Source organism: Triticum dicoccoides, chromosome 2B, assembly GCF_002162155.2.
Source record: "Triticum dicoccoides isolate Atlit2015 ecotype Zavitan chromosome 2B, WEW_v2.0, whole genome shotgun sequence".
NCBI lineage: Eukaryota > Viridiplantae > Streptophyta > Magnoliopsida > Poales > Poaceae > Triticum > Triticum dicoccoides.
In genome coordinates, this window is record NC_041383.1 from 287580322 (window position 1) to 287652410 (window position 72089).

General features: G+C 46.6%; 1 long non-coding RNA gene across 3 annotated transcripts; it reads right to left on the bottom strand.

Annotated features, from left to right (window-relative positions):
- Positions 1 to 27620: 27620 nt before the first annotated feature.
- On the bottom strand, positions 27621 to 30600 carry LOC119363547. 3 transcript variants are annotated; one of them, XR_005174025.1, is made up of 5 exons: positions 30178 to 30600; positions 29699 to 29832; positions 28911 to 29027; positions 28617 to 28790; positions 27621 to 27901 (listed from the first exon to the last, which is right to left on the bottom strand). It is a non-coding gene; the product is annotated as an uncharacterized LOC119363547 (long non-coding RNA). The 3 variants fall into 3 exon arrangements; XR_005174026.1 differs by lacking the exon at positions 27621 to 27901 and having other exon boundaries at positions 27911 to 28790; positions 29699 to 29846; XR_005174024.1 differs by lacking the exon at positions 27621 to 27901 and having other exon boundaries at positions 27911 to 28790; positions 30178 to 30597.
- Between the last annotated feature and the right edge of the window lie 41489 nt (positions 30601 to 72089).

Consider the following 72089-nt stretch of genomic DNA (forward strand, 5'->3'; position numbering starts at 1 on the left):
AGGACCCTCTGGACTCTTATCGATTCTTCTACGCTTACTTCATCTGCGGCCTTTGTCCCTATGGGAGTCCTGGACTCGGGGATCCTCGGGCGCCCGGTGTATTGATCTGGGCTGGACTGATGGGCCGTCAAGATACAAGACAGAAGATTATCTCTTGTGTCCGGTGGGGACTCTAACATGCGTGGATGGCAAGTATAGGTGTCCGGATATATTGTTCCTTTCTGTAAACCTGACTTTGTACAACCCTAGGCCCCTCCGGTGTCTATATAAACAGGAGGGTTAGATCGTAGGCAGGATCACAACATTGCTAGGCTAGCTCTCTAGGGTTAGCCGAATCGATCTCGAGGTAGATCAACTCTTGTAACCCCTATACCCTCAAATATAATCAAGTAGGAGTAGGATTTAACCTCCATTAAGAGGGCCCGAACCTGGGTAAACAATGTTTCCCTTCTCCATAGTTACCTTTGATCCTCAGACGCACAGCTTGCACCCCCTACCCGAGATCTGCCGGTTTTGTCACCGACATTGGTGCTTTCATTGAGAGCTCCACTGTGTCGTCGATAGAAGGAACGATGGGTCACCTCTTCGTCGACAATGATGCTCCATCTAGGGAGACCTTTCTTCCAGGAAATGTTCGGTGGCTTTGTGCTTCGTGCCAACTCGAGTAGGTCGATAGTTATGCCCCTGGCCACCAGATCAGGTTTGGAAACCTGAACTATGTTGCCGACATCCAAGGAGACCTAGTCTTAGGGTTTGCGGCATCGGCCTCCACACTGTGTCCCCGCCAAGAAGACTCTTCGGATCCCCTATTAGATCCCATCCAGGGATCAACACCAAAACCTACCTCGGCTCTAGATCTGGGGCAGGTCTCATCATCCAAAGACGGGAGCTTCAGCCCTGCCGGATTTCATCCCCTTGCGGAACTCATGACCGAAGACCCAGATGCAATCTTTGTCCTGGCTCTGGGAAATCATCCCGAACCGTCGAGGCCCGCACTCAGCAGGCCCGATCAGGCGTCCCACACCGAACTCAGCTCGGCGGATCGACAATTTTTGGTCCCACTTTCACTCTTAGACGAAGCATTGGGACTGATGCAGTCTCTCGCCATCACGAAGGCCTTACCCCTGAACTGCACCCAGCTTGGATTGAATTTTACGCCCGACCCACCACCCACTTAATAGCCACAGTCGAGGACTTAACCAACATGTTAGACTATGCGTTCGAAGACATCGACGGCATGGACGACGATGCCGACGCCAAACCAAGCCAAGTCCCACCCGTCACGGTGCGTTGGACGGCTACCTGAACCTATGATGTGTACATGGTGGATACTCTGAAGAACGACGAGGATAACCCTAGCCCCGATGAGGACAGACCCATTGACAAACAACCAAAGCGCCGGCATCAGTGGCGCCGCTCATGATCGCGTCAGGCAAAGAATAGTAATACCGGCATCGGAGACAATGAGACTCCGTATGATTCTGAAGATCCTGAATACCCCGTCGAGCCCACGTCCGAACAAGATGAAAGGGGAGAGGGTGAATATAGCCCCGAACATGCTGACTATGAAGATGCGGAGGACAACAATTACATGCCAGAATCCAAAGAGGAGGTTAGCCTTGCTGACGAAGACTTGATTGTCCCAGAGGAACCCCTCGACCAAGAACGCTTTAAGCGACAACTCATTGCTACAGCCTGGAGACTGAAGAAGAAGCGGCAGCAACTCAAACAAGAGCACGATTTGTTGAAGAAGAAGCGGCAAAACATGGACTAAGGTCCTGGCGGCTGAGGAATACCGCCAAGAGCGACCTATCAAAAGTTACCCTAGGCGCAAGCTGCTACCTCAATTCGATGATTAAGTCCTTGAACCAGTACCGTCGAAATACAATCAGGCAGATCAACTAGACTGACCAGCACGTGGACAGGACAAAACGACATATCAAGCCGAATACCAACCCGCACCCCCTCGCCGAAGAGGCAAGTAGATGGCAACCGCGGGATACACGTACAACTTGCAACGTGATCTAGCCAATATAGCTAGTCAGACCAGATCAATATAGCTAGCCATGCCCCAGCATGATATAATGGCTATGAAGGCTGGCGTGATTACTGCTACTATGCTCGGGATCAATACCAGACTCAGATGTCAGCTAACCTCCGCCGTGACATTGCGCGATACAGATGGGCCACACACCCCCTATGCTTCACCGATGAGGTTATGGAACATCAATTTTCAGAAGGGTTTAAACCCGTAAATATCAAATAGTACGATGGAATGATGGATCCGGCCATCTGGATCGAAGATTTTCTTCTCCGCATTCATATGGCTCGAGGAGACAATCTCCATGTCATCAAATATCTTCCTCCAATGCTGAAAGGCCCAGCAGAGCACTGGCTAAACAGGCTCCCAGAAAACTCCATTGGAACCTAGGAAGACTTGGAAGATGCTTTTAGGGCTAACTTTCAGGGCACTTATGTCCAGCCACCGGATGCTGACGACTTGAGTCACGTAATCCAGCAGCCTGGCAAATCAGCTCGTAAGCTTTGGAATCAGTTCTTAACTAAAAAGAATCAGATCATTGATTGTCCGAATGTCGAAGGCTTAGCGGCCTTTAAGCATAGCCTACGTGATGAATGGCTCGCCCGACACCTCGGGCGGGAAAAGCCGAAGACCATGGCAGCCTTAACGGCACTCACGACCCGCTTCTGTGCGAGCGAAGATAGCTAGTTGGCTCATAGAAGCAACAGCTCAGGCGACCCCGACACCTCTATGGTGCGGGACTGCAATGGTAAACCTCGCCGCAAAAATAACAAACGTCAGAAAAACATCAACGACGACGCAGACGAAACGACAGTCAATGCTGGATTTGGCGATCCTAAGTCCGGTTAGTAGAAGAAACCTTTCAACGGCAATGAAGACAGGCCATCCAGCTTAGCCAAAATCCTTGAGAGGCCCTGCTAGATTCATGCCACACCCAATAAGCCTGCAAATCATACAAACAGGGTCTGTTGGTTTTTCAAACAGACCGGTAAGTTAAAAACCGAACACAAGGGAAAAGGGCCTCCAATCGAAGATGACGATGAGCTCTGTCAGCCGAACACCGGGGGTCAGAAGAAGTTTCCCCCCGAGGTGAAGACAGTGAACATGATATATGTCACTCACATTCCGAAAAGGGAGTGCAAGCGCGCACTTCGGGACGTCTATGCCGTAGAGCCTGTAGTCCCCAAGTTCAACCCATGGTTAGCCTGTCCGATCACTTTCGATTGTAGGTATCACGCAACCAGTATCCTTCACTGGGGTTCAGCCGCCCTGGTCCTGGATCCAATCATTGACGGATACCACGTCTCTAGAGTCCTTATGGATGGAGGAAGTAGTCTCAACTTGATGTATCAAGATACTATCCTTAAGATGGGGATCGACCCATCATGAATCAAGCCTAGTAACACTACCTTTAAAGGTGTGATACCAGGAGTGGAGGCCCGGTGTACAGGCTATATCACACTGGAGGTAGTATTCGGCTCCCCATATAACTTTTGTAGCAAAGAGTTAATCTTCGACATCGCCCCCTTCCGCAGCGGCTACCATGCACTGCTCAGACGAACTACTTTCGCCCACTTTAATGCAGTCCTGCACTATGCTTACTTGAAGCTCAAAATGCCTGGACCTCGCGGCGTTATTACAGACAATGGTAACATTACAAGAAAATACACTTCCGTGATGATACGTGTTTGTCACAGTAGGTCGCGTTTTTGTCATGCATGTACATCCATGACGATTTTATGACAGAATAAAGATAGTCATACCTATGCAGTCATAGAAGTGTTCCATGACATTACCAAAATTATCATCACAGAAGTGTCCACTTCCATGACGATAAATCACATGTCACATAAGTGCTTTCGTCAAGGGTCACCGACACGTGGCATCCACCGTAACGGGACGCCGTTAAGCTATCAGGTTCGGTTTTGGATCCTATAACCTGTTAACAGCCAAGACGAATGGGGATTTTCCACGTGTAAAATTCTCATTGTCCAGAGGAAACACGTCTTGGCTCACCGTTGGGACAGATGTCATCCACTCATTGGACAGGAGGCGCCTATGATACGTCAACACGTGGCATGGCCCAATAGAGGCCCATTCCAGTGAAAAGGCCAACCCGTTTGACTTGGTCAAAAGGTAACGGGCCAGCCCACGGAAAGCCTCTTAACGACATGATCGTATATAGCCCATTTACGGCCCGCTAACTCCTGGCCCATTACGGCCTATCGAAATTGAGCCCAGTACCTTCATTTGGGCCGTCCAATATGATTCCAGCACGTTGTAACTTCCGGCCCATGTATGGCCCATGATGTCTTTTGGCCCATATGAGGCCCTTTGTAACTCTCGGCCCATTAAAGGCCCGAGATGAAACTGGCCCATAATGAACAGTGTATCGCTTTATACCCATTAACAGCCCATTATTCCGGCAGCCGTTTCCAGCCCGTGTTAACTTTCGGCCTTCTAAGGGCCCATTTATTCTTGGGCTCATTTCTAGAATTCGGTTAGTTACAGTCTGTTACTGGCCTATTTCGTTTGTGGGCCAAATTCAGCCAGTGGTTACATTCGGCCCGTTTGTGGCCTGTGACCCATTGGGCTGTTTTCATAGAGTTATCAAATGCGTCCTATTAATGGCCCATTATGGTCCATGAATAGTACGGCCCATGTTTTGTGAAATGATTATATGCCCCGTAGAAGGCCCATGGATCCTACGGCCCGTAGAGGACTAATCGATCCTTCGGCCCCTAGAAGGCCCATGGATCATACGGCCCATAGAAAGTCAATGGATCCTACAGCCCGTAGAAGGCCCATGTATCCTATGGCCAGTAGAAGGCCCACGGATCCTATGGCTCACAGGAGGCCCATGGTTACAATAGTCCGCGTGTTGCCATGATTATTGTGGCCCAGTTACCAAAAATAGGTTATTGTGGCCACTAGAAAAACACGGAAAAATAACTGCAGTGACTACAAGCAAACAACTAAACAAGACAATAAGAACATAAATAAGCAAGCAACTAACGCTAGCCTATTACAGCTATTACACATATTACATCCACTAGGCATCAAAGTTCACCACTAGTGCAAATATAGGGAACAAAGCAACATATTACATAAACTGGCCGTCATAATTGGCCACCGGTGTAAATAAACGAGGCGACAAAACAAGTCCATAATTGAAACAACTTCAGAAGAGCTCATGAAACGTTATCCTAGGTATCCACCATAATTGAAACACAAATTCGATGGCACTCTTTATCAATCGCTCGCGCACACACACACATCATCCCTGTCTACGATTCTATGGATACCTCAAGCCGATGATACCTCCAGTCTCTTCTCATGGATCGCCCCCTCTATATATATGATATATCCAGGACTCTATTTCACACACATTTCATGTGTTACATTTTTGATTGACCCCCCCAAAAAAAACACTCACGAACCCACACACTATATCTCTCAATGTTTGTATCTCTCTCACACAACCCAACGTAGGTGGTGTACGTACACAAGAAGAGAATAGGTGCACGTACTCATGCTTCGTGCCCAACCACACCCGCGGGGGTACACGGTGGAGCTCATTTCTGTACGAAATGGCAGCCCATGTGCTAATTTGAACGCGTGTAGCGGTTGTTTACCTATGCGGGTCGTGTACCACGCGTGCACGAAACGAAGTTCGACTTGATGTGTTGGCGCATTATTTTTAAATAAAGTTATAGCGCTCAATGGCACGTACACAGAATATAAAATGATTTTTTGGAGAAAAAGGTAGTCCGCTCAACCATATAGAATGGAGCCACCCTGCCTGGGTTTGTCTCTCTGCAAAGTATCTCACACAAGGCTTCGGTGGCCTCTCTCTCTCTCTCTCTCTCTCACTGTTGGTCACTGATCCGGACGCATCCCGTCCGCTGGCGGAAAGGGACGATGTGTATCATTTCTCCGTTCGACGACGCCGTGGTAGCACGTCCCGATCTGCGGTACACGTCGTTCTCTCTGACCAAGCTCCGGCGCGGTTGGGCCTACACCACCTGCTCTTTGCCGCAGTATGGGCAAATTCCGCCCGCCGCCGCTCACCTAGTTACATCCCGACGACCTCCAGGTATCCCCTCTGGCCTTGCTCCGCTGCCCGTCTTCCCACATCGCTGCATGTGGAAAATTTTGCATGTGGATCTTCCATAGTTCTTTGCCCAAAACGTAGCTCGTCCTCGCACCGTTTTAGACAAACACAACTGTGTTGTTATCTTCCCTTAGGACAAGGAATATGCTTCTGTTTTGTCGTCGCATGTTTTATCAACTGTTATTGGCCAATAATTGTTTCCTTTCTACCTCTTTTTTGCAAACAGGGCTATCCATTTCAGCTCGGTGCTATTGCAACCTTTTGGTGAACTGCACAAATAACATTTTTCTTAAGAGTGATTTGTGCAGTTGTACTAAAATGTCACATGGGCAACGTCTCTACATTTCAGTGCGACTGCACAAAGGGAGATTGGTTTTGCTCTATCCTCCTCATCCAACTCCAAACCTAATCTTCTCCAACTAGTTAGTCTTAAGGGAGACTGCAAAGGTGACTGGCTTCTATTTGTGTGTTTGTTGTTTCACCAGGAGTCCTCTATTATCATAATCACACTTAATAACTTTGGAATAGGGATGCTCAGCTCTATTTTAGTGGAACTGCACAAAATGATCGGAATGTTGCATGCTCCAGACTTCTACTTTTTTCCCAACATGCCTTCTTGATTTAGACAGAGCTGGGGGGACGTCGCTGCCAATGAAAGCATGGATCAATTTTAATATAACACCTTCTCACAACTTTGTCTTCAGTTGTGATGTAAATATTAGCTCTGATCTGCTAATCATTGAGATGCATTAGCAAGGAAGTTAGTTTTTTATTGTTTCCAAAAGAGCATCGATGGTAAGACACACAAAACAAAAGCTGAAAGCTCGGAGCATTGTACAATTTCATGTCGTTGGAAAATTGTTTGTATAGTATGTCAATTATGTAAACAAATGCTGGAAGCTTGATAGCATTGCCAGAAGCCTCTTCAGCATCCGGGTCCATGTGCCATGCACAAAATTATACTCCTCTGTTCCTAAATATTTGTCTTCTTACAAATTTCAAATGGGCATATTTTAGAGTGTAGATTCACTTATTTTGCTTCATATGTAGTCACTCATTTAAGAACCGAGGGAGTAGTGCACAACCGCATGGGAGACTCAGCCCGGTCGTTGCGCTGCATTAATAGTGAGTAATGAATAGTACAATCATAAGCCCCACCTTTCCCACTGTAAGTTGCTCAGAAGAAGCAACCATGAATACGCTCTTTTTTGAATCCGCTCATACTACTCCATCCATCACTGTTTATAGAGGGCGCTTCAAAAAAAATCTCTGGGACCAAGGCGACTAGCGATCGGCCTGAAAAATAGCATTGGTAGTTATAACACAACGTCTATTACTAGAGAAAATAATGCGTACACACATGCATGCAGTGCTTCCGCCCCGGGTACATTGAGAGAAAATTGTGGACCCGATTGCGGTTACCATGCCCTAATTTATTCAGCATTAAACCAAACGCGTCTAAAGTATCTTTGGTGGTGGAAATGCATTGAGAGAAATGCATCATAATGAAGTGCACCCTATAAAATGTGACGGAGGGAGGAGGAGTATGAAGGTGCAAAACCAAGGACGTGTATGGCCACTCGGTCAATCCACCTCCTCTTGGCTTATCACTAACATGTGGGACCAAAGTGCGCGCATACCGATCTCAATTAACGGCAAATGGCCAACCCACCGTTGCTTGAGAGAGACGAGGAGCGACAACACACAGATGGGATCGCGCAGAGGCCAAGATATATTCGAGCATGGTTGATCAATATCATCATTACATGTTTGATGTTTTTTAATACTATACTATTGGGCTGCCGTTTTCCGCCCATCTCTCGAATAAATGTGTACTTTATCAGAGATTAAAAAAATAAGAGTACAGACGCTCCACCATGCGGTTCTAGTAGTAGTACTACTTGTACTACTAAACCTTGCACTTGTCTCTTCGCCTCTTCGTGAAGTCAAACATTGATGGTACTCTGCATGTTGGGTACTACAGTGTATGCCTCGGGCAATCTGACACCAAATGAACTGATGCATGTCCACTGCCTGGGCGAGGGTAGGTTGCATTAGTCAAAAGGCGTAAGCAAGCTTCTCCTCGTTCTACGAGTTGACGGGACACACCAAAAAGTAGTGCTAGTCCATACTCCCTCCTTTCTGATTAATATGGCTTAATCTTTTTTGCCGGTAAATGAGAGAGCTTTATTCATATATAAGCATTCTTAGGACGATCAGCCAAGACACTGGTCACTAGGAAGCGAGGTACCCTGCAAAAAAAGAAGTAGGAAGTGAGGTGTTTCATCATGCCAGCTCTCGGCCACATTTAAAGTCCAGCAAGCACAGTTCGCACAAAGCTACGTCGCAAGGTTTGCTGACCTGTTTACATGCTGAATAACAAAAAAATAGGAAATATTACCGAGCGCTCCTATTTGTAACAGGATATGACCCAGAATTAAGCAAGAATTGTGGTGAGTGTTCCATGCAATCTACTTCCATTATCACATGTGAGAACCTTCAAAGAGAACCAAATGTGTTGAAGATTGCTTTATCACATTTTTAAAATATAATAAGAATGCAGACGCTCCTCCATCCGGTTCCTAGTAGTATAGTACATACCTCTATAGACTATAGTAGTAGTACTAGTACTAGTAAACTTTGCGCTTGGCTGTTTGCCTCTTCCGCAAGTCAAACAATAATAGTACTAGTATAGTGTATGCTTCTGGCAATCTGACACCGAATTAACTGTTGCACGTCCACCGCTTGAGCGAGGCAGAGCTTGCATTAGTCAAAAGTTTCTCTTTGTCCCACGAGCCACCGCGCGCAAGCTTCTCCCGTCCTGCAAGCTTCTCCTCATTCGGCAAGTTGACGGGACACAACAAAGTAATGCTAGTCCATACCGCCTCCTCTCTGGTTAATATGGCTTAATTTCAAACAAGATAAATACACTGTCTGTCACTGTATATTTATAAAAATACGGTCAGTGGACTTCATAATACGCTCATTGCGCTCAATATATACATTTTCCGGTGTTTATACGGTCACTAGCTCACCCTAGCTGAGTATGTGTGTGCATGCATGTGTAGGTTGAGCACTTGAGCTTGACCGTGTGTGTTCCTTGTGTGCTCGGACATGCATGCATTAGGGCATCATGCTCGTTTTGCGTCCATGTGTACATGTGATTGTTGCATGCACGCACGAGGTTGTAGTCCCTTACATTCACATGTTCATAAGTCAATGCTTTGTCAAAACATTCCATGCGAGGTTTAATCATTTGTTGTTCACGCATGCATTCCCGATATTAATATGTTGCTAAAGACAATTTTCTTGAGGAAAAGGAGCCCATGAATTGAGTACAAAGGGGACCAATAATCCAGGATGGAGGGAATACCAGTAGTGAACCAGAAGGAGGGAGTAGGGACTAGTAGTACAGTACTACTACGTAACAACATGCAGTAACAAAATTCCTCTATGCGCATCCTGTCTACGTGTCATGCAAGAAAATAGAGATAAGTACAAGTGAGACTCAGGAATGGTCATACACGTAGGGGGAGTACGTGTAGGGGCCACTAAGGAGCATTCAAATCACACAGTAAGTTAGTCAGAAGAAGCAACCATCATTTCACTCTTCAATGACACGTACGCCATATAAAATTGTTGATATGGAGAGAAAAAGAAAACCACTATATATACACTAGCAGGAGCCTAAGCTACAAGCCTGCTTGCTTGGGTTGCTCTCTTCACAAGCATAGAACGACGATGGCCACACCACTGGTCACATATCTGGCCTGATCCCATAGCTGGGGGAAGGGAACAATGTTCTACGTAGACGCGGTCGACATCGGCGAGGGAGAAACCCACAGTCAGTGCGTCCCAATTGAGGGTCCCTGCGGTATGGGCTGATGTTGCATCCCAACCGTCCTTCTAGCTACAGCCCGATGTCCGAGGTAGTACATCTTCCATTTGGAGCCGGCTTGCTCCACTACCGCAGCTCCCCACATACCTCCATCTCCATGTCGATCTTTCGCTACATCTACCAGCTTCTATGTGTGATGAGTTTATGTCTCATGCACTAGTGCCAGTATTATTATTCCGATCACACTTCTTCAATATCTTTGCCATCAGGGATGCTCAGGTCGATTTTAGTGGAACTGCACAAAAGCATCGTATGATCCGAGGGTGCCAGCCATCTTTCCTTCGACAGTTTCTACCTAGCCAGAGAATTAAATCATGTTTAGGGTTTAGGGTTTAAGTCGTAGTGACCCCATCAGTTGTTTTTCTTTCGAACACGCTCTCACAACTTTTGTTTTAGTTGTGAAGTAAATATTGGCTATGATCTGTGAATCATTGAGATGCATCAGGATGCGTGTTAGTTTTCCTTTGTATTTGATGGAATGTTGTAACGGGGCAACCTTGGAGTAGGAATAAAAATGGAGTGAAAAGTTTCTGTTTTTCTGGAGAAAAAATGGAAACGGAGAGAAACCAACATTTCATTTTGTTGGATCGCGCCATCGAGCAAAACCAACATTTAAATCACGTCTGGCACTTCCGTGTCTCACCCTCCTCCACTCCTCGACCCTGCACGGTCGCTCGGCATGCCACTCACCGCAAACCGAGTATACGATAACTTTCCCGCCTGCTTGTCAATGGATCGCGCCATGGAGTACTAGCACTACTGGAAGAGATTGACGAGTTGGGGGAGGACATCTAGCTGTAACACGGACTCCCACGAAATATTGACATGCATGTTGTGGCCGGCTATGGCGACCTTTGAACGCGGAGCAGTCGCGTACACTTGGAAGAGACGCGGGCGACGCTCTCTCGGCCGGTGTGCCGCTTCAAAGCCGGTGCCAGTGAGAGGTCGCGTCTGCTCTGGCCAGGCATGAATGCGGCACTGACCGTTTTGGGCGGGAAGCACGCGCGGGTGATGAAGAGGGTTCGGGTTGGTAAGGAGCGGGCGTGGCAGCGGTCCGGACGCCCGCAAACAAGAGATGTTGTACATTAATATTGCCGCATATATAATTAACAACATAAATAATATGCCAGTTGGAAAAATATGATTGGAGATGGAGATGGAGATGGAATTTTACGTAAACACGGATATGCATGTCTATATCTATGTGTGTGTGCGCGACGACTCTCACGACCTCGAAGCGGGGGCGTGTTTTTGATCGAGTTTTCTTTCTCGGTACGTTAAAAAACTATCCGCCAATTTTCATTTCTTTTTTCTGGGAACGCCCGTATTCTATTTAAAACCACTTCTATGGAGACATTTTTTTACTCCATTATGGCCTCTTGTTGGATAGGGTTTCTCGCATCTCGCTCTCTCACGCTCTTCATATCAAAACAAGATGACGGTGTCCACTCTATCTCTCTTCTCACCGGTTGTCATAGATCCGGACGAATCCCGTCCGCTGCGGGAGGTGAGGAGGTGCAGCATTGACGTTGTCGCCGTCGGCGATGGAGGAAGCCGATGCGCACTGTACTCTCGGAGCCGGTGCTGGCGCAGACGAAGATCCTCTGCGCCCTTGTTCGCTGATGTCGTGTGGGCAATCCCGCCCGCCTGCCTAAGCAACATCTCGCCCATTCGAGGTCTAACTTCTTGTACTCTGATAACCCACAAGTGTAGGGGATCGCAACAGCTTTCGAGGGTAGAGTATTCAACCCAAATTTATTGATTCGACACAAGGGGAGCCAAAGAATATTCTTAAGTATTAGTAGTTGAGTTGTCGATTCAACCACACCTGGATAACTTAGTATCTGCAGCAAAGTATTTAGTAGCAAAGTAGTATGATAGTAATGGTAACAGTGGCAAAAGTAAAGATAATAGTTTTGTAGTAATTGTAACAGTAGGAACGGAAAAGTAAATAAGCGAAGCACAATATGTGAAAAGCTTGTAGGCATTGGATCAGTGATGGATAATTATGTCGGATGCGATTCCTCATGTAATAGCTATAACATAGGGTGACGCAGAACTAGCTCTAATTCATCAATGTAATGTAGGCATGTATTTCGAATATAGTCATACGTGCTTATGGAAAAGAACTTGCATGACATCTTTTGTCCCACCCTCCCATGGCAGCGGGGTCCTAGGGAAACTAAGGGATATTAAGGCCTCCTTTTAATAGAGAACCGGAATAAAGCATTAGCACATAGTGAATACATGAACTCCTCAAACTATGGTCATCACCGAGAAGTATCCCGATTATTGTCGCTTCGGGGTTGTCAGATCATAACACATAATAGGTGACTATAGACTTGCAAGATAGGATCAAGAACACACATATATTCATGAAAACTTAATAGGTTTAGATCTGAAATCATGGCACTCGGGCCCTAGTGACAAGCATTAAGCATAGCAAAGTCATAGCAACATCAATCTCAGAACATAGTGGATACTAGGGATCAAACCCTAACAAAATTAACTTGATTACATGGTAAATCTCATCCAACCCATCACCGTCCAGCAAGCCTATGATGGAATTACTCATACACGGCGGTGAGCATCATGAAATTGGTGACGGAGGATGGTTGATGATGACGACGGCAATGAATCCCCCTCTCCGGAGCCCCGAACGGACTCCAGATCAGCCCTCCCGAGAGAGATTAGGGCTTGGCGACGGCTCCGTATCGTAAAACGCAATGAAACTTTCTCTCTGATTTTTTTCTCCACGAAACGGAATATAGGGAGTTGGAGTTGAAATGAGTGGAGCGTCAGGGGGCCCACAAGACAGGGGGGCGCGCCCCCCACCCTCGCGGACAGGGTGCGGGCCCCCTCGTCTTGATTCTTTCGCCAGTATTTTTTATATTTTCCAAAACTTATCTCCGTGGATTTTCAGGTCATTCCGAGAACTTTTGTTTTCTACACATAAAACTACATCATGGCAGTTCTGCTGAAAACAACGTCAGTCCGGGTTAGTTTCATTCAAATCATGCAAGTTAGAGTCCAAAACAAGGGCAAAAGCGTTTGGAAAAGTAGATACGTTGTAGACGTATCAACTCCCCCAAGCTTAAACCTTTGCTTGTCCTCAAGCAATTCAGTTGATAAATTGAAAGTGATAAAGAAAAACGTTTACAAACTCTATTTGTTCTTGTTGTTGTAAACATGTAAAGCCAGCATTCAAGTTTCAACAAGTATTATGAACTAACCATATTCACAATAACACTTAGGTCTCACAATCACTGATATCAATGGCATAATCAGCTAGCGAGCCATAATAATAAAACTCGGATGACAACACTTTCTCGAAACAATCATAATATGATATAACAAAATGGTATCTCGCTAGCCCTTTCTGAGACCGCAAAACATAAATGCAGAGCACCTTTAAAGATCAAGGACTGACTAAACATTGTAATTCATGGTAAAAGAGATCCAGTCAAGTCATATCCAATATAAACCAGTAGTAATGAATGCAAATGACAGTGTGCTCTCCAGCGGGTGCTTTTTAATAAGAGGATGATGACTCAACATAAAAGTAAATAGATAGGCCAGAGCTCGATTTTAAAATAGAGATGAATAACATTTTGAGCGGCATACTTTCACAGTCAACGCAACAACTATGAGATGGGGATATCTTCCATACTACATGCATTATAGGCAGTTCCCAAACAGAATGGTAAAATTTTATACTCCCCCACCACCAACAAGCATCAATCCATAGCTTGCTCGAAACAACGAGTGCCTCCAACTAACAACAGCACTGGGGGAGTTTTGTTTAATTATATTGATTTGCTTTGATTTTTTTTGGATCATGGGACTGGGCATCCCGGTTACCGGCCCTTTCTCGTGAATGAGGAGCGGAGTCCACTCCTCTTGAGAATAACCCACCTAGCATGGAAGATATAGGCAGCCCTAGTTGAAACATGAGTTGCTCGGGCATACAAAACAGAATTTCATTTGAATGTTTGGAGTTTGGCACATACAAATTTACTTGGAACGCCAGGTAGATACCGCATAGGAAGGTATGTCGGACTCATATGGAACAACTTTGGGTTTAAGGAGTTGGATGCACAAGCAGTAATCCCGCTTATTACAGGTGAAGGCTAGCAAAAGACTGGGAAGCGACCAACTGAGAGAGCGACAACAGTCATGAACATGCATTAAAATTAATTCACACCAAGTACAAGCATGAGTAGGATATAATCCACCATGAACATAAATATCATGAAGGCTATGTTGATTTGTTTCAACTACATGTGTGAACATGTGCCAAGTTGAGTCACTCAATTCATTCAACAGAGGATACCATCCCATCATACCACATCATAATCATTTTAATAGCATGTTGGCACGCAAGGTAAACCATTATAACTCATAGCTAATCAAGCATGGCACAAGCAACTATAATCTCTAAATGTCATTGAAATATGTTTACTTCATAATAAGCTGAATCAGGAACGATGAACTTATCATATTTACAAAAACAAGAGAGGTCGAGTTCATACCAGCTTCTCTCATCTCAATCAGTCCATCATATATCGTCATAATTTCCTTTCACTTGCACGATCGAACGATGTGTATAATAATAAAAGTGCACATGCATTGGACAGAGCTAGAATCTGCAAGCATTCAACTCAAGAGAGAAGACAAGGTAATATGGGCTCTAAGTTAAATAAACAATCATGCATATGAGAGCCACTAAACATTTTTAATATGGTCTTGTACTCTCGTGCCCCAAAGGAAAGAAAAGAAAATAAAACTATTTACACGAGAAAGCTCCCAACAAGTAAGAAGAAGAATGAGAAATCTTTTTGGGTTTTCATTTTAATTTCTACTACAAGCAAGGAAATCAAACTAACTATTTTTTTGGTTTTTCTTAAGGTTTATCAAACACACAAGAAGTAAACTAGAAAAAGAAAATTAAACTAGCATGGATAATACAATGAAAGAGTATGAGCACCGACAACTAAAATAGTGTGCGAACATGAATGTAAAGTCGGTGAGAAATACGTACTCCCCCAAGCTTAGGCTTTTGGCCTAAGTTGGTTTACTGCTAAGGACCGCGGCTACTCTCCCCCGTGTACTGATGGGTGTAATCAGGATACCACTGACTGGCCATCTCCTCCAGATCCCACTGGTAAGATGATTCACGATAAGGGTCCAGTGAAGGTTCGGGCTCAGGCTCAGGTTCTGGAGTGGATGCTTGGCCTCGATGAGCATACACCGCTTCCGGCATGACAAGAAAATTATCTGCAATCAAATCAAACAACAGAGGCGTAGGCAGAATAATAGTCTCATTGTGTTTCTTATTAAATCTCAAGTTATACAGGAGCATCTTATCTTCGTTGTCAACAATAAACTCATGTGCTACCATGCTCTTGTAATCTAAAATGTAAGGAGGCAATATTGTCTCCTCTTTCTCATGGTGCCTAATAGGTATCTCAAAATATTTAGCAAGACGTGCAGCATAGATACCTCCAAAGATAGGGCCTTATGTATGGTTCAGGCTTAGCCGTTTAGCAATAACGGCACCCATACTAAAACTGTTATCACCAAACAAGGTGTGGTGAAGAATAATAATATCAGGAACATTGAAGTTTCCACTATTTCCACGACCAATTAAGCATCTACTAGCAAATATGGCAAAGTAGCGTAAAACAGGAAAGTGTATGCTAGAGATTCTCGCATTGGAACCCTTCTTCGGATCCCCTACAGTGATAGTGTTAACAAAGCCATCCACATCTTTATGACACGGGGCCCATGAGACAGGGGGCGCGCCCTCACCCTCGTGGACAGGGCGTGGTACCCCTGGTCTTGATTCTTTCGCTAGTATTTTTTATATTTTCAAAACTTATCTCCATGGATTTTCAGGTCATTCCGAGAACTTTTGTTTTCTACACATAAAACAACATCATGGCAGTTCTGCTGAAAACAGTGTCAGTCCGGGTTAGTTTCATTCAAATCATGCAAGTTAGAGTCCAAAACAAGGGCAAAAGTGTTTGGAAAAGTAGATACGTTGGAGACGTATCATGCTCGTCCAACTTCCCAGGTCGCTGCATGTGGGTTTTCTTCTATGCGACTACTCCCCAGCTCCCCATGTATAGTAGCTAGGGTTCGTCGGCTGGTCCAACATCACCTACTATTATAGAGGAAATTCTATTTGAAAAGTTGTCCCTATTTATGCCTCGGTGGAGGTATATATGTTTTTTCAACAAAAAGTTCATGGTGGTGGTGCAGTCATTGTCCATATGCTCCTATTGCTGCTGCTAATCTAATACTATCACTGGTTAAATGAAGAAATGCTTTTTTTCTCAGGGTATCCTGGTTTAGTTCCCATCAAGATAATCATGATGTTTCTGTTTGTTGGTGTAATTTTCACTAATTCTTATTGACAATTGAGATGTCGTTGTTAATCTTGTACCACTGCCAAAACAAAGTAACAACACTATATCCCTTTTTATATTTTTGCAAACAGCGATGCGTATCTCCATACCCGGGCATGTCTTCCTCAATTTTAGTGGAACTGCACAAAATTGGATGGCCATTTTTGTTCCGCCTCATTGTCCTCTGCCACGTGGTTCTTCCTTCCTCGAGCTCTATTACTAAGAAGAAACAGACCACAGTGAGGATTTGTCGAACTTCATAAGTGCCTCACCCAAACTTGATGCCAAATGGATGATGCATCACCATGATGGCCTATCGATGCTCATGTTTGCGCCTCATGGTTGCGTCGGCTAGTGAAGCTGATCGGTTTTACATGAAAAACAAGTTGTATTCCATCAGTGCTCTTTGCTTGTTACCTAGAAAGATGATATCCTTCATCAGTTCAACTTGGTTGCATTGGAGACATAGTCATCTTTCACATTGGTGCAATTTTATCACACAATTGGATATAAACAAATGTTTCCTCAAAGAAGGATCAACGTTGGTACTAAGATCATAAGTTTTGTATTGATTTCTAAGCCTTCTCACAACTTTGTCTTCAGCTCCCCTGTAATTTTATTTGTCCAGCTATTATCTTCGATTAAAAATGGTGTGGACTAAAAACCCAGATGGACGTAGTAGCCCTCCATTTTTATTTACTCCGCATATTAGAATTGACTGAAGTCAAACTTTGTAAAGTTTGACCAAGTTTAGGCCGAACACAACAAACCATAATTATTGAGAGATGGCAAATTGTACATACTCTCACACGTTTCCAATAATTTGGCACATGTGTGGTTGTTCACTTAAGGGAGGATAGTGTACCACACATGAAGGATAGGAAGTGCCACCAGGACGCGTGGATCGTTAGTTCATTGGAAGTAGTAGTTTTCTTCACTGGTACGTTAGATAAAGAGTTTTGTTTTGTACTTAAACAATTTAAAACTATTTTTATGGAGAGAATAAGAAAACCACTCCACTATATATTAGTCGTATACACGAGTACTATAAGGATGCAACTTCATTAACTTAGTGCACCTGCCTTTGGGTTTATGATAGGTGGGCCAAAAATGTGGCGGGCCCACATGTCATACACCCAAAAGCAGGTGCAATTAAGGCACCGGAGCTCTGTCCGTACTATAGTATATATATAAGCTGGAGCCTCAGCGCTTGTTCGCTAGGGTTTGCACTCTCCAAACTCTTGCCAAACTACATATATGTATACACACTGGAGGCTCAACTTTCCTTTGCTAGGGTTTGCTATATTCATAGTCTCTCACCCTTTTCACCAGATCTAAGCAAGACTGCATTGGCCTCTTGTCTCTCTCTCCCCCCTCATAGCTGGTGAAGGAGGCATCCGGATCCTGTCGCACCGGGAAGGGGAGGAGGTGCAGTGTTCACTCTATCGCCTTCGGCGAGGGAGTCAATGCACTGCCAGCTGCGCTGTTCTCTTTCACCCAGCGCCTGTGCGGGAGGGCCACCGACCCCTTCTTCCTCGCTGCCGTATGTAGTGTGGGTAGATCCGGCCTTCCGCCGCATGCCTTGCCACGTCCTAACGACCCTAAGGTATAAGTTTCTTTGAAGCCGTCATTGCTCTAGCTGCATTTGGATCTTTTTTGATTTTGTAGTCGAATCAAGGTCTTGGTTCAAAGAGGAAAAAAGGTGCAGTGGGGTGGAGCATGAATCTAGGACGTGGTTCAATGAGGGGAGGAGGGAGGGAAAGTAGTATAGACTGGCTATCCAGCCACTTTGTTGGTCGAAAAGGGAAAAGGCTGGTAACCAAGTATGTACATCTGTAAGGAACCGATCTCTTTGTTGATAATGGAAAGAAACTAGGGGGTCGGGTAGTTTGTGCAGGACAAGATTTGCTTCCCTCACATAGGAAAAAGGTTCAAAGAGAAGAAATATGGCACCAACGCAGATATGCTCCTTGGCTACATACTCTGCATCACCCATTTATGTGGATGCACATGGTGCTGGCATGTCTTATACAACTATTTTGCTATTGTTAATCTAAGAATGCCACTGGAAAATTGAAGCAATGCCACTGTTAAAAGTAAATTACATTTTTTTAACAAATGTTGTTTTAAAAGAATGTCTCTGTTAATATGAATCAATGCAACCGTTTTATAAATGCCACTATCCTACTTTGTTTTCCATCAAGATAAGTTAGATGCTTCCTTTTGTCGCCGTTTGTTTCATCCTCCTTTATCGGCCAGAAATGTCACACTGGCGACTTTGGTTTATTTCAGTGCAACAGCATAAACCGAGATTTGATTTCCTATTCGTGTTGGTAGATTCGTAGGTGATCTTGTGTGCATCATGACAGGTTGGTACTTGCCTTCATCCACATGATCGTGCAGTGTGTTTTGAGATGTTGTGCTACTTGTATTGGTACCGTTTTAAATAAATGTTGAATTGAAGCAATTATATTGCGCTCTTTTCCCATTAAGTAGCAAACAAAAATGGTACCAACCCAGACACGATGCTTGTTGCTTTGTTACAACAAACTCTGCATCACCCCCTTTATAAGTAGATGGAAGCACATGGTGTTGTTGCACCCACTTTCCCCTGGAACTGTTTATGCTTTTTGTTAATCTAATGCCGCTGGTAAAATTGAGCAATGCCACTCTCAGAATTAACTAATGAATCTTAGTTCAGAACTGCAACACTTGTTAGGGATTGGCATAATTACATTGCGGTCGCATGTTTCATCCTCCTTTATTTGCCAGTAATTGATTTATTTTTTGCCTCTGTTAAAATAGGGATATCTTTTCAACTTATTGTTATTGCAACATTTTGCTTCGCTACGCGAAACACTTATGTTTTAAGAGTGTTTTGTGCAATTCAACTTGAATGTCACACTGGCGATTTTGCTTAATTTTGGTGGAACTGCACAAACGGAGATCGGATTTTCATATATGTGTTGGGATTTTGTTCAAATCCTCCTCTCGAGCTGAACCTTGGTCAAGAAAGGTCAGTACCGACTTTCATCCACATGATGGTGCAGTGTGCTTTGAGATGTTTTGCTACTTGTATTGGTACTGTTTTGGATAAATGTTGAATTGAAGCTATTGAACTGCTGTCTTTTACCACTTAAGTGAGCAAAAATTGTTCCAACCCAAACATGATGTTTTTTTCTTTGGTACAACATAACTCTGTATCACCCCCTTTATAAGTAGATGGAAGCACATGGTGTTGTTGCACCCACTCTCCCCTGGAACTATTTATGCTTTTTGTTAATCTAACGCCGCTGGTAAAATTAAGCAATGCCACTCTCAGAATTAACTACTGAATCTTAGTTCAAAACTTCAACACTTGTTAGGGATTGGCGGAATTACCATTTTGTGGCCGCATGTTTCATCGTCCTTTATTTGCCAGTAATTGATTTCTTTTTTGCATCTGTTAAAACAGGGATATCTATTCAACTTATTGCTATTGCAACATTTTGCTTCACTACGTGAAAAACTTATGTTTTAAGAGTGTTTTGTGCAATTCAACTTGAATGTCACACTGGAGACTTTGCTTAATTTTGGTGGACCTGCACAAACGGAGATCGGATTTTCATATATGTGTTGGGATTTCGTTCAAATCCTCCTCTCAAGCTGAATCTTGGTCAGTGCCGTCTTTCATCCACATGATTCTGCATTGTGCTTTGAGATGTTGTGCTACTTGTATTGGTACTGTTTCGGATAAATGTTGAATTGAAGCTATTGAACTGTTGTCTTTTACCACTTAAGTGAGCAAAAATTGTTCCAACCCAGACATGATGCTTTTTTCTTTGGTACAACAAAACTTTGTATCACCCCCTTTATAAGTAGATGGAAGCACATGGTGTTGTTGCATCCACTCTCCCCTGTAACTATTTATGCTTTTTGTTAATCTAGTGTCGCTAGTAAAATTAAGCAATGACACTCTCAAAATTAACTATTGAATCTTAGTTCAAAACTGCAACACTTGTTAGGGATTGGCGGAATTACCATTTTTGTGGCCGCTTGTTTCATCCTCCTTTATTTGCCAGTAATGGATTTCTTTTTTGCCTCTGTTAAAACAAAGATATCTATTCAACTTGTTGTTATTGCGACATTTTGCTTCGCTACGTGAAACACTTATGTTTTACGAGTGTTTTGTGCAGTTCAACTTGAATGTCACACTGGCGACTTTGCTCAATTTTGGTGAAACTGCACAAAAGGAGATCGAGATTTCATATATGTGTTGGGATTTCTTTCAAGTCCTCCTCACGAGTTGTTTCAAATCTTGGTCAAGAAAGGTCAGTACTGACTTTCATTCACATGATACGGAAGTGTGCTTTGAGATGTTGTGCTACTTGTATTGGTACTATTTTGGATAAATGTTGAATTGAAGCTATTGAACTACTGTCTTTTACCATTAAGTGAGCAAAAATTGTACCAACCCAGACATGATGCTTGTTTCTTTGTTACAACAAAACTCTGCATCACCCCCTTGATAAGTAGATGGAAGCACATGCTGTTGTTGTGCCCACTCTCCCCTAGAACTATTTATGCTTTTTGTTAATCTAATGTCGCTGGTAAAATTAAGCAATGCCACTCTCAGAATTAATTAACTACTGAATCTTAGTTCAAAACTGCAACACTTGTTAGGGATTGGCGGTATTACCATTTTTGTGGCCGCATGTTTCATCCTCCTTCATTGGCCAGTAACTGATTCCTTTTTTTGCCTCTGTTAAAACGAATCAGTCGCATTGTTTTAGGAATGGTACTATCCTGCTTTGTAATTCTTTCTACATGTTTAACCAAGGTATTGTTAAGATAATGTCTCTGTTAAAATGAATCAGTCGCATTGTTTTAGGAATGGTACTTTTCTTCTTTGTCGTTCTCTATACATGTTGAAAGAAGGCATTGTTAAGATAATGTCTCAGTTAATATGAATGAATCACACTGATGGTGAATTGCTACTCTCCTGCTTTGTTTCCCATTAAGATAAGGTAGATCAGTAGATGTTCTTCTTCTGGGAGTACAAGTCATCAACCATTATTTCTCAGTAATGTTTTTCCTTATACCTATTGTTGCTTATAGGGATATCGAAATTAAATATCAGTTTTATTCTGACTTTGATTTTAGTTGAACTGCACAAAAGGAGCCAATGTGTCTAAGGCAAACTGTTGCAATACTCGGTCCAGTTGGTCGTACCACTTTGTAGAAAGAAGCAGTCACTGTTTGCGCTGCATTACAAAAGGAATTATCGAGAAGCTTTACAGAGTATTAGTAGACGCTGGTGACATGACTAGTCTGCAGAGAGCATAGCAAATCTACAACACGTGGAGGGCACTAGGCAAAAAGTGCCCAAACAAGTACAAGAAGCCATGACAAGACTCCAAGTCTGTCAATGTCATTCTAAGCAACAATGATGGGGCATCTGGGTATGGTAATCTGTTTACCGTACTTTCAGTTTGTTAGTCCACCGAGTGGTGGGTTGACTCTGGGCCAATATTCATGTGTGTGCTGATGTGTCTTTTTTTTGCAGCATATAAATACGAAATCCACAGGGATGCTCAGCTTGATTTTAGTGGAACTACACAAAATGTTGGGATGGTTTGTGTCCTCCATAATACTTCATCATGCACAATACATCGAATGGTTCTCTAAAATCATTCGTCGTCACCTTGAGCCACCGGACTATCAGCTAACAAGTTGATGAAAAACCCTTCCCGTTCCACAATTATAGGCATTACATATTTTGAATGGGAAATGCTTATCAAAGTTTAATCATTGATGTTAGCAAGAAGACATTAGTTTAATATATTGGAATTGTAAAACCTTGTCAAATTTTGCTCATTGATGTTAGCCAGAAGACATGCATTTGATATTTTTGAGTGGGACGCCCTTTTCTCTGAGCAGCGTCGATCGTTTTTTCCTATTCATGTGTTCAGTTTAGAAGTAAATAGTTACTATGCTGAGATGCATAGTCACATGAATGTTGACTTATGTAAGGTATTTTAAGACTTTGTTCTGATTATTGTCTATGTAATGCCAGGCCTTGTGTTTGATTGCAAACTTGAGCTTGGAATTTTGTGGCATGCGGCATCACGAGCTGTTCACCATGCCCCCTGAGAGTACTGCTTCGTATTGTTTTGCATGTTGATCTAATGCTAGTGATTTGCTTGTTAAGAAGATCATCCTCTTCTGTTGTTTCTGTGCTTAAGAAGTTCATCGTCTTATGTTTCATTCATAGCCCATACAACATGTCGGATAGGTTAGACGTGAAACCATATGATCTTCCAACCAACTCATCATCTTAGGCCGTGATTGGATCGTCGTTTTCCAACCAAACCCGCTTGTAAAACTGATGCTTGTAAATAAAAGCGGATGGTCTCGGGCGAAGAGCTTGGTTGGTCGATTTCGACTATTAAAATATACACTGGTCTCTCAAATTACATGCGTAACCCGCCGGTTTTACTTATAGACCTGGAGCCCTCGGTAACATTACGCCTGTATTTTACGTGTTGTTTCCGATGACGAGTAAATTACACTTGTATCTTAATCCAGGTGTGAAATAAAGGCGAGCTCCCAAGCACGGCCTTACCGTTTCATGCCGTCTCAGTCTCTCGAAGGTGCTCATAGGTGTCTGATGATCCTGGCTTCCTGAATGAGCAGCAGGCGTTGTATCAGATCATCCGTAGGGCCCGCGATGCCCTCTCCATCGTCCTCCGAGTTGTTGCGTTTGCCATGGCACCGAGCATTGTCAACATGGTCAACGAACATGAGGATTCCCGAGATGACTTTATTTTGACAGGATGACAGTAGAGATCCACTAGGGCCATAGTCGTACGTACACAAGTGCCTCCTTATTATATACATCTATATTTTTTTTGCTTCCTCCTGGTTTCCTGACATCACGGTCCCACACCATTGTCAACCTATGTAGTCAATATAAATGAGAGAATTGCACAAGGAGCGGCCGACAACTGGGACCAAGCAGCTCGAGCAATATTTGTGTTTTTCAGGCGTGAGCAGTGTAGAGTTTTCCTTGAGCGATGTTTTTATTGTTGTTCAGATGAGAGCAGGGTATTAACTAGGCGGGCTGTGGCCCATCTAGCACAGGCCAGATATTCAGCCCAGATATTAAATTTTTTAAAAGATGAAAATGGCTAGCCCAGTTATACTTTTTTTGAGGAATACCGAGGCAAGGTCAACTTGTTATTCTCCGCCCCACTGGGCTGCAAATCTTCCCTAGGAGGGATGCATTAGGCTTAACAGGAAAATGGGCTTTAAGAAATAATAAATGGGATGTAGTTATAAAAACTGGGCAGTAACTATAAAAAAATGCACCAAACACGTAATTAGTTTATAAAATATTATTTTTGGAGTTTGAACATTTTAATTTCATTAATTGTTGCGCGTGCAATGTTTCATTGGATTTTTACGTAATACAAATTTATATTTAATATGACTAGAAATTTCAAGATAAAAATATTTCAGATCCCATCAAAATGTGGGGAATTTTATTGAATTCTGTTTTGAACAGTTTGTTGAAATTATTAATCGTTGTCCTAGCTAGAAAATGGGTTGTACTTTTAATAAACTGTAAATGGGCTATAGTAAATTCCATTAGAATTCAAAAATGGGTTGTACATTCTTACAAATCGCAAATGGGCTATTAGTTCTCTGCCACACACTTGTGGGCCTACTAAGTTGACGCGTCCCCTAAAAAAAGAAGTTGACGTGTATGCAAGGCTTTGTCAACTTATAGTCAACACACGGTTCTAGTAGCAGTGGCCATTGGATGTCTATCCAATGGATGTCGTGCTTCTTCTTCAATCACGGATATTCTAGCTTCAGCCGCCCAAAAAATGATTCATCCCCCTGACATCAGGGGCGCACCGTTTCGGAGGCTAACCTGTGGACCTAATAAGTTGACGCGTACCTAGCTTTCTCAACTTAGTTAATATAAATGATTCCAGCTGTAGTGACCATACGATGTCCATCCAACGGTCATCATGCTTCGTCAACCTCTACTCTTCTTGCTCCAGCCGCCCAAAGCAACGCCGGTCGTGCCGCCTGCTCCTACCTCCCGTGGTCGGTTGTGCTGCCGCGGAGGCCTCACCACCCCTTACTACTCCCACCGCTGGCCGGGCCATCCCTCCACTCACCCACACCCCCTGTTATTCTGCGGTGATGGCAGCCTCACACCAAAGTCAAACCAGTGAACCCTCGTACTCCTCTCCGCGTGGGCATCCACTGCCGCGTCTTCCCCAGCTCTGCGGTGTCCCCTTCTTAGGCCTCCCCATCGTCCACCACCCTGGTGCTCTCGGCGCGGCGTGGTCAACGTGGTCAAGGAACGACTTCCATCGGATGTGGACTGTACGTGGAGAGGCTAACAGCTGGGTCCATGGCCGCACACAAGGAAATGCCTCCTTATTACGTGCAAAATAATGATTCCTCCAGTTGACATCTAGACCCACCGGATGGGCCTCTGCATTTCGCGAAAAAAACGTTCCCCCCGCTGACAGGTCAGACCCACCAGCTATATCTTCGCACGCAAGGAAGTGCGTCCTTATTACGCACAAAAAATGAATACTCCCCCTGCTAGCTGGGACCCAGCATAGTGGGAGGCTGACTTGTGGGCCTGCTAAGTTGACGGGGACGGGGGGCTTTGTCAACTTAGTCAATATGAACGATTCTAGCTCCAGTGATCGTACGATGTCCATCGGACGGCCGTAGTGCTTCTTCAACCTCTGGTCTTCTTGCTCTAGCCGCCCAAAGCAGCGCTAGTCGTGCCGCCTGCTCCTGCCTCCCGTGGCCGGCTGTGCTGCTGCGGAGTCCTACGTCTTGAGCTTGCGTTGGTTTTCCTTGAAGAGGAAAGGGTGATGCAACAATAGTTGCGTAAATATTTCCCTCAATTTTTGAGAACCAAGGTATCAATCCAGTAGGAGGCTCCTCAAAATTGCCACGCACCTACACAAACAAACAAGAACTCACAACCAACGCAATAAAGGGGTTGTCAGTCCCTTCACGGCCACTTGCAAAAGTGAGATCTGATAGAGATAATATGATAAGATAAATATATTTTTGGTATTTTATAATATATATTGGAAAAGTAAAGATGCAAATAAAAGTAGATTGAAAGCTTATATAATAAAAGATAGACCCGGGGGCCATAGGTTTTACTAGTGGCTTCTCTCAAGATATCATAAGTATTATGGTGGGTGAACAAATTACTGTCGAGCAATTGATAGAAAAGTTAATAATTATGAGATTATCTAGGCATGATCATGTATATAGGCATCACGTCCGTGACAAGTAGACCGACTCCTGCCTGCATCTACTACTATTACTCCACACATTGACCGCTATCCAGCATGCATCTAGAGTATTAAGTTCATAAAGAGCAGAGTAATGCATTAAGAAAGATGACATGATGTAGAGGGATAAACTCATGCAATATGATATAAACCCCACCTTTTTATCCTCGATGGAAACAATACAATACGTGCCTTGCTGCCCCTGCTGTCACTGGCAAAGGACACCGCAAGATTGAACCCAAAGCAAAGCACTTCTCCCATTGCAAGAAAGATCAATCGCGTAGGCCAAACCAAACTGATAATTCGAAGAGACTTTCAAAGATAACTTAATCACACATAAAATAATTTAGAGGAGATTCAAATATTTCTCATAGATAAACTTGATCATAAACTCACAATTCATTGGATCTTGAAAAACACACCGCAAAAAGAGTTACATCGGATAGATCTCCAAGAAGATCAAGGAGAACTTGGTATTGAGATTCAAAGAGAGAGAAGAAGCCATCTAGCTAATAACTATGGACCCGAAGGTCTATGGTAAACTACTCACAACTCATCGGAGAGGCCTTGGAGATGATGTAGAGGCCCTCCATGGTCGATTCCCCATCCGGCAGAGCGCCGGCGAAGGCTCCAAGTTGGGATCTCGCGGATACAGAAGGTTACGGCGGTGGAATTAGGTTCTCGTTGGCTCCCCTGATGTTTTCGGGGTACATGGGTATATATAGGAGGAAGAAGTAGGTCGGTGGACGCCCGAGGGGCCCACGAGGCAGGGGGGGCATGCCCAGTAGGGGGGGCGCCCTCCACCCTCGTGGCCGCCTCGACTGTTGCTTGACTTCCACTCCAAGTCCTCTAGATCACGTTTGTTCCAAAAATCACGCACCTGAAGGTTTCATTCCATTTGGACTCCGTTTGATAGTGCCAAAAATGATATAAAACTGTAAAGTAAAGCCCATAAACATCCAAAACCGGTAATATAATAGCATGGAACAATCAAAATTATAGATACGTTGGAGGCGTATCAAGCATCCCCAAGCTTAATTCATGCTCGTCCTCGAGTAGGTAAATGATAAAAACATAATTTTTGATGTGGAATGCTACCTAGCATAATTCTCAATGTAATTTTCTTTATTGTGGCATCAATATTCAGATCCAAATGATTCAAAATAAAATTTCATATTTACATAAGAAATAATAATACTTCAAGCATACTAATCAAGCAATCATGTCTTCTCAAAATAACATGGCTAAAGAAAGTTATCCCTACAAAATCATATAGTCTGGTTGTTGCTCTATCTTCATCACACAAAGTATTTAATAATGCACAACCCCGAAGACAAGCCAAGCAACTGTTTCATACTTTAGTAATCTCAAACTTTTTCAACTTTCATGCCATACATGAGCGTGACACACGGACATAGCACTATACACTACCAGAAACTGTACTTTTCCCGACGGCCGGAGAACCACAGGAAAATACTGATTACCGTCAGGAAACTATTTCCTGTCGGTCAGCCGACAGGCAATACCCGTCAGGAATAGAGCGACAGGGAAATGCACTAATGCCTGACGGTAGACCGACAGGAATTATTTTCCTGACGGTTATTCCTGACAGCCACTCTCAGGAAAAAGTTTGATCCGTCAGGTTTAGAAACAAACCTTTCCTTGCGGCCAACCGACAGGAAAACATGCATTTTCCTTACGTGGTAGGCTCTCGGGAAAAATGGGACAAGAATTTGCAAGGTGTAATTAACAATTCCAAAATGTATCTATAAATGATCCAATCACCATGATCCACATCATACCTCTGTGCATGCATCCAAAATCAGTGTATACATAGCAGATATCTATCCATTAAACCATGATCTGACATCTTGTTATAGACAAGTGAAAAGTTTACTTGCTCAAAAGCAATAACATAACAGTTGTACACATCCATACACGCACCACTCCAAATTTTCATCCATCACCTAGATACATATCAGTTCATAAGTTTCCAATTCATCTAGACTACCAATCATGTTCTCAAAATCATTGCAGCATACAGCGTTGCCCTTGCCTACATGGTTGTGCATAGAACCGTCCTCCAAAAGCTAACATGAGATGAATGGGTGTTCCCTTGCAAAGTCATGTACAATATCAATGAGAAATAATATTGAAAAATTCAAGAGATGATGAGCAACATCAAGTAGATACAGAATCAATAGAACATACATCATAGTGTGCATACTACCGTCCATACCTACAATATTGATGCTCTCATTACTGTTAGCATTAAGAAAATTATGTTGTAAGGTGCTTAGAAACACAATCTGTTCCACTTGTTGATAATTTAAATACCAATACACTTCATTGAGAAAAACACTTGGGCTAATCAAGATAGAAGAAACAAATGTCACTTAGTATTTTCTTTGTAAATTTGAGATATGGCATATGGCAGCACAACAATCATTGATTGTTATACTATATTTTAGTGCTTTTATGAAAAATGAATAAGAGTAATTAACACTAAAAATGCACCAGTAGTTTCAAGTTGGACCTTGCGCCCATTAGGACGCATTCTTGTCCGGTAGCAGGGCTGGTACGCGATAGAGTTGACGGACGACACATGTGGAGCTATTAAAATAAAAGAGGAACTGAATTGGTGGAGAGCTTAATACATTAATCCCTGCTATTATGTGCCAGTATGAGAAAACAGATCTAAACATGTTCTGCAGATCATGGACTTGAACTCTACAAGTGCACTACAAATGACAATACTGTGACCGGCTACAGTACAAAGAAGATAACAATTGCAGAGTATTGAAGTTATACTTTCTTATACATTTTTTACCAGAACAAACTGAACCCCGGACACAGAGGGTGAGAGAGGAACCCGATGATGGATTGGAGCTGCCTCTCGTGGCGGCCTGGATGGGGAGCGAGGCGAAGCCATGCAGGGAGAACAGGGAAGGCATCAAGGAGGATCACGCAGAGGCCCTCTTTGTACTCCCCTCATCGTAAATAACTAATGCATCAAATAAGTAATGGAAACAGCAAATAAGAAGGTAACAACCAACACATAATAGTATTTGAGATAATCACCACATCAAGACAAGCACCCATACTGCCGAAGTGTGAGAGATACCTGAGATAGGTTTTGCTTGTCATGCTCCAACTCCTTTGTCCATCCATTTTGACCACAAAACTTTGCCGCATCCACATACTCTTTCATCATTTGGTTCAAGAAAGCTTGCTTGACAACCTGAATTTAGAACCCAATGAGAAATTGATCTTGCTTTCTCTGTCTCAAAGTGATACACACTCATCGATTCACCAGCAGGAAGGCTTAACGAAAGAAATAGGGAAATGACAAAAGAGGCCATAACATCCGTACGAACACCAACAATCTTAAATCCACACAAAGATGTTACCTTTGAGATTGCCCAGCGAACCAACCAAGTGTTTCTAGTAGATGATGCCGTACCCTTCTTTCCCGTAAAATAAGCAAAAAAAAAGAATTGTGGCATACTTCATATACACATTCTCATGATCCATCTATCTGATAGTGTAATCAATAACTTGGTAGATAGCACAAAGACATAGAAAACAAGTAAAACAAATGCAACATTCATCACTTCCGTCAGAGATATTATATTCTGTTTTTAGTACTAATCTGTGTTGGGCCAATAATAACCTATGGAGTAAGTCAGTGTGCTAAGTTCCAGAAACAAAATCAGCTTGTGTTGTTTTCAAACAAGCAGACAAGAAGTCGGGTTTTTGGAGGGCACACCCATCTGAAGTTGACAAGTGCTTTTTTAACACATACTGTGCTGCATATTCATTGATTCAGTGGGAGAAAGAAAACAGAAAAGGCCAATATAAACACACAACATTGAGATTCATATGCAATAAATCAGTTCAGAAAGCACGCACCTTTCCTTTCTCCACTTGGATCTTCAGGTTTCTCCATGGTTATGGAGATGCTATAAATCACAGAAGAGGAGGGGCACACAACCAGGCCAAGAGTTCCAAGAAAAACAGAGGGTTTCTTAATTCTCGAAGAGTTCCTGAAAGTACATAGCTAGCATAAAAATTATATGGACAAGAACCTTTTCAGTTTTTCAATGAAATCAAAAAATGAGAGTACTAACAGTACACCTAATAGTAGCACCTACAAAACTGTAGGAGTAGATACGAGAAAACAAAGCCCTTTAAACTGAATATAATCAACACACTCCAAACATATGCAAATGGCCCTTATTTTCTCACTCATGCGGCTAATCCTTTGAGCATTGGGCAAAAAAAAGTAAATCAAGATCCTGCCACCCGAGACCTAGATTAATTATAAATAATTTGTATGAACAGCTAAAGATCCTAATTGTTGTTTTTGGAGGACCATGGTTGAGACTTACCACAAGAAAACAGATCAGTTGCTGTCATGTCAGAAGAATAGGGGCATCTTGATGCATGTACATGGGATTGACTCGGATCTGGAGGAGGAGGGAGCATGGGGTGCAAGCAACGCGTAAAAGGCAGCCCTGTTGGATAGGGCCAAGGGTGGTCGGATGCGGCGGCAGACGGAGGTAGAGGCAGAGCGGCGATGGATGCTGGGGAGATCGAAGGCGAGCGGGGCTAGCGGATGCAGGTTGACTCGGGCGGCAGTGGAGGTGGTGAGCGATGGTTTGCGGTGGAGGTCGGAGGAGCGGATGGCAAGCAGCACTGGAACGAGTTACCTGTGGAGGACGGCGGCAACTGTCGCGAGGGAGTCGGAGGAAGGCGGCGGCCATGGAGCAGAGGAGACGGGCAAAGAGGAGAAGTGGGGAATATTTCCAGAGCCTTCTCCTTATCTTTCTGGTTTTTTTTGGCTGTCGGCCCATACAACACAGGAAAAGGAAAAATAAGCGCCAAAGGGCAAAGAAACCGCGCGGCCTCAGATTTTTCCGCGCCAGGCCTGTTTTGCGGTGGTGCTATGGCGGGCTGGGCTTAAAATATTTTTCCCGTGGGCCGGATAACTCACAGGAAATAACATTATCCCGAGAGGCATAGCAAGGCCCACATGAAATAGGTTATTTTCCCCAGAGTCAAAATTTGCCCGCCAGGAATATTTCTATTCCTATGAGGGGCTTCGGGCCTCACAGGAAAATAGGCCACTCACAGGAAAAGTGCGGTTTCTGGTAGTGATAAGTGGAAAAGAATGGTGGTTGTGGAGAAGACAAAAAAGGAGGAAGATAGTCTCTCAAGTAGGCGTATCAACGGGCCATGGAGATGCCCATTAGTAGATATCAATGTGAGTGAGTAGGGATTGCCATGCAACGGATGCACTAGAGCTATAAATGTATGAAAGCTCAACAAAAGAAACTAAGTGGGTGTGCATCCAACTTGCTTGCTCACGAAGACCTAGGGCATTTTGAGGAAGTCCATCATTGGAATATACAAGCCAAGTTCTATAATGAAAATTTTCCACTAGTATATGAAAGTGACAACATAGGAGACTCTCTATCATGAAGATCATGGTGCTACTTTGAAGCACAAGTGTGGTAAAAAAGGATAGTAGCATTGTCCCTTCTCTCTTTTTCTCTCATTTTTTATTTTTGTATTTGGCCTTTCTCTTTTTTTTTAAAGTTTGAAGTCTCATCCCGACTTGTGGGGGAATCATAGTCTCCATCATCCTTTCCTAACTGGGACAATGCTCTAATAATGAAGATCATCACACTTTTATTTACTTACAACTCAAGATTACAACTCAATACTTAGAACAAGATATGACTCTATATGAATGCCTCCGCTATGTATCGGGATATGCAATGAATCAACAGTGACATGTATGAAAATTATGAAGGTGGCCTTGCCACAAATACGATGTCAACTACATGATCATGCAAAGAGCAATATGACAATGATGATGCGTGTCATATAAACGAAACAGTGGAAAGTTTCATGGCAATATATCTCGAATGGCTATGGAAATGCCATAATAGGTAGGTATGGTGGCTGTTTTGAGGAAGGTATATGGTACCGGCAAAAGTTGTGCGGCACAGGAGAGGTTAGCAATGGTGGAAGGGTGAGAGTGTGTATAATCCATGGACTCAACATTAGTCATAAAGAACTCATGTACCTATTGCAAAAATCTACAAGTACTATGTGCATGCTCCTAGGGGGATAGATTGGTAGGAAAAGACCATCGCTCGTCCCGGACCGTCACTCATAAGGAAGACAAACAATAAATAAAATTGTGCTCCAACTTCATCACAAAGCAGTTCACCATACGTGCATGCTACGGGAATCACAAACTTCAACACAAGTATTCTTTAAATTCATAATCACCCAAATAGCATGACTCTAATATCACCACTTCTATATCTCAAAACAATTATCAAGCATCAAATTGATCACATCATCCTATTCACTTTCTATGATAGTTTTTATTATACCCAACTTGGATGCCCATCATTCTAGGACCAATTTCATAACCAAAGCAAATACCATGCTGTTCTAAGAGACTCTAAAAATAATATAAGTGAAGCATGATAGATCAACAATTTCTACAAAATTAAGCCACCGCCGTGCTCTAAAAGATATAAGTGAAGCACTAGAGCAAAAACTATCAAGGTCAAAAGATATAAGTGAAGCACATAGAGTATTCTAATAAATTCTAATCAAGTGGGATTCTTCCCAACAGGTGTGTACCACAAGGATAATTGTGGTAAACTAAAAATCAAAGACTAATATCTTACAATACGCTCCAAGAAAAACACATATTATGTGGCGAACAAAAATATAGCTCCAAGTAAAGTTACCGATAAACGAAGACGAAAGAGGGGATGCCTTCCGGGGCATCCCCAAGCTTAGGCTTTTGGCTATTCTTGAATATATTGGGGTGCCACCGGCATCCCAAGCTTAAGCTCTTGCCATTCCTTATTCCATAGTCCATCGAATCTTTACCCAAAACTTGAAAACTTCACAACACAAAACTCAACAGGAAATCTCATAAGCTCCATTAGTGAAAGAAAGAAAAACCACCACATAAGGTACTGTAATGAACTCATTTTTTATTAATATTGATGTTAAACCTACTGTATTCCAAGTTCTCTATGGTTCATACCCTTACATACTAGCCATAGATGCATCAAAATAAGCAAACAACACAAGAAAAACAGAATCTGTGAAAAACAGAACAGTCTGTAGCAATCTGTAACTCTCGAATACTTCTGGAACTCTAAGAAATCCGACCAAAATAGGAAGTCCTGGGAAATTTGTCTATTTATCTTCAGCAAAAAGAATCAACGCAAAAGCACGTTTCTGTGAATTACTAAAATTATTTTCGTGCGCTCAAAGTTTCTATTTTTTAGCAGAATCAAGTTAACTATCACCATAGGTTATCCTATAGGTTCTACTTGGCACAAACATAAATTAAAACATAAAAACACATCTAAACAGAAGGTAGATGCAAAATTTATTACTAAACAGAAGCAAAAACAAAAGACACAAATAAAATTGGGTTGCCTCCCAACTAGCGCTATCGTTTAACGCCCCTAACTAGGCATAAAAGCGAGGATAGATGTAGGTAGTGCCATCTTTGGCACTCAATTCATAAGTAGTCGCATGATAGATTCATAAGGTAATTTGACTTTCTTTCTTGGAAAGTGATCCATGCCTTTCCTTAATGGAAATTGGAATCTAATAATCCCTTCCTTCATATCAACAATTGCACCAATCGTTCTGAGGAAAGGTCTACCAAGAATAATAAGACAAGAAAGATTGCAATCTATATCAAGAACGATAAAATCTATGGGCACCAAATTCCTATTTGCAACAATTAGAACATCATTGATCCTTCCTATTGGCTTTTTAATGGTGGAATCCACAAGGTGCAAATTTAAAGAGCAATCATCAAGATCATGGAAACCTAGAATATCACATAAAGTTTTCGGAATCATGGAAACACTAGCACCCAAATCACATAAAGCATAACACTCATGATCTTTAATTTTAATATTTATAGTAGGTTCCCACTCATCATAAAGTTTTCTAGGTATAGAAACTTCCAAATTAAGTTTTTCATCATAAGATTGCATCAAGGCATCAACAATATGTTTGGTAAAAGCTTTATTTTGACTATAAGCATGAGGAGAATTCACAACGGATTGCAACAAGGATATACAATCTTATAAAGAACAATTATCATAATTAAATTCCCTAAAATCCAAGATAGTAGGTTCAATGCTATTTAAAGTCTTGATCTCTCCAATCCCACTTTTACCAAATTTAGCATCAAGATCTAAGAACTCCGAATCATTGGGACGCCTTTTAACTAAAGTTGACTCACCTCTAGTCCCATAGTTATTAAGATTGATATTGCAAAACAAAGATTTAATAGGGGACACATAAATAACTTTTAGATCTTCATCATTATTTTCATGGAAACTAGAAGAGCACGCTTTTACAAAGCAATCTTTCTTAGCGTGCAATTTAGCGGTACTTTCTTTACACTCATCAATGGAAATTCTCATAGCTTTGAGAGACTAACTGATATCATGTTTAGGAGGAGTAGATCTAAGTTTCAAAGAATCAACATCAAGCGAAAGTCTATCAACGTTCCTAGCCAAATCATCAACTTTAAGCAATTTTTCTTCAAGTAAGGTATTACAATTCTTTTGAGAGATCATAAATTCTTTAACACTATTCTCAAAATCAGAGGGCATCTTATTAAAATTACCATAAGAATTATTGTAGGAATTTCCATAATTATTAGAGGAATTACTAGGGAATGGTCTAGGATTAAAGTTTCCTCTATAAGCATTGTTACCAAAATTATTCCTACCAACAAAATTCACATCCATAGATTCATTATTATTCTCAATCAAAGTAGACAAAGGCATATCATTGGGATCAATAGGAGAACTCTTAGTAGCAAACAATTTCATAAGTTCATCCATCTTTCCACTCAAAACATTAATTTCTACTATAGCATGCACTCTTAGATCTTTCGGTGTGCCATTGAGAATAATTAGCCATAATATTATCAAGGAGTTTTGTAGCTTCTCCTAAGGTGATTTCCATAAACGTGCCTCCCGCGGCCGAATCTAAAAGATTTCTAGAAGCGAAATTCAATCCGGCATAAAATTTTTGTATGATCATCCATAAATTCAAACCATGAGTAGTGCAATTGCGAATTATCAATTTCATTCTTTCCCAAGATTGGGCAACATGCTCATGATCAAGTTGTTTAAAATTCATAATATCGTTCCTAAGAGAGATGATCTTAGCGAGAGAAAAATACTTAGAGATAAAAGCATATTTTCACTTATTCCACGAATCAATACTATTCTTAGGCAAAGACGAAAACCAAACTTTAGCACGATCCCTAAGTGAAAACGGAAAAAACTTCAATTTAACAATATCATTATCTGTATCTTTCTTCTTTTTCATCTCACACAAATCAACAAAGTCGGAGAATTGATCTTTCATAACAAGATTCAGCAAAGCAGCATTGATTTCACAAGACTCAACATCATTAAGAGGAGCAATCGGCGTACTAAGGCAATCATTATTATTGGTATTGGAAAAGTCACACAACTTGGTATTATCTTGCGCCATCGCGACAAGTAATCCAACACACAAGCAACCAAAAAGGCAAGCGAAAGAGAGAGGAGATTGGGACAGGGAGGGCGAATAAAATGGCGAGGGTGAAGTGGGGGAGAGGAAAACGAGAGGCAAATGGCAAATAATGTAAATGCGAGGGAGATGAGTTTGTGATGGGTACTTGGTATGTCTTGACTTGAGCGAAGACCTCCCTAGCAACGGTGCCAGAATTCCTTCTTGCTACGTATTGAGCTTGTGTTGGTTTTCCTTGAAGAGGAAAGGGTGATGCAGCAATAGCAGCGTAAGTATTTCCCCTCAGTTTTTGAGAACCAAGGTATCAATCCAGTAGGAGGCTCCTCAAAAGTCCCACGCACCTACACAAACAAACAAGAACTCGCAACCAACGCAATAAAGGGGTTGTCAATCCCTTCACGGCCACTTGCGAAAGTGAGATCTAATAAAGATAGTATGATAAGATAAATATATTTTTGGTATTTTGTAAGATAGATGCAAAAAGTAAAGATGCAAATAAAGTAGATGGAAAGCTAATATGATAAAAGATAGACCCGGGGGCCATAGGTTTCACTAGAGGCTTCTCTCAAGATAGCATAAGTATTACGGTGGGTGAACAAATTACTATCGAGCAATTGATAGAAAAGGCATAGTTATGATGTTATCTAGGCATGATCATGTATATAGGCATCACGTCCATAACAAGTAGACCGACTACTGCCTGCATCTACTACTATTACTCCACACATCGACCGCTATCCAACATGCTTCTAGAGTATTAAGTTCATAAGAACAGAGCAACGCATTAAGCAAGAAGACATGATGTAGAGGGATAAACACATGCAATATGATATAAACCCCATCTTGTTATCCTCGATGGCAACAATACAATATGTGCCTTGCAACCCTTTCTGTCACTGGGTAAGGACACCGCAAGATTGAACCCAAAGCTAAGCACTTCTCCCATGGAAAGAAAGACCAATCTAGTAGGCCAAACCAAACTGATAATTCGAAGTGACTTGCAAAGATAATTCAATCATACATAAAAGAATTCAGAGAAGATTCAAATATTATTCATAGATAAACTTGATCATAAACCCACAATTCATCGGATCTCGATAAACACAACGCAAAAAGAGATTACATCGAATAGATGTCCACAAGAGAGGGGGAGAACATTGTATTGAGACCCAAAAAGAGAGAAGAAGCCATCTAGCTAATAACTATGGACCCAAAGGTCTGTGGTAAACTACTCACAACTCATCGGAGGGGCAAGGATGTTGATGTAGAGGCCCTCCATGGTTGCTTCCCCCTCCGGCAGAGTGCAGACAAGGGCGCCAAGATGGGATCTCGCGGATACAGAAGGTTACGGCGGTGGAAATTGTGTTTCGTGGTGCTCCTGGATGTTTTCGGGGTACGTAGGTATATATAGGAGGAAGAAGTACGTCGGTGGCCGCCCGAGGGGCCCACGAGACAGCGGGCGCGCAATAGCAGCAATAGCAGCGTAAGTATTTCCCCTCAGTTTTTGAGAACCAAGGTATCAATCCAGTAGGAGGCTCCTCAAAAGTCCCACGCACCTATACAAACAAACAAGAACTCGCAACCAACGCAATAAAGGGCTTGTCAATCCCTTCACGGCCACTTGCGAAAGTGAGATCTGATAGAGATAATACGATAAGATAAATATATTTTTGGTATTTTATAATATAGATTGGAAAAGTAAAGATGCAAATAAAAGTAGATTGAAAGCTTATATGATAAAAGATAGACCCGGGGCCATAGATTTCACTAGTGGCTTCTCTCAAGATAGCATAAGTATTACGGTGGGTGAACAAATTACTGTCGAGCAATTGATAGAAAAGTGAATAATTATGAGATTATCTAGGCATGATCATGTATATAGGCATCACATCCGTGACAAGTAGGCCAACTCCTGCCTGGATGTACTACTATTACTCCACACATCGACCGCTATCCAGCATGCATCTAGAGTATTAAGTTCATAAAGAACAGAGTAACACATTAAGAAAGATGAGATGATGTAGAGGGATAAACTCATGCAATATGATATAAACCCCATCTTTTTATCCTCGATGGCAACAATATGATACGTGCCTTGCTGCCCCTGCTGTCACTGGGAAAGGACACCACAAGATTGAACCCAAAGCTAAGCACTTCTCCCATTGCAAGAAAGACCAATCTAGTAGGCCAAACCAAACTGATAATTCGAAGAGACTTGCAAACATAACTTGATCACACATAAGAGAATTCAGAGGAGATTCAAATATTTCTCATAGATAAACTTGATCACAAACTCACAATTCATCGGATCTCAACAAACACACCGCAAAAAGAGTTACATCGAATAGATCTCCAAGAAGATCAAGGAGAACTTGGTATTGTGATTCAAAGAGAGACAAGAAGCCATCTAGTTAATAACTATGGACCCGAAGGTCTGTGGTAAACTACTCACAACTCATCGGAGAGGCCTTGGAGATGATGTAGAGGCCCTCCATGGTCGATTCCCCCTCCGGCAGAGCACCGACGAAGGCTCAAAGATGGGATCTCGCTGATACAAAAGGTTACGACGGTGGAATTTTCGTTGGCTCCCCTGATGTTTTCGGGGTACATGGGTATATATAGGAGGAAGAAGTAGGTCGGTGGACGCCCGAGGGGCCCACGAGACAGGGGGCGCACCCAATAGGGGGGCGCGCCCTCCACCCTCGTGGCCGCCTCGGCTGTTGCTTGACTTCCACTCCAAGTCCTCTGGATCGTGTTCATTCCAAAAATCACGCTCCCAAAGGTTTCATTCCGTTTGGACTCCGTTTGATATTCCTTTTCTTCGAAACACTGAAATAGGCAAAAAAAACAGCAATACGGGCTGGGCCTCCGGTTCGTAGGTTAGTCCCAAAAATGATATAAAAGTGCAAAGTAAAGCCCATAAACATCCAAAACGGGTAATATAAAAGCATGGAACATTTCAAAAATTATAGATACGTTGGATACATATCACAGAGGCCTCACCGCCCCCTAGTACTCCCACCGCTGGCCATGCCATCCCTCCACTCAAGCACACCCCCTGTTATTCTGCGGTGACGGCAGCGTCACACCGAAGCCAAACCAGTGAACCCTCGTACTCCTCTCCGCGTGGGCATCCACTGTCGCGTCTTCCTCGGCTCTGTGTCGCCCCCTTCCTAGGCCTCACCATCGTCCACCGCCCTGGTGCTCTCGGCGCGGTGTGGTCAACATGGTCAAGGAACGACTTCCATCGGAAGATCACTGTACGTGGAGAGGCTGACAGTTGGGTCCACGACCACAGCAAGGAAGTGCCTCCTTATTACGCGGAAAATAATGATTCCTCCACCTGACAGCAGGGACCCACCGGACAGGCCACCATTTTTCGTGAAAAAACATTTCCCCCTGACTACTGGGACCCACCAGTTACATCTTCGCATGCAAGGAAGTGCGTCCATATTACGAAAAAACGATTCGCCCCCTGACTGCTGGGGCCCACGAGCTACATCTTCGCACGCAAGGAAGTGCCTAACAGTCGGGACCCACCTAGTCGAAGCATATGTAGCATTGTCATTCTGGTCCTGAACATGTACGCACATACTGGTCGATGTAGAGGCACGCGTGGGTCGTAGTAGAGGCGCTCCCGTAGCATGTACACGCACGTACATCGTCCAGGGTGCAACAAAGAAAATACGGCCACGTACGTACATACGAGCGGTGTCTCAAACGCCTACTCATGCATACGTATGGCCAAGGCTCGTGTACATGGCTGGGTTGGAACGGAGAAACTACGTTGTCGTCGTGTTCATGGGGAGGCAACGGAATGCGTTGTGTTCACCACGAGGCAACGGAACGCGTGGGAACCAACCGGCTTGGATGGAACAGCCGATGGATAGGAGGCCTAGTGTACCGCAGAATGGAGGAAACGGCCTTGTGTTCGACTGGCCATGGTCGAAATGGGATCATGTTCATCGGGAGGGGTCTGGCGTACCGCAAAACGGAGGAAACAGACTTCCATTGGACCTACTATGGTCAAAACGGGGTAATGTTGATCGGGAGGGTTGTGGCGTACCGCAAAACGGAGGAAACAGACTCGTGTTGGAGCGCTACGGTCGAAACGGGGGTCCCGTTCATCGGGAGGGGTGTGGCGTACCGCAAAACGGGACTCTACAGGATACTGTTCATCCCCCGTCGACCTCCTTCATCCTCCACCTGCGACTGTTCATCCACGGGCTCCTGTTCATCCAGCCTCCACCGCGCGCTCGTCCACTTGCTACTGTTCAACCAGCCCTCTCTAGTGGGTCCTGCTCAACCACCCCTCCACGGGCTACTGTTCATCCATCCCTCCAGCGGCTAATGTTCATCCAGCCCTCCACATGGTCGTCCTCTTCATCCAGCCCTCCACGGGGTCTTGTTCATCCACCCCCAACCGGCTCGATCAGGGTCCTGTTCATCCAGAGGCAACACCACGGGGTCCTATTCATCCATTCCCACCAGGAACTGTTCATCCAACCCCCCCCCCCCAACAACACTCACTGTTCTTCAAGGGAAGGAGGTAGCAAGGTTCGATCGGCTCTAGTTAGCAGCAGTAGCGAAGGAATCACTTGGGTTTAGTAAGGTAGCTAGTGCAATCGCTCGGGTTCAATTAGAGCCCAACGCCTCGCTCGGGTTCGGTTAGAGCCCAACACCTCGCACACACGCGCGTACGTGTATGACAGAAACGCGCATCGCTCAGCCCCCGACCACCCACCATAACCGGGAACTCCCCGAAATTTTCCTCGCCCTCGCTTCTACCACATTTTTTCTGTCATGGACGACCCAAAGAATGTCATGGATCTACGTCTCCGGCCCGCCCAGGACGAAAAGCCCATTTTTTGTCATGATTTTCATAGAAGTAAGAGCCCACCACATCTATGATGATACCGGGTTTTTTCACAATTATTGTCATAGAAGTGTCATAAGTATGATATAAAAAAATTTGTTCGGCCCAAAATGTCACGGATGTGTCTTTTTTTGTAGTGTAATATGAAGCGCTCACTCCGTACTGAAGAGCACACCGTGGCCCTTGCAGCCGAAGTGTATAGAAGCCAAGCCGAACAGTTCACCGGCCAATAAATCCAATGACGTATCTAAGCAAGTCCGGTCCGCACACAATTGTGATAAGTCAATGAACCTTGATTAGCAGTTCGGCCTCTGCCGATCGCCCCATCAGGTCGCAGCTTACGTACCGCGCATACACAATTACACACTAAAAATACCTTGGGCGACGCTGGAGGCACACTACAAAATAGGTCCATTACACGGCTTGACCATAATTGGACCGCACATATCCTTTCCCTTTTAACGCAGGTTCATGAAGAGCCCTACTTACAAGATGGTCGTTGCAGGAGATCCTTCTAAGGCCAGCACGTCCCAACCATCAAACTCTCATCTCAGAGGACTCGCTACTTAGGAGGAAAGGCGCATACATGCGGCAGCGCATCATGAGAGCTTCTTTTCCGAACTATGATTTTTAGGCCCTGCGTTAGACTTTCCCTTTTCTTTTTTCCTTAGGCACGTAATATGACTTTAATATTGAACGACATTGCCTGTCGTCGACATATCAATAAAGATATAAAGGGCACAGATGATTATCACCTTCCGGTTGGGGATTGGATCTTTTCCTTGTCATCTGCGCTATTCCTCATGATTCGACTGACATACGTGGTTTGACACGGTTGCCATACCAAGGGTTGTATTCGGCCCCGCTAAATTCTTAAAAGTCTGAACACCCATAGGGAACTCTTCAGCATCCCAGATATTGCATTATATGCATCTGCTCCGAATCATGTCTTTGGTCTATAGTTTGGTTTCCCCGCTCCTATGTTTGCCACCTTATGTTCCACAAGTTCAGCTAAGGTAGTAAAGAGAGAACTACTATGATTGTATTTCCGGTTCGCTCGGCCAAGTACCTCAGTAAAGAAAGCCGAAAACTGACCATCTTGATAAGCGAGAGTGGGTGAGCGATCTGGTGACTTAGTGTTATACTACGAATCGTTCGCGATTTGTGCCGTGTTATACGAGGGGTTGTTTTTTTTACCAGCCACGTTGCAAAGGTGTCGCACATCGGATTGCCGATCATGCAACGAGGGTCTACTACTTAGCTCCACCAATGGACTCTTATGGCTGAAGTGAAAGTACTAAAACCGCATAGTCTGATTGCCTAGTTCACTTCGCAAGACGACTCCTCCATCGGACCAAGACGTTGGAAAAAGTGTGGTCATACGATCCCGAGCACCCCTGTAGTATCTACATGGGCATTGAAGCCGATGACTGGTAAACTTTTAGATATATAAAGAGAAAAATAGGATTGTAAACTCATAATAATGCATAAACATAACTATCATACACTACGAGTTCATTACAGAACTCTTACAACCGGATACAACTACTCAAATATTATGTCCTTGGAGCACTGGCCTTCTACAATACGGGCTTCCTCGAGGACCTCATCGAAGTACCTCTCTGGCCGCCGGTGCTCCTTGGCCTCAGGTTTCTCTCAGGTGGCAATCTTGGTAGCCTTCATCTTCGCCCACTGAACCTTCACACGGGCAAAGGCCATCCGAGCACCCTCAATACAGGATGACCGCTTAAGGGCATCAATTCGAGGAAGCGCCTCCACTAGCCTCTTCACGAGCCCGAAGTGGCTGCTGGGTACGGCTTCGGCCGGCCACAGACAAACTATTACGTCCTTCATGGCCAGGCCGGCGACCCTATGCAGCTCAAACAGCTGCTTCATCTGGTCGCTCAGGGGCACTGGAAGCTCCAGCACAAGGTACTGCGACCAGAACAGTTTCTCTGTTGAGCTCCCCTCTTCGGCTTGGAAGAATGCTGTGGCGTCTACAATTCTCCTTGGCAAGTATTCAAAGGTGCTTGGAGAACTATGTACTCGGGTTAGTAATATATATCTTCTACTGGCACACCTACTCTGCATACTAAAGGCCTTACCAGCCGCAATCCGCCTCGCCTCTTGGATCTCCTGGCAAGTGTTCTCGCATCAGCCCGGCTTCCTTCAGCCTCTCACGGGCTTTGGCGATCTCGGTGGCCTATTTTGAACTCGTCTGCTCCAAGGACTTGCATCTAGCAATGGCGTCCTTGAGCTCCTTTTCGACCTCACCCACCCGCGCCTCATGTCGTTGGCGGGTGGTCTGCTCCTCCTCTAAGCTTTTGGTCGCCTTGTCCACGGCCGCCTTGCTCGCCTCCGCCTCCTTCTTGGCTTCGGCGGGGGCGCTTTTGAGGGACTCGACCTCATTGGCGCCAACTGCGGGCACCGTTAAAACATTTTTAGTCTGTTTCAACCAACTAACACATATACAATTCGAGATATGTACTCAATGCACGCATACCTTGCATCTCCTCAAACCACTTTGTAATGCAAACAACCTCTTCATCGGCCAGCCGTAGTTTCTGAGTAAGTTCGGAAACTTCGGCAGACTGAGTGCTCGTCGCCAGCAGGGATGCTTGTTGTACAATACAGTGTCACCTCTTCCGAACACTATGTGATCCTTTGTCTGGCTTCTTCAAAACAGGACAGAGTCTCAAGGGCTAGTATCTATACACAGGCATATTCCTTTATTAAAATCGGTTAGAAAATTACATCGCATACCTCAAAGCCTGTTAACAGGCTGGTAAAAGGCTTCGTTCAGCCCGCTTTTGGCGGACTCAATCTTCTCAACCACCAAACCCATCAGGGTACTGTGCTCCTCCACGATGGAAGCACGAAGAAGCGCTTCCGCCAAAGTATCCGGCACTTCCGGATTGATGGAGGTTGCCCATGGAGTCGACAAACCCCTCGCTCAAAGGGGGTCGCTTGCCTGATTCTAGAACCGTATGGGTCTCCGAAATAGTGTTTGGCTGGGGGCCGGATTGGTCATGGCCCCCGTCATCAGTCTCCATGGGGGTTGGCCCTCCCATGTCTTCGGCAGTCAAGGTATTACCCTCTGGTGCAGTCCTGACGGCCTCCTGCACCTCTCCTTGGCCTGGAGAGGCTCTTCAGGACAAGACTTTGGTGTCGTCCGGAGCGGTTGGCGTGGAGGCCCGCGGAGGCATCTCGCTCTCCACCATTCCCGGCTCCAGCGAATTCCCCGGAGACGATATTTGAGGGATATTGCAGGCCGGACTGGAATGCACAATATAGTGTATTAAAAACTAGAATCATAAAACGCTGATGTATGTAAGGCATCCTGAGCTAGGGGCTTAACCTGGGGCGATGTTCGGGGATGACTTCGACATCCGAATCTGAGTCGTTCGTGAGGGATACCCTCCCCCTTTTGGACGCTTCCGTTTCTGGATCTACGGAAGCCGCCCTTTTCTTCCTCCTCCCCTTAGGGGCAAAATTGCTCTCTTCCTCCTCCTCCTTTTTGTCTTCATCTCCCTCGTGGGAGGAGAGGGCTTCGGAACCCTCGAACATAGTGTCCAGGGGACCTTTATGGCGAGGGTCGTTTTTGGCCTCCTTGCCCTTCTTCTTGGTTTTCTTCTCTGGCGCCTGGTACAGCACCAGAACCAGCATCCTCGTCAGCAGAGGATCAGCTGAGTTTTCGGGAAGCAAAGCCAGACACTTGATCCGCTCCACCTTCTTCATCCAGCCATGTTTAAAGTATGAAATTCTCAATACAGCCCTATGATTTTTGAACTAAATTATGTTCGGAAACTAAAACTTACTCGGAAGGCTGGGTGAGCGCAGTCGAGGCCGATGTCGCCAGTCATCTCCGGCCACGACTTTTGTGGATTGAAAAGCAGCCTCCAGATATCTTCGTGCATCATGCCGAAGAATCCTTGTAGGGTCCACGGCCCTTCTGGATTGAACTCCCACATATGCAGAGGTCGGCGCTGGCAGGGAAGGGTCCAGTAGAATAGCATCACCTGAACCACGTCAGTGAGGCTGGTGTTCTTTGCTATCATACTTTTGATGCACTTTTGCAGTAGCATCACCTCGTCGGCTGACCCCTAGTCCAGACCCTTGTTGATCCATGACGCGAGCCGCATTGGGTGTCCGGATCTAAACTTAGGAGTGGCCGCCTAGTTGGTGCCGCGAGGTTTGGTATGTGGAACCACTCCTGCTGCCATATCTTCATAGTTTCCATGAAGGCCCCTTTGGACCAGGTGACGTTGGGAAGTTTGCTCACCATGGCACCTCCGCAGTCTGCGTGATGCCCGTGCACGACCTTTGGCTTCACGCTGAAGAGTATGAGCCAGAAGCCGAAGTGGGGGGAATGCGGAGGAGCGCCTCACACACGACGATAAACACCGAGATGTGGATGAAGGAGTTTGGGGGCTAGATCATGGAAATCTAGCCCGTAATAGAACATGAGGCCGCTGACAAAAGGGAGAAGTGGAAACCCTAGTCCACAGAGGAAGTGGGGGATAAATACCACCCTTTTGCCGGGCTCTGGGGTAGGGATGACCTGCTTCTTGGCAGGGATCCTATACGCAATGTCCGTACTCAGGTACCCCGCATCCTGGAGCTCCTTGGCGTCTTTCTCCTTTATGGAGGAGGCCACCCACTTGCCTTGAAAGACATATACGGACATGAATGGAGAGGATGGTGGTGGTGGGGAGGATCAGAGCTTGGGCGCTGGAGCTCAAAGGTGGGAAGGCTGAGGGAGGAAGAAGGTGCAGGATAGAAACGGTGGATCTTTATCCGCTTATATAGGCCGAGAATACCGAGCGCCCGCTCCCCAAGCCTTAAAACCTCGCCTATTCCCAATGTGGGTATGCGCCGGAGTTGGTTGGATTACCCAAATATCATTGATATGCAATCCTGTATTAAGTGGGCACGATCTCTGTTTTGACAGTACGTGCCAATAAGGTGTGGCCTCAAAACACGGAGCACGGGGTGTGAAAACGGTTTGAAATGCCGAAAGGTCAAGTATGATGCTTCGTCAAAAAAGTTGTCAGTAAAAGACACTGTTCTCGTTTTTTATATCCTGTCTTCGCGGCTAAATGTTGTGTTTATTCCAACAAGTCGGATACAATTCTTTTACAGAGGAAAGCCGATGTGTATTCTTTAAGGAACCCGCCTTGCAATGTCGAAGACAATCTGAGCGCCAAATATATCATCATTGAAGACTGGTTTAGGGGCTACTGTGCGAGTCCTGGACTAGGGGGTCCTCGGGCGTCCGGTCTATTGATTTGGGTTGGGCTGATGGGCCGTCAAGATACAAGACAGAAGATTTCTCTCGTGTATGGTGGGGACTCTCACGTGCATGGATGGCAAGCATTGGTGTCTGAATATATTGTTCATTTCTGTAAAACCAACTTTGTACAACTCTAGGACCATCTGGTGTCTATATAAACCAGAGGGTTAGATCGGAGGCAGGATCACAACATTGCTAGGCTAGCTCTCTAGGGTTAGCCGAATCAATCTCAAGGTAGATTAACTCTTGTAACCCCTATACCCTGAAATATAATCAAGCGGGAGTAGGGTTTTACCTCCATTAAGAGGGCCCGAACCTGGGTAAACACTGTGTCCCTTCTCGATAGTTACCTTTGATCCTCAGACACACAACTTGGGCCCCCTACCCGAGATCTACCGGTTCTGACACCGACAGTCGCCCCTTCTCCGAGTTCTTTGTGGCAATCATGAATATCTATGGGTTCCACCTCCTTGATTTCAGGCCGAACGCAATGGCAACTATGACCATCTTTGCGCATTTGTGCGAGAATTTCATCGGAGTTAAGCCCAATGTGGATCTGTTCCAGCATTACTTCGTCCCGCGTGTGGAGAGCCAAGTTTACCGCTACGGAATCATTAGCTGGATGCCATGCGTGGCGAGGAAGATCTCAGATTACCTCCTTGGGTAACAGCATGAGAGGTGGGACGAATATAGAGGAGATTGGTACTGGATCCAGGATAAGGAAGCCCCTGACTTTTGCAAAGCCCAGAAGGAATGTGTCGAGCGCGGCAAGGCTCGGAGCATGAAAGCCCTTATTGAGGATAGGCTACGCCCGACAATTAATAGGATCACCCATTTGAAGACTGCCCGGTTAACCATCGAGCATGTGCGGGGCAGACTTTCTTCTCTGCCGCTTCTCGCGGTCGCAGGAAAGGGACAAATTCGCGTGGCTGTATGGCGATGCGACAGATAGGATGAGGTTTCTTCCAGGATTGGACAACAACTTGTCATTTATGGTCATGCCTGGTTGTGCGACCAAGTGTTTGGTCACTTCGAGTTGTTCAAGCTCCCGACAACCGTCATCCTTCTGAATATCAATTCTGCCCGAGACCATATATTGAAATGTATGCCGGACTGCAACGCTGAAGGGGTAGCAAGCACTTGGCAGCTACCCACCCTGGATGAAGAGCTCGAGTGGTCGAACACCCTGGTGGAGACGACCACGAGGACTGTAACCAGAATGTATAAGCCCACCTCCTCTGCAGAGGTGGCGTATATTTTGAAGAGGGTCGAGGAGGACAAGGCCGCATGCCTTACGGAGATGAGGAAGGCAGGATAGGCCAAAAAGGGCAAGGGGAGAGCTGAGGACGGGAGTTCTACCTAGGGCGGAAGCGAGGTTCAAACCGTGAAGGATCTGCCGGGGAAGAGCTTGCAGGGGACAACTTTGCTGGGCTAGATGCACGGGAGCTCTAGGAGGAGGAGGAGGTCAGCGAGGGGGCGTAGCTTGAGGAGTGGCTCGCGGCTACGCTGCAAGCCGCTGAGCGGGACCCTGAGCAGCGCACCCACAGACGCGTTGCTGTCCGAGCGGTGGCCTCCAACCCTGTCACCAAGAAGGTGAAGAAGACTACCGCCAAAGCCACCAAGGCTGAGGTGGCGTGCTGCCAATCTCGTCATCTTGCCCAGGCCAAGGCCTCGTCTGCCAAGCAATCGGCGGACGTGGAGGCGGAGTCCAGCCCCTACTCCGGCTCGAGCTCCTCGCAGAGCTCATCTTCCCCGGAGCCCCCAGTGCCGCGGCAAGCACCGAATCTACCGGAAAGTTTTGCCTCTTTGTCCCTAAAGAGAAGACGGGACTCTCCACCTCCCATGGAGTTCAATTTGGACTCCATGCTCATTGCAGAAGAGTAAGGAGGATTTTTTTGTGGATAGCTTGTGCATACCCAATTATTTTACTGACTGACCTCTTGCTCTTGTCGTCGCCGGGAGGGAGGTGGAGGAGGACACAGAAACCCTCGTCCACCGTTCTCGGAGGAACCTCCGGCATCTCGGATCATTGAAGGGCACAGAGGGCTCGGCCTTGGCGTGATCTAAAGGACCCCACGCCGAGCCCCCAGCCCAGCCCTCGGCCCGGGAGCGGAGACTTGGTTCCACCCGCCGGGGGCGATGGTATAACACCCTGGGTGTAATTTACCATAATTATAACTCCAACTCTTACCATTTCCGGCTATGTGATATGTTATTTCCTTCGTGATTGGGTTTTTGTATTTCGTTTTGCATTTTGTTCATGTCATGCATTTCATCTCATGTCATCATTCGCATTACATCAGCATTGTTTTCTTAAAACTCGCATCCGCTCGTAGTTGCCGCTCCTCGCTTCTCTCCGTTGCGTTTGTTGACTGTTCCGAGACCAATCGTGTTTTCGTTTCCCTCCAGTCAAACCACCTAACCTCTGTGCACAACCACCGACCCCCTCTTACGCATGTCCGAAAACTGCTCCGAACCCGAACCGGGCTATCGTGACAGATGAGTCCGGATCATCCCCAAACATCCCCCCTAATAACTTAGGTTCTTTGTTGGACTCCCCTAAGCCATTTATTCACAACCGCTCGATTTTGATTGGAGGATCCAAATTAAATCAGCCCAAATCCCCTTGCTATATAAGCTAGACTCTAACCCTAAATCTTAGGAGCAATGTCCCATCCATTCCCTTGCCCGCTCCCACCTACCTACCTTCTTCCTGCGGATCCCTCCCAATCTCTCTACGAACCAACCGGTTGTCTCCACTCCCCATATCCTCTCGATCCAAATCCTCTCCGACCCCCTCCTTGTTTCTCAGCCCCACCCAAATCGCAGCAGCGAAGCACCATCCTCGCCCGTACCTAGCGCCTCCAAGGCACCAGCCTCCCGTCTTCGTCCTTTGCCACTGAGCTCATCTGCTATCGCACAAGCTCCGCAACCCCGATGGCCACCTTGTCCGCCTTGTCATCGGCCGACCGAATCAGCAGATGAGCCCGCGTCGCTCCTTCCTCCCCTCCTGCGTTCTAGTCCCTCCTTTCACATCTCTCTCTCTGAACCAGGACCCCGCCTCGTCTCCGCCGGCGGGCTACCTCAGACCGGAGCTCCACCATTGCCCTGGCCTCGGATCTGGCAATCTCCGACGCCACCTCGCCGGAGCCTGCTGCAGCTCCGTCCCTGCCGCCGTTTGCCTCCGCTACCGTCAGAGACGCCATGGCCGCGCCCGACCTTGCCGCGTTCCCCGCCCGTCCTTGCCAGCCTTCGGATTTGGCTCGTCCACGCCGGGGTTTTTCCCAGCCGTCGCCTGCCTCGTCGTCATTACGCTAAGGTCAACGCCCATCTGCTCAGCTTGCCTCGCCGCTGCTTCCCGCGCCTGCTTCCGCCAAGCCTCACCATCCTCCTACCGGTGCCCACCCGGGGATGAACGCAGCATCGCCCCGCTCGCCTTCTTCGTGCACCTGCACTCCACGCCGAGCTCGTCCTCGAGCCCAATGCAGGTCCCGCCGATGATCCCTGCTCCTTTCCTCGCCATCTCTATTTCCTTCTCCTGTATCTCTCTCTTTATTTCCTCCCTCTGTTCTTCCTCACAGGGAACAATCAGAGCACCTCGGAGACCACCGCCACTTGGATTCTCCAGGTCCGGCAAGGCCCTGCGTTCCCGGCCTCCTCCCAGCCAAGTTCGCCGCCGCCGCTCTCCAAGCTCCTCCAGGCCACCACGCAAAGTCTGGCCGCCTCCTCCTCTGCTTCTGCTTCGGGCAGAAGGTCAACACCACCCGCCTCGAGCCACGACCGTGCGCGCCTAGCGCGTTGACCGCGACCACTCCATGCGCCTAGGCCGCCTCTCCTTCGCCTCCTCCTCACCAGCTGGGCTACAGCCCATGGTGAGCCACCCAAAGCCCAGCACCCAGCAGATTCAGCCCGCAATGGTTTTTTTTCTTGCTGCGATTTTCGCATTATCCCAGGTTTTACTATTTAGAAAAAACCCCTCATGCTCATGCATATAATAACTAACAAACCGTGCTTCGGATTAAAATGTTTTCAACATGTAAAATGCTTAGAATTTCATCTAGTTTCATCATATGCCACTTTCATCGATGTTTGAAATGTTTAAAATGTTGTTTGCTTAAATTTTCATAAATGTCATGCTAAAATGATTTATTCCATAACTAATTAACCGTAGCTTCGAATATAATAAACTTTATATATAAATGGGGTGGAAAAATGCATAGATTAACTTAGTGCACTCTGTTTTACTGTTTAACAACATTAAAATATGGTTTAGGGCAGAATAGTAGCAAATTTAAAATACGCACATGGTGATTTTTCGGAATTGTTGTTTGTTGTTTCAGGCCTCATTTAAACTTGCCTAGATAGGTAGTTTTATTATTCTTCACCCCTTGCCATGTTTAATAACATCTAATGTTGTTGGGTACATAAATGAGAGCAAACTAAATAACTCGAATGTGGTGTTTCGGCAATATGCAGCTCGTTGCATATTGACCTCCACTTAATTTGTAGTATTGTTTGTTGCACTTTGCCATGCCATGCCTCTTTAAACCGGACATGCATCATACTTGTTTGTGCATCATGCCATACTTATGCTTGTTGGTTTACCATGTTGTTTGCTTCTTTCCGGTCTACTTCTCTTGTTAACTTCCGTTTTGTTCCGGAGTTGTGAGGATTCATTCGACTACGTTGGTTCGTCTACTTCATGGTTTCGTTCTTCTTCCTTGCGGGATTCCAAGCAAGATGACCATTACCCTCGATATCACTTCTATCTTTTCGTGCTAGTTGCTTCGTTCTATCGCTATGCTCTGCTACCTATCACTTGTTTACCATGCCTCCCATATTGCCATGGCAAGCCTCTAACCCACCTTCCTAGCAAACCGTTGTTTGGCTAAGTTACCGCTTTTGCCCAGCCCCTATTATAGCGTTGCTAGTTGGAGGTGAAGTTGAACATTGCTCCATGTTGGAACATGTTTATGTTGGGATATCACAATATCACCTTAGTTTCCGTCATACCAGTGTTATGTTCCTTGGTTTTGCGTTCCTCACGTGGTCGGGTTTATGGGAACCCCTTGACAGTTCGCTTTGAAAAAAACTCCTCCAACAAGGCCCAACCATGGTTTTACATTTTCCTAACAACCTACTAACTTTCCCTTGGGTTTTCGCGAGCTCGAGGGTCATCTTTATTGTTAACCCCCCCGGGCCAGTGCTTCTCCAAGTGTTGGTCCGAATCGGCAATGTCCGGCGCCCCCTGGGCAACCAGGGTCTATGCCAGCCCAAGGTCTTGCCCATTCGGTATGCCCTGAGAACGAGATACATGCGACTCCTATCGGGATTTGTCGGCACAACGGGCGGTCTTGCTGGTCTTGTTTTACCATTGCCGAAATGTCTTGGAACCTGGATTCCGAGACTGATCGGGTCTTTCTGGGAGAAGGAATATCCTTCGTTGATCATGAGAGCTTGTGATGGGCTAAGTTGGGACACCCTTGCAGGGTATAAAGTTTCGAGAGCCGTGCCCGTGGTTATGTGGCAGATGGGAATTTGTTAATATCTGGTTGTAGAGAACTTGACACTTGACTTAATTAAAAATGCATCAACCGCGTGTGTAGCCGTGATGGTCTCTTCTCGGCAGAGTCCGGGAAGTGAACACGGTTTGGGTTATGTTTGAATGTAAGTAGTCTTCAGGATCACTTCTTGATCACTTCTAAATGACGACCGTTGCGTAGTTTCTCTTCCTACTCTTGTTCTCGCCTGTTAGCCACCATATTTTGCTTATCAATTGCTGCAACTCCACCTCATTACCTTGTCCTACCATTAAGCTTAAATAGTGTTTATCTCGCGCATTTTTAGATTGCTGAGTCCTCGTGACTCACAAGATACTAACAAACAGTTGCAGGTGCCGATGATACCAGTGCAGGTGATGCAACCGAGCTCAGTTGGGAGTTTGATGAGGATCTTGCCCATTACTATGTTTCGTTTCCCGATGATCAGTAGTGGAGCCAGTTGGGACGATCGGGGATCTAGCATTTGGGGTTATCTTCTTTTTATTTGGATTCGTCCATAGTCGGACTATGTGTGTACTCTGAATGATGTATGATTTATTTAAGTACTTGTGTGAAGTGGCGATTGTAAGACAACTCTTTATCCCTTTCTTGTTCATTACATGGGATTGTGTGAAGATGACCCTTCTTGCGACAAAACCACAATGCAGTTATGCCTCTTAGTCATGGGAGATATAGCCACATCGTGGGTGTTACAAGTTGGTAATCAGAGCCACCTACAACTTAGAAGCCCCCTACTTGATCGAATTGCTGACATTGTCGAGTCTAGAACAAAAATGTTTTGAGTCTTAATGGAGAGTAGGATTCTTTTTACTCCACAATCCCTTCGTTGCTTTGGTGAGGCCTCCTCACGTAGATGTTTTGTCTTTCCTCTCCTCAAATCTCACTAAAATTTTTTTCGATCACGTGGGTATCTTGGAATCGTTCCGATAGGTTTGTGACGATAACATTGTTCTTGGTGCCTCCTGACATTTAGGGGTTGTGGCAGTGTCCCGGGGAGTTGAGCTCCGAGGTGTTGTCTTCACAATTTTATCGTTGCGGTTCTGGAATACCTGAGTTTTGCCAACATCGAAAAATCTCTTTTATGCAGTTGTTGGTGAGATAACCTCGACGCCACCCAGTACCGGATGCTTTTGGAAGGTTGAGGTACACAATTTCTGAAGGTTTCTTGGTTATGTATTGATGGATAGATACATATTGGATGTAGGTATTGTTAGTTTGGGTGAGATATTTATTGCTTCCCCTGTATCCCCAACATCAGATTGCATAACCAGAAAGTTTCGGGAGTTTATAGGTGGGAATTCAAGTAGCTCTAGTTTTTTATTTCCGATAGATGCATGATATGAGATTGGGGTTCGACGTCTAGTGGTCCGCCTATCCAGGGTCGTTCTTACAGTGGTCTCATCGTGTCTTAAGGAGTCCTTGGCTATGCTGACTCGGGGATGCTTCGTATGTCATGTGCACTTCCTTGTACATGATGGTGCTGTACGATCGAGCCCGTGTGGGCCCCAGCACGAAAACTTCGGATGAAATCTCTATCATATGTTTGTTTCCGGCTGATTCTGCAAGCTAAATCCTTTGTTTTTTTATTTGTGGTATTCGAGTTGCTTCGAAGTCAAATGTTGAATCCATACCTTTCCTAAACGGTGTTCTCATATTGCTATGTGAGTACTAATCCTTCTTGATCATCGAGGTCATCATGTTAATCCTTTTCCAACCGGCGTGCTTCTCTTCTTATGGATCCGAGCATTTCAACATTTGCAAGATCAATTCTAAGTTTTCTCAACGGTGTTTGTTTCATCTGTCCCAAGTTGTCTTTGTTTTCCCGCCCTCCCACCCCTTTTCTTCAAGGACTCAGAGATATCAAGTCAACTATCCATTTTATTGTGTGAAGTCTCTTCAATTTTTTTTCAACCAATGTTCTTACCAGGTGATTATCATGAAGTTGGCCAGGAGTTTCAAGTTCATTATCCTCCGTTCTCTTTTCTTCTCCAGTGGATTCAATTCAAGATTTCTTGATCATATCCTTTTCCTTGTTTCAAATGTTTTCCCATACCGGTGCACCTCGTAATCTTTCACTTCCTGTTATTCATTTGTTCCAGAGTGCACAAGATTTTCTCAGGAAGATTCCTGTTTTCATTCTCAATCCGTTCAAGTTATTTTGAGGTTGTTATCTCATTCGAGCCATTTAATTCAACAGGTGCAATCCTCCCCTTTCAATCAACCGTTCAACGGTGTATCTTTTAGTGGGCCCTAACCCACAGGTCCTTTTCTAGGATCTTACCTAACTCTTCTAATTTTCCGGGAGCCATTCCAAAATTCTTTTCGAAGTTTGGCGTAAGAATGAATTTTCATCAGTCACATGCCTTCTCCAAGGTCGCTTTCAAATTCTTTTCATCTTTGACTCAACCTTTCCTCTTTTAATCCTTCCGGAGTGTCTCAACAATTCATGGTGGTGTTTCTCATCGTCATTCTCAAATTTTGAAGACCGAAGAAGAGTCCCTCTTAAATCCTGACCCGTTCAAGCTTGATGCCATCCTCTCATACTTGTTTTCGATTGAGAGAATTCTTTTCACCCATCCGACACATTTCAGGAGTCTTTTCGTTTTGATTCTCCGGAGGCCATCATCTCAGAATGATTTTTCATTCTCAATTTCAACTCTCGTTCTCCTATTCTTCCGGTGCATCGTTCAACTACTCTTTCGTTAGCTTGTGATCTATTTGTTCTCTTGCATCTAAATTCACTAAAATATCTTTGTTCGTTTTGTAATTCTTCCCGGTGATTCGGTCACTTTTCTTTAATCATCTTCAATTCTTACAGTGGTTCATTCAAGATTTCACTTCCTTCGTTATTATATCAATCCATTCGTTGTTTTCTAAATCCCACCGGTGGTTACATCAATAACTTCTCAAGTTTGCACTATGTCTATCCTTAATCCTTGAAGAAGAATAAGTGGCATGCCAAATCCGTTACTTGTCATCAATTTAAATTGGTGAAGGATACGCATAACATAATTCATATTCTTGTTTCATCCAAGTGTTTAATTCTTTTCTATCGGAGTTTGTCTGTGACATCAATTTCTCAGTTATATGTTGTTCATCTTTCTTTCGGAGTTCCAAGTTTTCCGCATTATCTCGTCGCGAAGCTCCTTCTAAATCATTGCAAGGCTTCAATCTTATTCTTTCATCCTCCACTTCTCATCCTTTTGTTCATGGAGGATCTACATGGTGGTTCATCAAGGATTTAATTCATTCTTGAAGTGTTCTTCAAGAATATTTTTTGGAGGTGCTCAAGCATTCTTCATCATGCATTCCGAAGTGCAATTCATTTTACCTTATCTTTTGAGGCGGTGTTATGTCATTCTTGAAAATTTCCATAAATTTTTTGTGATTCACATGTTGTCAAGAATGAGGTATTTTAAATCCATTAATCTGTTTGTTGGAGTCATCTTGTGTCATATTTCACCTAAAGCCTTCCCTAAGGAATGGTTTTATTGTGGTGTTTATCAATGATCCAAGTTATCTCTCTATCATCTTGGTGGAAGAAATTTTTCATCTCGTCGGTGTTATTAATTATATTATTTGTTTCTGTAGTGGCAGAATTTCGCCTCAATTTTGAGAAGTTTTCCATAAGCCCATTACAAGCTTATTCTTTTTGTTGTTGGTTTTCCAACAACTCCGTGATAACCTTCTTGGAAGGGTGCTTTCCAAGTTCTTTTGTGGCAGAGGTTGGCATTTTCTTCTCCATTCTATTATTCCAATGATCTATCTTCTATCTTTCTTCCGGAGGTATTGTGATGTTGCTCTCTTCACTCATCGTCTCGAATTGAGGATCGTGTTATTTTCATGCTTATCCATTTAACCGGAGTGTCGTGTCCTTTTTTCAAGTTCTTTTCATCTTATCAAGTCTTGCATCTCTTTTCAACCGGAGTGATGTCCGAATTTGATCTTCCTTGTTCCTTGTTTATCTCGTTTCAACCAGAGTGGTTCCAATTCCCTCTTGTCCATTGTACTCGTCATTCGTAGCTTTGCAACCTCCAAGGTTCACATGGTGTTCGTTGTTTCTATTTCTACCGCAGTGCCCTAAATTGTGTTCAACTCTGTTTCTTCTTTCTTTCAACTTTTCAACCTCTCAAGGTTCTATGGTTTCACTCGTTGGTCCAAGAAGCAACTTAGTTTTACCTCTTCTCTTCCTCTTTCGTTTCTCTCCGGTGCCATACTAGATCTTAGGACGAGATCCTCTTGTAGTGGTGGAGTGTTGTAACACCCCGGATGTAATTTTCCATAATTGTAACTCCAACGCTTACCATTTCCGGCTATGTGATATGTTATTTCCTTCGTGGCTGGGTTTTTGTCTTTCGTTTTGCATTTTGTTCATGTCATGCATTTCATCTCATGTCATCATTCGCATTACATCAGCATTGTTTTCTTAAAACTCGCATCTGCTCATAGTTGCCGCTCCTCGCTTCTCTCCGTTGTGTTCGTTGACTGTTCTAAGACCAACCGTGTTTTCGTTTCCCTCTAGTCAAACCACCTAATCTCACTGCACAACCACCGACCCCCTCTTGCACGTGTCCGAAAACTGCTCCGAACCCGAACCGGGCTGTCGTGACCGATGAGTCCGGATCATCCCCAAACGCCCCCCTAATATCTTCGGTTCTTTGTTGGACTCCCCTAAGCCATTTATTCACAACCGCTCGATTTTGATCGGAGGATCCAAATTAAATCTGCCCAAATCCCCTTGCTATATAAACTAGACTCTAACCCTAAATCTTAGGAGCAATGTCCCATCCATTCCCCTGCCCGCCGCCACCTACCTACCTTCTTCCTTGGGATCCCTCCCGATCTCTCTCACAACTAATCGGCTGCCTCCACTCCCCATATCCTCATGATCCAAATCGTCTCCGACCCCCTCCCTGTTTCTCAGGGCCGCCCAAATTGCAGTAGCTAAGCACCATCCTCGCCAGTACCCAGCGCCTCCAAGGCACCAACCTCCCATTTTCGTCCTTCGCCCCTGAGCTCCCCCGCTATCGCACAAGCTCTGCGACCCCGACGGCCACCTCGTCCGCCTCGTCCTCGGCCGACCGAATCAGCAGATGAGCCCGGCATCGCTCCTTCCTTCCCCTCCCCTGCGTTCTAGTCCGTCCTCTCACGTCTCTCTCTCTCAACCAGGACCCCGCCTCGTCTCCGCTCGCTGGCTACCTCAGAATGGAGCTCCACAGTCGCCCTGGCCTCGGATCTGGCCATCTCCGACGCCTCCTCGCCGGAGCCTGCTGCAGCTCCATCCCCACCGTCAAAGACGCCACGACCGTGCCCGAGCTTGCCTCGTTCCCCGGCCGTCCTCGCCGGCCTTCGGATTTGGCTCGTCCACGTCGGGGGTTTTTTGTGACGCCCGGATAAATAAGCTACAGTAAACCTCTGTTAATGATGCAACGTCATCACAGTTACTCTTGATAATCTCGCGTTAGTTCGAAACTGATTCAAATTCAAATTCAAAATCAAATCAAACGATAAAACTTTTCAAACTTTAAAACCAAAATGTTCGAGTTGTGCCAAATAATGCAAAGGTAATTATGGTGAAGAAACCCCACTTTTATAAAATGTTTAAAGGCTCTAAAATAATTAAAACGGTAGGTAAAACAATTAAGTAAATACCTTTTATAGTTAATATAATATTAAACTAATTAAATTGGGCGTTAAAACTTTCTAAGGCACTGGTCTAACTTGATATGCTTATCTAGGTGCTAAGGTTGTTTTTTTAAATGTAAAATAATTAGATCCTAAAATATAAACAGAAAGGAAAAGTAAAACATAAACAAAGCAAAATTAAAAAGAACGAAGGAAGACCCCCCTTCCCTGGGCCATTCGGCCCAACAGGGCTACCAGGCCCCCCTGGCCGGCGCACCCCGCCTCCCTTATTCCCCACTCCCCCTCGTGACCTAGCGCACACCCCCCACAACCCCCACTCCTCCCCCGATCCCTCTTGTCTCCCCCACCCCGCCCCCGAGTGGATCTAGATCGGGGGGTGTCGGTGTCAAAACCGGCGGATCTCGGGTAGGGGGACCCGAACTGTGCGTCTAGGCGGATGGTAACAGGAGACAAGGGACACGATGTTTTTACCCAGGTTTGGGCCCTCTCGATGGAGGTAAAACCCTACTCCTGCTTGATTAATATTGATGATATGGGTAGTACAAGAGTAGATCTACCACGAGATAAGAGAGGCTAAACCCTAGAAGCTAGCCTATGGTATGATTGTTGTTCGTCCTACGGACTAGAACCCTCTAGTTTATATAGGCACCGAAGAGGGTTAGGGTTACATAGAGTCAGTTACAATGGCAGGAGATCAACATATCCGTATTGCCAAGCTTGCCTTCCACGCCAAGGAAAGTCCCATCCGGACACGGGACGAAGTCTTCAATCTTATATCTTCATAGTCCAGGAGTCCGACCAAAGGTGATAGTTCGGCTATCCGGACACCCCCTAATCCAGGACTCCCACAGTAGCCCCTGAACCAGGCTTCAATGATGACGAGTCCGGCGCGCATATTGTCTTCGGCATTGCAAGGCGGGTTCCTTCTCCGAATACTTCATAGAAGATTTTGAACACAAGGATAGTGTTCGGCTCTGCAAAGTAAGTTCCACATGCCATCATAGAGAGAATAATATTTACACAAATTCAGTCTGCTAACGTATTCCGTGGCATGACATCACACCACGGCCAAGCCTTTGTTTGAATCGTTTTTACTATCCCACCTCAGCGCGTTTTAGCAAGGCGGTTTCCTTGGCACGTCTTGTCAAAGCAGAGATCGTGTCCCCTTATTCCGGGATTCTCATCAATACGGCCGTGAGTAACCCAACCGCGCCATTGATTATGGCGCTTGGGAGATAAGCGAGTTTTACCAGGCTGGCGGGGACGCATAGCTTCGTCCACCCATATAAGGGGATAAGGATCCACCTTTTTACCTATGCCTTCTTCCTCCTTTGCTTATCCATTTCCGCGCACTCGAGCTCCAGCGCCCAAGTCCGCACATCTCAACTCAACCTTCTCCAGCCATGTCCGGAGCGGGAGGCAAGTGGATGGCCTCCTCCGTCATGGAGGGGCACATCAAAAAGTTGCGGAAGGCCAGATACTTGTCCAACGACATCGCGCATCGGCTCCCCGACAAGGGGCAGCTCATCCCCACCCCTAGGCCCCACGAGAGGGTGGTGTTCCTCACCCACTTCCTCCGCGGACTAGGTTTTCCACTTCACCCATTTGTCCGGGGGCTCATGTTCTACTACGGCCTGGATTTCCACGATCTGGCCCCGAATTTCATCCTCAACATCTCGGCATTCATCGTCGTGTGCGAGGCCTTCCTCTGCATCCAGCCCCACTTCGGCTTATGGCTGAAGACCTTCAATGTCAAGCCGAAGGTAGTGGGCGGCCGCCAAGCAGAGTGCGGAGGTGCCATGGTGGGCAAGATGGCCAATGTCCTATGGCTCGAGGGATCCTTCGTGGAGACCATAAAGGGGTGGCAATCGGGGTGGTTCTACATCACCGAGTCGCGCGACCCTAAATGGGCACCGGCCCCCGAATTCTGATCTGGCTTCCCTACACGGCTCACCTCCTGGAAAGAGACGGGCTTGACATGGGGTAATTCGGAAGAGCTGACCGGACTTCAAACCTGCGTCCAAACCCTGGTGAACAAGAAGCTCAAGCTTGTCAACGTAGTCTAGTCATGCTCATCCGCCGGATCCTCCCGTGCCAACAACGGGCCTTCATCTTGTGGAAGTTTGATCTGGCACAGCACCAAACCTTGAGTAGGCTCTTTGACACTACGTACGAAGATGCCTGGAAGGTGCTGTTCAAGGGCGCCGAGGCTCCTACCGAAGATCGCAGATTCAGCTCACAGCGTCAAGCCAGCGAGGTAAGCTACTTTACCCTTTACCAGACTCTTGTTTTCCATAGTTTTACTCTATGCAGGATCTAAACTCCCTTGCCTTTGACAGGACTGGCAGAAGATGTCCGGGCAGATTGACTGTCCGGCTCCCTTGCCAGAAGACCCAGCGGACGCCCGATTGACGAGGCTGCTGGTTCCGGCACCGCACGTGGTGCCGGAGAAGAAGGCCACGGGAACTCGAAGGAGTTCCCGGCGCTAGGTGTTGTCGGACTCATCGTCCGATGACTCTGAGGCGGACTCCTCCCGCGAAGACGAGGAGGAGGAAAAAGAGGCCTCTGCCCCAGCGGGGGGAGAGAAGAAAAGGAAGGCCGCCCCAACTGGGGAGGCCCGAGGGTCCAAGAATGGAAGGACCCTCCCTCCGGACTACTCCACCAACGCCGACGACGGCAAGGAGGAGTGGCCACCAAGGGCTAAGCCCCTGGCGAAGTCGTAAGTGTTCGGATACCAGAATAACTCATGGCGTTTCATTTGTCGCACAAAATCTCCTAGTGCCGAATATAACCCTGCAGCCCGCCCAAGGACGGGCTCGATGCTTCGACGAGCGGCTCCCTTGATTCGTCGGACGTGAATAGCACCTCGCTTCCGGCTGCCTCCTCTCCTCGCGCTGCGGATGACGCCGAGGTGGGGTCCCAAAAGGGGCCCAGCCAGGAGGAGGTGGTCCAGGAGGCGCCGCAAGGCAACCTCCCGGACTCCAGGCGCCAGGGGGATAAAACCCCAAAGGGCTCTAAGTCCGGCCCTGGGCCGGACTCCGCACCGAAACCTTCAGTGGTTTCGGAGTCCGACAGGCGGCCCCTTCGTAAGAAGGGCAAGACTGTGGCACCGGTAACCTCCGTCCAACCGGAGGGACCGGATAATTTGCTGGAGGCGCTTAACGGCGCCTCCATCGACAAGGAGCACCGCACTGTTATGAGTGTGGTGATCCAGAAAGTTCAGTCCGCCAAAAGTGGGCTGACTGAAGCCTGTGCCAGCCTTCTAACAGGCTTTGAGGAAGTATTTAAGATATGTAAAAATGTTACCACATAGACAGTAGCCCCTGATGCTTAGTTTGGTGTTCGAAAAGAAAAGCCGAACTAAGGATCTAAAAGATGTACGCAGGAGTCTAACATAGGTATGTCAATATGGGAATGCAGGCTGCGGTGCTGACCTATGCCGCACTGACTGCGGAGGTCAATGCATTGAAGCAGAGCCTCGAGCGGTCGGAGAACAAGCTCGGCCTTGCCAAAAAGCAAGTCGAGGACAGGGAAGGTAAGTAATACCTTATGGAAGTATATAAAAGATGTGGTTGCCAAAAATGACAGGAATAACGTGATTATTGCAGGGGCCACGAATGAGGTGTCGACCCTGAAGGAAGCGGTGTCCAAGGCCGAAAGCAATGCGGCCGCGGAGCGCACCGAGCGAGGGAAGCAGGAGGCGCGGGTGGAGGAGGTGCGGCAAGAGCTCCAGGCTCTCGTGAAAAAACACGAGAGTTTAGAGCATGACTTAAAGACTCGAGAGTCCGAGCTCGCCTCGACCCTTGAGAGCGCCAAGGCCGCTAATGCCGAAACCCAAAAAGCCCTCCAGGAAATTGAGGCATTGAAGAAGATAGCAGCGGGTAAGGCATTCTTTATGCACAGCAAGCACGTGAAAGTGAATTATCTGTTACTTACCCGAATCCGGAGCACTCCAGGAGCATTCGCAGATCTGCCCCGCAGTGTGTCTGATGCTACCGTGTTCTACCGAGCCGAGGAGGGGAGTTCGATGGAGAAGGTGTTCTGGTCTCAGTATGCTGAGGCCGGTCACCCGGTGCCCTTGAGCGACCAGCTGAAGCAACTAGTCGAGCTCCATAAGGTGGCCGAACAGGCCATGAAGGGCCTCATAATTCAGCTGTGGCCTAAGGAAGCCATGCCTGGGAGCTACTTCGGGCTGGTGAGGCGGCTGGTGGACGGCTGTCCATGGATTGAAGTCGTCAAGCGCTCCGTCTGCATCAAAGGTGCCCGTAGGGCCCTTGCCCATGCTAAAGTGCACTGGGGCAAGATGGACGCTGAGAAGCTTGTGACGGACAGACCACCGCCGGGCAAGGAGTATCGCAAGCCCAAGATGTATTATGAGGGCGTCCTAAAGGGTGCCTGCCTTATAGCGGGTGAATGCTCCAAAGATGTAATTTTTGAGTAAACTCGCATTTGTTATCCTGTACGCTGAAAACTTGTTCATATGCGCTAAGCAATGCTTGTGAATTTAAAATATTACCTTCTGTGCGGCCATTTATTAAATTTGAGACATGGCGAGTCGTCGGGTTCTGCCCCCACGCCACGAGTGCTGGGGTGTTCGGGATAAACTTGAGCGCTCTTTTTCCCATTCTTGGGTCCTTCGAGGGAGGCGCCCAACGCAACGAACAAGGCAACCAGACTATAATGCTTGAAGACTCTCACTTAGCCATAGAATTCTATAATTATAAATTTCGGCGAAGCCCTTGGTATTCAGAAGACCGAGTTCGAGGCGCTATCCACGCCTGGGCCGAACAAAGTCGACTCCTCGCTCTAAGCGGCATAAGTCTTTAGGGACTCGAAAACCTCTCGAACAGCGACCGGCTCTCGCCCTATCATGACGGTCAGTTTTAGCTTTCTCCACTGAGGTGCTTAACCCAGCTAAACCGGGGCACAATCGTAGTGGTTCTCCCGGCGCTACCTTAGCCGATATAACGGAACGTAAGGTACCAAAACATGGGAGCCGGGCAAACCCAACTATTGACCCAAGACATGATTCGGAGTCGATGCATATAATGCTATAAGTTCGGGGTGCCGAACTTGTGAAAGTGTTCGGACTTATCACACCATATTTTGGGGTACTTAAGCCCCTGGTGTATTTGGCCGTACCAAAGTGTACGGGTGCAACATGTCATAAGTGAACATATATAGATAAAAAAAGGAATGCAATAATAGGCAAAAGCTATGTATTGTTTATTTAAAAAGGCTGTGGTAAAAGCAGAACGATACAAATAGTGCGATAAGCAATGGACGGGACTATATGAAACAAGTATACTGCTCGTTATAGAGACCACCTGGACACTCGACGTAGCTTTCTGCTTCCCTGGCTGTTGCATCGTGTGTTCGGTGATTCTACTGCCGGATAGGGCTTCTTGAGAAAGGAGTCCTGAAAGTAAGAGAAAAAAGAATGACACAATCGGCAGCCCCTAGTGCGGTTGAGCCGCATTCTGGGCCTGCCGTGGTCGTGCCCCTCCCCCTATGCCCATGGTATTTCCATAGCGTAATTATGTACGCGTAGTATTAGTTTCGCAATTTCGCGAGGGCTGCGGTTGGGGCCGCATTGCTACGCGTGCTCGGGACGTGCCAGGCGGTCTTGTTATAGGTTACTCCGGGCGCGCTTGACGGTGTCCAGATGTTTAATAGCCGGACTCGAGGATTGCCTTGAGAGGCTGCTTTGTACTTCCGCCGCGAGGGCCATCGTATGCTCCTCCGTTCGGAGAGAGCGTTCGGTGTTTCCGTTGACCGTAATGACTCCTCGAGGGCCTAGCATCTTGAGCTTGAGGTATGCATAGTGCGGCACCGCATTGAACTTTGCAAATGCGGTTCGTCCGAGCAGTGTGTGATAGCCGCTGCGGAACGGGACTATGTCGAAGATTAACTCCTCGCTCCGGAAGTTATCCGGGGATCCGAAGACCACTTCAAGTGTAAGTGAGCTTGTACAGTTGGCCTCTACACCTGGTATGACGCCTTTAAAGGTCGTCTTTCTAGGTTTAATCCTTGAGGGGTCTATGCCCATTTTGCGCACTGTATCCTGATAAAGCAGGTTCAGGCTACTGGCGTCGTCCATCAGGACTCTAGTGAGTTGAAATCCGTCAACGATTGGGTCTAGAACCAATGCGGCGAATCCGCCGTGGCAGATGCTAGTTGGGTGGTCCCCTCGATCAAAAGTGATCGGGCAGGAGGACCATGGACTGAACTTTGGGGCGACTGGCTCCATCACATATACGTCCCTTAGTGCACGCTTCCGCTCCCTTTTGGGTATGTCGGTTGCGTATATCATGTTCACCGTCCGCACTTGTAGGGGGAAGCCCTTCTGTCCTCTATTGTTTGGAGGCCGGGGCTCCTCCTCGTCGTCGGTATGCAGCCCCTTGTCATTGTTTTCGGCATTTAACTTGCCTGCCTGCTTGAACACCCAACAATCCCTGTTGGTGTGGTTCGCTGGTTTTTCGGTGGTGCCATGTATCTGGCACGAGCGATCGAGTATTCTGTCCAAATTGGACGGGCCCGGAGTATTTCTTTTGAATGGCTTTTTCCGCTGACCGGGTTTAGAGCCTCTGAATCTGGCATTGATTGCCGTATCCTCAGCATTATCGCCGTTAATGCGGTGCTTGTGCTTGTTGCGACGCGACCTGCCGTTGCTGTCCTTGGTATCCGAATTACCAGGGCTCTTGGTCATGTTGTTACTACGAGCTAGCTAGCTGTCCTCTCCCACGCAAAAGCTGGTCATGAGTGTTGTGAGGGCTGCTATGGATTTCGGCTTTTCCTGTCCTAGGTGCCGGGCAAGCCACTTGTCGCGGATGTTATGTTTGAAGGCTGCAAGGGCCTCTGCATCCGGACAGTCGACGATTTGATTTTTCTTGGTTAGGAACCGTGTCCAGAATTGTCTGGCCGATTCATCTGGCTGCTGAATTATGTGGCTTAGCTCATCAGCGTCTGGTGGTCGCACATAGGTGCCCTGGAAGTTGTCGAGGAATGCGGCTTCCAGGTCTTCCCAACTACCAATTGACTCTGCTGGCAAGCTGTTAAGCCAATGCCGAGCTGGTCCTTTAAGCTTGAGTGGGAGGTATTTGATGGCGTGTAGATCATCACCGTGGGCCATGTGGATATGAAAGAGGTAGTCCTCGATCCATACCACAGGATCTGTTGTGCCATCGTATGATTTGATGTTTACGGGTTTGAAACCCTCGGGGATTTGATGATCCATTACTTCATCTGTGAAGCATAGTGGGTGTGCGGCGCCCCTGTACTGGGCTATATCACGACGTAGCTCAAATGAGCTTTGTCTGCTGTGTTCGTCTCGGCCGGATTTGATGTATCCAGCATGACGGTTATCGTCACGTGTAGTGAGGCACCCACGCGATCCGTATATCGATCTTGTTTGCCTTGCCTTGTCCTCCGGTATATCTCGCAGGTCTGGCGCATTTCCCCGTGCCTTGGTACTTTTTGAGCGACGCCGGGGTGCGGCTTGAGTTGAGGGCCGAGAGGCCTCTCTGTCGCGGCCACGAGGTGGCCGGTCGGCCGCATCATGCGCTGGTGATGTAGGTTTGGGTTCTTCCTCCTCTAATCGGGGTAGGAGCCTGCGTTTTGGGTAGCTTTTGGTGGGGCGTTCGAGTTCATACTCTTCGGCCGCAAGGACTTCAGTCCATCTGTCAGCTAGCAAGTCCTGGTTAGCTCTAAGCTGTTGCTGCTTTTTCTTGAGGCTGCTTGCCATGGCCATAAGCCTACGTTTGAAATGCTCCTGTTCGACGGGATTCTCAGGCACGACAAATTCGTCGTCGTAGAGGCTTGCCTCGTCTCTGGAGGGAGGCATGTAATTATCGTCCTCTACCTCTCTGTCTGCCGCTCTCTCATGAGGGCTGGCTTCTCCATCCTCCTGCGCTGAATCCTGCTGGAGGGGGTTGTCTTCGACACTTTCCGGGGTGTTGTTGTCTCCCGTGCCGGAATCACCGTTTTTACTGTGGCGGGATTTAGAGCGGCGCCACAGACGCCGACGCTTAGGCTGTTTCTTGGAGGGGTCATCCTCCGTTCTTCCATCGCCATTCCCATCTTTTGGGATGTCCACCATGTATATGTCGTACGATGAGGTGGCCTTCCAGTGCCCTATAGGTGCTGGTTCTTGGTCGTCTCCTGCATCATCGTCCGTACCGTCGATGTCTTCGGAGTCAAAGTCTAGCATGTCGGTTAAATCATCGACAGTGGTGTCGGTGTACTAGAGTAGGGGTACCCTAGTATCCCGAACTTGTGCACGGGCAGTTGCAGTACCCCGCGGCAAGGCTTGTCGGGCGACCGCCAAGGTCCTCCGTGGTTCCTTTGGAGCCATTCAAGAACAAAGTATTTAGGCCGAGGAGACAAGGCCCCGGCAAGAGGAGCTTGCCGGGAAGGCCAACCAAGGCATCTCAAGGAACTTGCCGCGACGCGCCATGCATCCCGGCAAGGCCCGGTGAGCGACAAGCTTCCGGGCGCGACAAGACAACGACCGTGGCAAGGGGCTTGCCATGGCAATTAACCACCCTGTACCTGCGCTCCAGCACATCCACCAACGTGTCGCCCTGGGGCCTTTCCAGGCGCGCGTGGTAGGAGGCTGTGCAGCCAGTGGTGCGCGGTGGCATGCGATGCTGACAAGATTGCCATCGTGGCGAACGGTGGCGTCCCTGACGGTCCTTTTCTGCATTGTTTGGGCGACACAGACGGGCATTTAATGCCTTTGTCCCCTGCCGTCAGGGTTAGGTAGGATGCACTATGCAGGTAGCTGTACCAACCGCAGCTCCTTTTACGTTTTTACCCTCGTCTGCGTTGCCACCTGTCGGTGACCCCTTGAGCATATAAAAGGAGGCCCATGTGCAACGTAGAGGGGGTTCGGACCCAGAGAAAACCAAACACGCTCGGTCTCGTTAGCAGCCAGAGTGTACTGTAGCGCTCAGCGCTCCCGAGCAAGAACACAATACAATCAAACAAGCAGCAGTAGGAGTATTATCTCTCCGGAGAGCTCCAAAGCTGGGTAAACTGCTCGTGTGCTTCGCCTCGATCCGCTCTTCGTGCGATCTCTGCCCCCCGCCGAACCGAAAGGGGCTTGGTCCTCCGGTCCCACAGGTGTTCGTGGATCAGTTTCCGCGACATCTTTGGCGCGCCAGGTAGGGGGCGTCGAGATTGTGTGAACCTAATCCGGCGTTCACACGAGCTAGATCTTCATTTTCTTCATCAACATGCCACCGAAGAAGAAGACTTCGGCAGCAGCTGCTCCGTCCACGTCACTTCCACCACCACCGGAGCAAATGGGTGGTGGAGTGGACGCCGGCGGAAGAACGGACGTCGACGAAGAAGGTCACGATGCTGCCAGGTCCAAGGACAAGGCTGCACAGACCTCGGCGTCCGTCCATGTCCCGCGCCCATCTCAGGAGGCACAGGACCGACAGCGTCATGGTATTCGCAGTACCATACGTTCGTTGGGACAAGATCGAGCTGGTGGATCTCGGGGTGCTCAAGACTAGCATGCACGCCAACATGCTGGCACGAGTGAAACACGGTCGCCTGGACTGGATGCTGCTCCTTCTAACATAGTTAGAAGTCCGAGCATATCCCGCTCCTCGCACCGTTCGCCACTGCCACCCACCACTCCAGCAGAAGCTTTGGCGCGAGCTCAACTGCTCCTGGATTACCTTCCAGCGGAAGACAAGATCGACCAATGGAGGGCCACCATTCAGAGTCTCATTGGCTTCACCAACGGCGACATTCCGCGACAACCAAGTGCATCGCGGCCGTGGCAGGACTGCCAGGCACGAGCCGGTGGCGACGAAACCGGTGGGGGTGCAACCACCATGCACACTCCACCCCAAAGGCCAAGATCGCCAACTCGCCGGATCCACCTCGACAGCGACTCCACTGCATCATCGGATCCACGAGCTCGTCGCGATCAGCACCAAGTTCTTCACGAACGATAGCAAGAAGACGCTCGTACTCGCATCGAGCGCCGAAGAGAAGCGCGACGTCAATTCGACAAGCGCGCTGGGCCCTCTGTTGACATGCATGCGCCAGGGGAACCAGGCGACTTGCCGTACGCGGTAGGTTGCCCTGCGTTCACTCGTGAGCTGCGGCAAGTCCAGTGGCCCAGCACGAAGAATTTCAAGCCAGTTGTACCAGAGAAGTACGACGACAAGTCGCATCCGTCGGAGTTCCTCAACATCTACACCATCACGGTGCAAGCTGCTGGGGGGCGGGACGACAAGATCCTTGCCAACTACTTCCCACTGGTGCTCAAGCCCAATGTCAGATCCTGGCTCATGCACTTGCCGGACAACTCCATATCTTCCTGGGCTGATCTGTGCCATCAGTTTGTCGGTGCCTTTACAGGCGGCCACAAGCCTCATGGCCAAGAAAGCGACCTTCATCTGCTCGCCCAGAAGGAAGGAGAGCCCCTGCGCAATTACATTCAGAGATTCAGCCGTGTACAGCACAACATCCCAGATGTCCACCCTGCTGCGGTAATCAGCGTGTTCCATCAGAACGTGCGACACCGCAGGATGCGGGAGGAGATGGTGATGTGCAAAATCAGAGACTTCAATGAGCTATATGCCCTGGCCAACAAGTGTGCGCGTGCTGAGGAAGGGAGGAAACTCCCCGGAGAGAATGCAGGAGCAGGAGGATCTAATAGTGAGGAGACTGCCCCGGCAAAGAAAAACCGGCGGCGGAACAACAGGAAGAAGAAAGGCAAAGATGTGCTAGTTGTTGAGCAGTCCGGCAAGAAAGCCAAAGCTGGTAGCTCCGGCAAGGAGGTTGCCGCAGCTATGGCGGTCGCCGACAAGCAGGACAGCACCAACAAGCAATACTGCAAGATCCACCGCACCAAGGGCCATGACCTCCAGAGCTGCAAGAAGGTCGAGCAGCTTGTTGAGCAGCAAAAGGCTGAATACGAGCGACGCGACAAGGAGAAAGCCCAGGAAGGTGCTGGAGGAGCTGGCAAGAAACGTCTTGGCCGAGGAGGACGCCGCGGCAAGGCCAAGCAGCGGCAAGGAGACAGACCTCCCCGCGGCCGCGACAAGGATGAATATGACGACGATGATGAAGATATGGATGATGACGAGACCAACGAGCAGGAGTTCCAAAAAGCCACAGAGGTCCTGTGCGTTGATGGTGGTGCTTCTCTGCATACTTCACACCGCCAGCTCAAGCAGTGGGTGCGGGAAGTCAATGCGGTAGAACCACCCGTCGAGTCACACAAGCCTCTGAAATGGTCCAGCACGCATATCATCTTTGATATTGAGGACCACCCTGATCGCATAACTGCGGTCGGGTGCTTGCCGATGTTGGTTTCACCAACTATCCGGAACCTCAAGGTCACTAAGATGCTAGTTGATGGCGGGGCCGGCTTGAACTTGATCTCCTCCGCGGTACTCCAGAAGCTTCAGATCCCTGATGGCGAGCTCGAAGAAACCGGCACATTTCAAGGAATTAATCCGGGAAGGAGCAAGCCAAAGGGAAAGATCACGTTGCCGGTAACATTTGGCAGCGAGTTGAACTTCAGGACTGAGAGGGTCATTTTTGACGTTGCTGACTTCCCATTGCCTTACAATGGGATACTTGGCCGTCCAGCACTCGCCAAGTTCATGGCAGCCTCTCACTATGCATACAACGTACTGAAGATGCCAGGCCTGATAAGTGTCATCTCTGTCCCTGGCGACAAGAAGGATGCTCTTATTTGCGCCGACAAGATCTACCGAGAAGCAGCAGCCGCAACAGATCGCAGGTCACTTGCCGCTGAAGCTCCCGGGGGGAAGAAGAAGACCATGTCCGGCAAGATCTCTAATGCCCACTCCGGCAAGCGCACCTCTTCGGAGTGCTGCGCTACCATCGAGGACGCACCATCGACTACACCGGCAAGTGTAAGAAGACAATGGTAGCTCCACCAGAGACCAAGAAGGTGTCCGCCAAGGAGGACGGCACTGGTAGTACCTTCACCATCAGTGCCACTCTCGACCCTAAATAGGAAAGTGCGCTCGTTGCTTTCCTGCGGGCGAACGTCGACGTGTTTGCATGGCAACCGTCTGACATCCCCGGTGTTCCCAGGAAAGTAATCGAGCACCATCTTGCCGTCTGTCCTCATGCGCGGCCCGTCAAGCAGAAAGTCAGGAAACAAGTAGTGGAGCGCCAAGAATTCATCGCAGAAGAAATCAAGAAGTTGGAAGCAGCAGGCCTTGTTAGAGGAGTGCTCCATCCTACGTGGTTGGCCAATCCTGTAGTCGTGCGCAAGGCCAATGGGAAATGGAGGCTTTGTATCGACTTTACCGATGTCAATAAAGCTTGTCCCAAAGACCCATTTCCCTTGCCGCGCATCGACCAGATTGTCGACTCCACGGCCGGATGTGACTTGCTTTCGTTTCTTGATGCATACTCAGGATACCATCAGATCTTCATGGCAGAAGAGGATGAGGAGAAGACCGCATTCATCACCCCATGTGGCACATACTGTTTCGTACGGATGCCAGTCGGTTTAAAGAATGCTGGTTCAACATTTGCAAGGGTTGTCCATCACGCTTTTGAGCCGCAAATGCACAGAAATGTGGAAGCCTACATGGATGACATAGTGGTCAAAAGCAAGGACAAAGCAACTCTGATTCAAGATTTAGACGAGACCTTTACAAATCTGCGCAAGATCAACCTCAAGCTTAACCCCGAGAAGTGTGTGTTTGGAGTCCCCTCCGGCAAGCTTCTCGGGTTCTTCGTGTCTCAGCGGGGAATTGAAGCCAATCCCGACAAGATCAAGGCCATTGAGCAGATTGAAGCACCAAAGCGCGTCAAGGATGTACGAAGACTTGCCGGTTGCGTAGCTGCTCTCAGCAGGTTTATCTCTAGGTCTGCTGAGCGTGCCCTGCCATTTTTCAAAATTTTGAAAAAAGCAGGTCCAATGAAATGGACTCCGGAAGCGGAGGCTGCACTGCAGGACTTGAAGAGATACCTGTCCTCCACTCCAACACTGGTCGCACCTAAACCACAAGAGAAGTTGCTGCTATATATAGCGGCAACCAATCAAGTGGTTAGTGCTGCGTTAGTAGCGGAGAGGGAGGCAGATGATGAGCCAGCAACCACGGCAGACACATCCAGTGACAAGCAGGGGACTTCACCGGCAAGCTCTGGTCCCGACAAGGATGGATCTGCGCAAGAGCATGAGAAGATGCAGAAGAGAATGGTGCAGCGCCCACTTTACTTTGTCAGTTCCCTTCTGCAGGGGGCTAGATCAAGGTACTCTGGTGTGCAGAAGTTGCTTTTCGGCCTTCTCATGGCCTCAAGAAAGCTGCGCATTACTTCCAAGCACATGAGATCACAGTTGGCACTCGCTTTCCGTTAAAGAGGATACTGCAAAATCCAGAAGCAACAGGCAGGATTGTCGAGTGGGCACTAGAACTGTCAAGCTTTGGCCTCAAGTTTGAGAGCACTTCAACCATCCAAAGCAGAGCATTGGCGGAGTTCATAGCAGAGTGGACGCCAACACCAGATGAAGAGATTCCAGAAACGAGCATCCCCGTCAAGGAAGCAAGCAAAGAGTGGCTGATGTACTTTGACAGTGCCTTCTCGCTGCAAGGCGCCGGTGCGGGCGTGCTACTCGTTGCACCCACCGAAGAGCACCTCAAGTACGTAGTCCAGATGCACTTTCCCAAGGAGCAAGCAACGAACAATACTGCAGAGTATGAAGGTTTGCTTCCTGGTCTCAGGATCGCGGCAGACCTTGGGATCAAGAAGTGAACAAGAGTTATCAGAGTCCGTTGATGGAAGCTTACGTTGATGAAGTGAGGAAGCTAGAAGAGCACTTTGACGGCCTGCAGATGGAGCATGTTCCAAGAGCTCAGAATGACATTGTCGATGGCCTGTCAAAGTGCGCCGCACTTAAGTTGCCTGTGGAACGAGGGATCTTTGTGCTCAAGGTGACTCAACCGTCCGTAACACCATCAACTGGACAAAGCAAGAAGAGGAAGTTGATTTCTGGTGACTATTTTCCGGCAAAGCTTCCCGAAGCCGCCGCCAAGAAAGTCCTCAGGATCAACACCAAGAGTGCTGAGGAGCAGTCTGCTCCGGCGTGCCCTAGGGTTTGTTCCGTTGAAGCAGACGCTCCCGACAAGTTTTGCTCCGGCAAGCTTGCCGGGGAACATCAAGCTCCGGCTGAGCCACAGGTTCTTGCCGTAGAAGCGGATGTTCCCGCAGCAGCAGATGTGCCTTTAGTCCTTGTTGTCAAGCCGCAAGCTCCGGCATGGGCACAGCATATTGTCCATTTCCTTCAGACAGGAGAACTTCCCGAAGAGCAAGAAGAAGCGGAAAGAGTAGCCCGGCAGTCAAGTATGTACCAGCTTGTTGACAGCACACTGTACATAAGAAGACTCAACGGCGTGAAATTGAAGTGTATTCACCGGGAAGAAGGACAAGAGCTGTTGGCAGAGATACATGAAGGCATATGTGGTCACCACATTGGCGCAAGAGCACTTGCCGGCAAAGCGTTCCGCCAAGGTTTCTTTTGGCCGACAGCCCTCCAAGATGCAACTGCACAAGTAACCAAGTGTGAAGCGTGCCAGTTCCATTCCAAGCAGATACACCAGCCAGCTCAAGCTCTCCAGACGATCCCTTTATCCTGGCCATTTTTGGTCTGGGGGCTCGACATCCTCGGCCCCTTTCCCCGAGCTGTTGGGGGCTTTGAGTACTTGTATGTTGCAATCGACAAGTTCACAAAGTGGCCGAAAGTGGAAGCAGTGAGGAAAGGTGACAGCACAGTCAGCAGTCAAGTTCTTCAGGTCAATTGTTTGCCGTTTCGGGATCCCTAACAGGATCATCACCGACAACGGCACACAATTCACGAGCCGCACCTTCATGCAGTACGTCCAAGATCTTTGCGCCAAGGTCTGCTTGGGTTATGTTGCTCATCCGAGAAGCAACGGTCAAGCGGAGAGGGCGAATGCTGAAGTGTTGCGCGGGCTCAAGACCAGAACTTTCGACAGGCTGCACAAGTGCGGAAAGAACTAGATCGAGGAGCTGCCAGTGGTTCTTTGGTCGATCAGGACGACGCCAAATCGAGCCACTGGCCAGACACCTTTCGCTCTAGTCTATGGAGCAGAGGAAGTTCTCCCCATGGAACTCGTATACGGGTCACCTCGAGTGCTCGCTTATGATGAGCTTGAGCAAGAGCAGCTGCGACAAGATGACGCGCTGCTCCTTGAGGAAGACCGTCTTCAGGCTGCTATACGAGCTGCTCGATAGCAGCAAGCTTTGCGCTGCTACCATAGCCACAAAGTTAATGCCAGAAGTTTCAAGGAAGGCGACCTT